Source organism: Triticum aestivum, chromosome 7A (genome assembly GCF_018294505.1).
Source record: "Triticum aestivum cultivar Chinese Spring chromosome 7A, IWGSC CS RefSeq v2.1, whole genome shotgun sequence".
Classification (NCBI taxonomy): Eukaryota; Viridiplantae; Streptophyta; class Magnoliopsida; order Poales; family Poaceae; genus Triticum; species Triticum aestivum.
In genome coordinates this window covers 563,978,561-564,050,649 of record NC_057812.1, presented here as the reverse complement: position 1 = coordinate 564,050,649, position 72,089 = coordinate 563,978,561, and positions in this window count along the sequence as shown.

Genomic DNA, 72,089 nt, shown 5'->3' with positions numbered 1-72,089 from the left:
TAATTCTCAGAGCGTAACCCATTTTGGTTGTCAAAATTGGGAAGCACTTTGCAAAATGTATGGTTTTATGAGGGTATGATTGTCACCATGGATCTTGGTCATCCTGACATCGAGCAAGACAATATGGACATTTGGGTCCTTGTTGATACGCTTCCGATTCTACCGCAATGTGAGTTTATCAAACATAGTTATTAACTAATTTATATTGTTTATTTCAAAATAGTTGACAACTTATTTCCATTGACAGCTTATTTTGAATCTTCAAAGAATGTGCAGAAGATGGTAGACAAAACCCACTACACTGATGGCTCCGAATTAACTTATAAGGAGAAAAATCATCTGATTGCTTATTGTAATTTTTTTGAGAATTACAATACCTATTATCGAACTCCTCCAAATTATGGTGAATACGTGCCACTAGTGCACGTGTTGAACCACTATAACTTCTATGGAGATACCCTGGTAAGATATTTTACTATTACGACATCCATGCATCTTTTGCATACTTCTAAAACTAGTACATCATTGCTAACTACGAAGTTATTACTATGTTTTTCAACAGAAAATCCCGATGGATTGTGTGCCTCATCTGATGTATTACAATGGTCGCCTTGAAGTTCTGAACCTACAGCCAGGTCATCCTACGGATCTCACTTGTGCATATCGAATTTCTGAAACCGGTGAACACATGCTAATCAAAGAGTGGAAAAAATGTTTGGACATTCGTAAGGAGGTACTTGGAAGCAACATTAAGCGAAAGGCAAGAATTGGAGACAGGATAATCTACATTCTCCATAATGGAGAGCGAGGGGCTATCTTGTTTTTTGCTATTTTACCTTAGAGAATATAGTAGGTCCTAAGAGAATGTAGTAGGTCCTATGAGGTACAATATGTTTATTATGTGATACAATGTGTTAGAGTTGAAGATGTCAGGAGTACTTTTGATTATGACTAGTGACCAATGATATGATGGTGATGATAAGTTGTTAATGATATGATGATGACGATGATATTTATTATATCATTGGGTGAAAGAACCGCGGATTAGTTTCAAGTGGATGTCCGTCCACTTGAAACTAGTCCACACGGTTCTTTCACCCCATGATGTAATAACTCATTGTGATGTAAAAACAATTTGTAAATTCTTGTTGTATGAAAATTTGTGTAAAGGTGTACGAATACAACATGAAATAAAAAATAAATAAAATATGAAATAATAGTAGCAGCGCGGGCAGAGAGAAGCGCTACTACTAATTACCAGCAGCGCTCCTCCTGGAACTCGCTGCTACTAAGTCGATTTAGCCGTAGCGTGGGTGGAGGCACGCTACTGCTATTCGTTAGCTATAGCACCTTATCAGTAGCGCACCACCCTGCGCTACTGATAGGTCTAAAACCCGAGCAACTGCTAGCCTTTTCCCTAGTAGTGTTATAGCATTGCTAGTTGCAGGTGAAGATTGGAGACCGTTCCTTGTTGGAACATTATTTATTAGTTGGGATATCATTATATTATCTGTTATCTTAATGCATCTATATACTTGGTAAAGGGTGGAAGGCTCGGCCTTTTGCCTAGTGTTTTGTTCCACTCATGCCGCCCTAGTTTCCGTCATATCGGTGTTACGTTTCCGGATTTTGCGTTCCTTACGCGGTTGGGTGATAATGGGAACCCCTTGATAGTTCGCCTTGAATAAAGCTTTTCCAGCAATGCCCAACCTTGGTTTTACCATTTGCCACCTAGCCTCTTTTCCCTTGGGTTTCTGGAGCCCGAGCGTCATCTTATTTTAAACCCCCCCCCCCCCGGGCCAGTGCTCCTCTGAGTTTTGGTCCGACCGAGTAGACTGCGGGGCCACCTCGGGGCAACTTGAGGTTTGGTTTTACTCGTAGGATGTCTCATCTGAGTGTGCCCTGAGAACGAGATATGTGCAGCTCCTATCAGGATTTGTCGGCACATTCGGGCGGTGTTGCTGGATTTGTTTTAACTTGTCGAATTTTCTTGTAGAACCGGGATACCGAGTCTGATCGGAATGTCTCAGGAGAAGGTCTATTCCTTCGTTGACCGTGAGAGCTTGTCATGGGCTAAGTTGGGACTCCCCTGCAGGGTTTTGAACTTTCGAAAGCCGTGCCCGCGGTTGTGGGCAGATGGGAATTTGTTAATGTTCGGTTGTAGATAACTTGAACCTTAACTTAATTAAAATGAATCAACTGTGTGAGTTACTGTGATGGTCTCTTCTCGGCAGAGTTCGGGAAGTGAACACGGTGTTGGAGTCATGCTTGCCGCAGGTTGTTCTCTAGTTATTTCGTTCGCGCTTTGCCTTCTCTTCTCGCTCTCTTTTGCGAACAGGTTAGCCACCATATATGCTAGTCGCTTGCTGCAGCTCCACATATTTACCTTGCCTTACCTATAAGCTTAAATAGTCTTGATTGCGAGGGTGCGAGATTGCTGAGTCCCTGTGGCTCACAGATTACTTCCAAACCAGATGCAGGGCCTGGTGACTCCGTTCCAGATGACGCGCTTGAGCTTAAGTGGGAGTTCGATGAGGACTCACGCCGTTACTATGTGTCTTTCCCTGATGATCAGTAGTGGTGCCCATTGGGGCGATCGGGACCGTGTCGCATGTTGGGTTGATCTTTTATTTTGGCACCGTAGCCGGGCCATGAGTGATTGGATGATGTAATGCTATTTATGTACCTTGATTGACGTGGCGAGTGTAAGCCAACTATGATCTCCCCTTTTATTATCTATATTACATGGGATGTTGTGAAGATTGCCTAACTTGCGACATTGCTTTGAATGCGGTTATGCCTCTAAGTCGTGCCTCGACACGTAGGAGATATAGCCGCATCGAGGGTGTTTTAGTCGATGAGCGTCCTGGTGACGGCCACTTGGCAGATGGTGGGGGTGCATAGCATCGGGAGCGCACCCGAACCAATGGGGTTGAAGGGGTGGTCCTCCGAGTCGAAGGTTAGATCGGCCACGGGCGCCACCCAGCCCGGGGGAGCTTCTCTGCGCTTGGAGGCGGTGCTGATCCGGCGGGCAAACGGCTTGACGTGATGACTCGAGGGTGGTGCCTGGGAGCCACCCAGGAGAGCCGCGGCGACAGGCGGCACTGGTGCGGCGAAACGGGCGAGGAAGAGGTCGCGCAGCTCCTCCCAGGAGGTGACAGAGGCCGTCGGCAGGAGGAGGAGCCACGCGCGCGGGATGCCGGTGAGGGCCATGGGTAACCAGTTGGCCATCACCCGATCGTCGCCCCCGGCTCCGAGGACGGCCTCCTCGTACGCCAGCAAGAAAATCATCGGGTCCGTCGCACCGTCGTAGCGCGGCGGCAGCTCGGTCCTGAACTTGGGCGGCGAGTGCACCTGTTGCAAGGCGGGGGCCAAGGGCTAGAGCCCCCTGGCCCCAGTGTCGGCATCCGTTGATGGAGCGGGCGGCGCGTTGTCCGCCATGAGGACAGGATGCGATGTCGGGGGAGAGCGGGTCGTCAGGAGGGAGGACTCCGGTGCACCCCTACCTGGCGCGCCAAATGTCGGATTTCGGGTTTCGGCAGACCCTTGAGGTTCGAACACTGGGGTGCGCGCGGAGATCTCTCCCCTACCAATCTACGTCCAATCCCCTCGCGTGATTTGAGCTGGAAACAACAAACGACACAAGGAACACAAGATTTATACTGGTTTGGGCCACCGTTGTGGTGTAATACCCTACTCCAGTGTGTGGTGTGGTGGATTGCCTAAGGGGCTGATGACGAACAATACAAACGAAGAACAGCCTCGCGAGAGGTGTTCTTGAGCTGGTGCGATGAACTGTTGGGGTGAGTTCAGTCGCCTCTCTCTCTCTATCTCTCTTTTCGGTCCCTTCTGTCCGTTGTCTACTTTGTGGTGGCTAGCTCTATTTATAGAGGCCCTGGGCCTCTTCCCAAGATAATGAGCGGGAAGGGCGCCAACAATTGGCCATTTTGAAGGGGAACATCTAGTACAAGTTATCCTGACCAAAGGTGGTCTTCGGCTGCCAAAAGTACTGGTGATGACGCCGTCTTGGGCTCCACGGTGACCTCCGTCCTGCCGCTCTGCTGGTCTTGGTCTTGTTGCACCGGAATGGCAACCTTTGCCCGATGCCTTGGCCTGTCCTTGCCCCCTTTGCACCAAAGAGGAAACAAGAACACTGCGCAGGCCGCGTTCGCCAGGCGCCCGCCTGGTCTCGATCGTCATGGCTTGCGTCACGGGTTCCTCGCGAGGTACCCTTGCCTTGATCACTCCGCCTCCTCGCGAGCCTGCCTAATGAGGCTGCCTCTGAGGAAGCTTCCTGTTGTCCGCCCCGTGAGGCTTGGCCCCTCGCGAGGGTCTTGAGCTTGTGAGGATGAAGATGGGCCGCGCTAGGCCCCCAGTTGAGCCACGCCGCAGGCCGCAGGCAGGCAAGTCTGGGGACCACCGTTCCCAGAACACCGACACTATCCGGACACGATACGAAGTCTTCAATCTTGTATATTCATAGTCCAACAGTCCGGCCAAAGGATATAGTCCGGCTGTCCGGAGACCCCCTAATCCAGGACTCCCTCAATGGCCGACCTTTTCACTTCGACCTCTGGACCCGAAGGTGCTGAGTGTTTCCGAATACTCGAGCGGTAAAAATAGGCCGGGGTATGTGTGGAAACCAGGCGTAGGGGTCATAGTTGCTTGAACAGACAAGTTGTATCCGGCTAGCTATGTTATATTACATTGTTGTTATAAGAAACATCTTCCAAAGAGAATAGTTCCGTTAAGGGTTCCTTTCACTGGGTGTGCATGCGGTAATGTGCATGTCCGAACTATGATTGAGAACATCATAGTATAGGTAATCATCTGGGGGTTCATAGTGGATGGAATGTAAAACATCTTTACTCCGCCGACCGAATATTCCCTTAAGAACGCTAGCTTTCGGCTTCACCCAGTCTGAGGTACACATCCAGATGACCCGACAGTAACAATCGCAGAGGTGCTCCCTTTATGCCCTAGCCGAACTAACGGGAACGTAGGGCATAAGCACAGGAGCCAGGCAACCCAGCTTGGCCAAAACTTAAGTCATATCGATGCATATAATGGGGAAGAAAAGGTACATATGGGAAAAATGCATATGTGATGAGTTTGATGCTCGGAAAATAAGAATAAGCTTCTGTCCGGGAAGCCCCCAGGTATAATGGACATACATGTTCGAGGATGTGTACATCACAGGTGCATGGTTTAGCTGTGCGAAAGCTTTAAGGCTTAGAAAAAAAGGAAGAATGAAAAGAGAGGAAAAAATAAAAGAAACAATAAGGAGAAGGAGACGAGCAAATAGTTTGGCGCTAGGCATAGAATCTTCTGAGTCTGGCCGCGTTCCAGGGGTTCGGCTCTAGGCGATTGTCTGATGCAGCACGAAGGCGGTACACTCCTCCAGTGAGAACTTCGTCAGTGATGAAGTGACCTTCCCACTTGGGCTTGAGTTTGTCCTTTTTCTTCTCCGGCAAGCGTAGAATGAGTTTGCCAACATTATAAGTCTTGGCCCGTACTTCTCTGCTTTGATATTTGCGGGCCTATTGTTGATAAAATGCGAAACGGGCTTTTGCAACATTGCGCTCTTCCTCCAGGGCATCTAGGCTGTCCTGCCGATCAAGCTTGGCCTCTATCTCTTCGTACATACGCACTCGAGGTGAGTCATGAATAATATCCCAGGGCAGCATAGCCTCCGCGCCATACACCATGAAGAAAGGTGTGTATCCAGTAGTGCGGTTGGGCGTGGTCTGCAGCCCCCAGAGTACGGAGTCAAGCTCCTCAACCCAGTGCTTGTCTGATTCTCTCAAAGACCGCACTAGTATGGGTTTGATGCCGCTCATAATAAGACCATTGGCCCGTTCGACTTGACCGTTTGTTTGTGGGTGATAGACAGAGGCGTAATCGAGCTTAATGCCCAGATTAGCACACCAAGTTTTCACCTCATCGGCTTCGAAATTGGAGTCGTTATCGGTGATGGTGCTGTGTGGAACACCATAACGGTGCACCACGCCGGATATGAATTCTATCACTGGCCTCGCCTCGGCCGTTTTAACTCGTTTGGCCTCTATCCACTTAGTGAATTTATCCACCATGACCAGCATATAATTTCTCTTATGGCTTCCTCCTTTAAGCGGTTCGACCATATCGAGCCCCCAGACCGCGAAAGGCCAAGTGATGGGGATTGTTTGTAGAGCAGTGGGGGGCATATGGCTTTGGTTGGCGAAGAGCTGGCATCCGACACAATGTTGGACAAGTTCCTGTGCATCTGCTTGGGTTGTCGACCAGTAAAAACCTGTATGGAAGGCCTTGCTAACAAGGGCCCGAGCTGCGGTGTGGTGACCGTCGATACCGGCATGAATTGCAGCCAAGAGCTGCCACCCCTCTTCCTCGGAGATACATCTTTGAAGAACTCCACTAGCAATTTTCTTGTAGAGTTCTCCGTCATGAACCTTGTAGGCCTTCGAAGTCAGACAATGCGGCGAGCCTCATTCTGATCCTTCAGGAGTTCTCTCCTATTAAGGTAGGCCAAGAAGGGTTCGGTCCATGGGGCAATGAATGCCATGATGAGATGGGCCGACAATGTTATTTTGGTGGCCGAGCCCCCGATGATATTGTTGTGTTCGGAATCTAGGGTTGTGTTCGGATCCGGACTGGTGTTGTCGCTCTCCCCTTGCCACACCACAGACAGCTTAAAAAGCATTTCCAGAAGGATGTTAGGTGGGACGGGGTCGCGCTTAGCGCCGATGCAAGCAAGGACGTCTGCCGCTTGACTACTTTCTCGAGCCACGTGATGAAACTCGAGCCCTTGAACCAAGCCGACATTTTTAGGATGGCGTTGCGATAAGCCGCCATCTTCGGATCTTTGGCATCAAAATCTCCATTTATTTGAGATATTGCGAGGTTTGAGTCCCTGCGCACTTCCAGGCGTTGTATGCCCATGGAGACAGCCATCTGGAGACCATGCAATAAGGCCTCGTATTCGGCTGCCTTATTGGAGTCTGTGTATAATATTTGGAGCACGTACTGGACTACGTCTCCAGTGGGGGATGTTAAAATGATGCCCGCTCCTAATCTTGCCAGCATTTTGGAACCATCGAAATACATAACCCAATTGGAATATGTGACGTACTCTTTGGAGAGTTCAGCCTCTGTCCATTCGGCGACGAAGTCCGCCAGTACTTGGGATTTGATGGCTCGACGCGGTTTGTATGTTATGTCAAACGGAAGGAGCTCAATGGCCCATTTGGCTATCCAGCCCGTAGCATCGCGGGTGTTTATTATGTCATTGAGTGGTACTTCAGAAGCCACCATGATAGAACATTCTTGGAAGTAGTGTCTAGCTTCCGAGATGCCATGAAGACCGCGTATGCTATCTTTTGATAATGAGGGTACCGGGATTTGCATGGTGTGAGGACAGTGGATACATAGTATACCGACATTTGAAGCGGGAATTTGTGTCCGTCCTGCTCTCTCTCAACGACGAGCACGGTGTTCACCACCTGGTGTGTTGCCGATATGTATAATAACATGGGTTCGCCGATATTCGGCGCGGCCAGGATTGGGTTAATCCCAAGAAGGTTTTTTATTTTTTCCAGTCCGGCTATTGCCGCATCCGTCCACTGGAAGTAGTCGGTGTGTCGGAGGAGGCGATATAGTGGCAATGCCTTTTCTCCCAATCTGGAGATAAACCGGCTTAGAGCAGCCATGCATCCTATGAGTTTTTGGACCTGTTTAAGGTCCGTTGGCGTGGCCAGTTGTGACAAAGCTTGGATTTTGGCTGGATTTGCTTCAATTATTCTATTGGAAACGTTGAAGCCCAGCAGCTTTCCAGCAGGGATGCCGAAAACACACTTTTCCGGATTGAGGTTGATGTCATATGCATGGAGGTTGTCGAATGTGAGACGTAAATCTTCTATTAGTGAATCGACGTGCCTAGTTTTAATGATGACATTGTCCACATATGCTTCAACTGTCTTGCTGTTTCTCCAGGCATGTTTGTGTTGGGGAACGTAGTAATTTCAAAAAAATTCCTACGCACACGCAAGATCATGGTGATGCATAGCAACGAGAGGGGAGAGTATGATCTACGTACCCTTATAGATCGCAACGGAAGCGTTGACACAACATAGAGGAAGTAGTCGTACGTCTTCCCGATCCGACCGATCCAAGCACCGTTACTCCGGCACCTCCGAGTTCTTGGCACACGTACAGCTCGATGACAATCCTCAGGCTCCGATCCAGCAAAGCTTCGGGGAGGAGTTCCATCAGCACGACGGCGTGGTGACGATCTTGATGTTCTACCGTCGCAGGGTTTCGCCTAAGCACCGCTACGATATGACCGAGGTGGAATATGGTGGAGGGGGGCACCGCACACGGCTAAGGAACGATCACAAAGATCAACTTGTGTCTATGGGGTGCCCCCTGCCTCAGTATATAAAGGATGGAGGAGGAGGAGGCCGGCCAAGGCTATTGGTGCGGCCAGGATGGGAGTCCTACTAGGATTCCAAGTCCTAGTAGGAGTCCATCAAGAGGGGAGGAAGGGAGAAGGAAGTGGAGGAGAAGGAGAGGTGGCCGGCCCCCTTTTCCCTAGTCCAATTCGGACCAAAGGGGAGGGGGGCGCAGCAGCCCCTTGGCCCTTTCTCCTCTTCCCACTAAAACCGATCAAGGCCCATTGCTTCTCCCGTAACTACCCGGTACTCCGAAAAATACCCGAATCACTCGGAACCTTTCCGATGTCCGAATATAGTCGTCCAACATATCGATTTTTACGTCTCGACCATTTCGAGACTCCTCGTCATGTCCCTGATCTCATCCGGGACTCCGAACTCCTTCGGTACATCAAAAACTCATAAACTCATAATATAACTGTCATCGAAACCTTAAGCGTGCGGACCCTACGGTTCGAGAACAATGTAGACATGGCTGAGACACGTCTCCGGTCAATAACCAATAGCGGGACCTGGATGCCCATATTGGCTCCTACATATTCTACGAAGATCTTTATCGGTCAGACCGCATAACAACATACATTGTTCCCTTTGTCATCGGTATGTTACTTGCCCGAGATTCGATCGTCGGTATCCAATACCTAGTTCAATCTCGTTACCGGCAAGTCTCTTTACTCGTTCCGTAGTACATCATCTCACAACTAACATATTAGTTGTAATGCTTGCAAGGCTTATGTGATGTGCATTATCGAGAGGGCCCAGAGATACCTCTCCGACAATCGGAGTGACAAATCCTAATCTCGAAATACGCCAACCCAACATCTACCTTTGGAGACACCTGTAATGCTCCTTTATAATCAGCCAGTTACGTTGTGACGTTTGGTAGCACCCAAAGTGTTCCTCCGGCAAACGGGAGTTGCATAATCTCATAGTCATAGGTACATGTATAAGTCATGAAGAAAGCAATAGCAACATACTAAATGATCGGGTGCTAAGCTAATGGAATGGGTCATGTCAATCAGATCATTCAAGATGTGATCTCATTAATCAAATAACAACTCTTTTGTCCATGGTTAGGAAACATGACCATCTTTGATTAACGAGCTAGTCAAGTAGAGGCATACTAGTGACACTTTGTTTGTCTATGTATTCACACATGTATTATGTTTCCGATTAATACAATTCTAGCATGAATAATAAACATTTATCATGATATAAGGAAATAAATAATAACTTTATTATTGCCTCTAGGGCATATTTCCTTCAGTCTCCCACTTGCACTAGAGTCAATAATCTAGATCACATCATCATGTGATTAACATCGATAGTTCACATCATCATGTGATTAACACCCATAGTTCACATCGCCATGTGACCAACACCCAAAGGGTTTACTAGATTCGGTAATCTAGTTCACATCGCTATGTGATTAACACCCAAAGAGTACTAAGGTATGATCATGTTTTGCTTGTGAGAGAATCTTAGTCAACGGTCTTTCATATCCAGATCCGTTATGTATTTTGCAATTTTCTATGTCTACAATGCTCTGCACGGAGCTACTTTAGCTAATTGCTCCCACTTTCAATATGTATCTAGATCGAGACTTAGAGTCATCCAGATCCATGTCAGAACTTGCATCGACGTAACTTTTTACGACGAACCTTTTTGTCGCGTCCATAATCGAGAAACATATCCTTATTTCACTAAGGATAATTCTGACTGCTGTCCAGTGATCTACTACTAGATCACTATTGTACTCCCTTGCCAAATCAGTGCAGGGTATACAATAGATCTGGTATACAGCATGACATACTTTATAGAACCTATGGCCAAGGCATAGGGAATGACTTTCATTCTCTTTCTATCTTCTGCCGTGGTCAGGCTTTGAATCTTACTCAACTTCACACCTTGTAATACAGGCAAGAACTCTTTCTTTGACTGCTCCATTTTGAACTATTTCAAAATTTTGTCAAGGTATGTACTTATTGAAAAAACTTATCAAGCGTCTTGATCTATCTCTATAGATCTTGAAGCTCAATACGTAAGTAGCTTTACCGAAGTCTTTCTTTGAAAAACTCCTTTCAAACACTCCTTTAGGCTTTATAGAATAATTCTACATTATTTCCGATCAACAATATGTCATTCACATATACTTATCAGAAATGCTGTAGTGCTCCCACTCACTTTCTCGTAAATACAGGCTTCACCGCAAGTCTGTATAAAACTATATGCTTTGATCAACTCATCAAAGTGTATATTCCAACTTTGAGATGCTTGCACTAGTCCACAGATGGATCCCTGGAGTTTGCACATTTTGTTAGCACCTTTCGGATTGACAAAACCTTCTGGTTGCATCATATACAACTCTTCTTTAATAAATCCATTAAGGAATGCAGTTTTGTTTATCCATTTGCCAGATTTCATAAAATGCGGCAATTACTAACATGATTCGGACAGACTCAAGCATAGATACGAGTGAGAAACTCTCATCATAGTCAACACCCTAAACTTGTCGAAAACCTTTTGCGACAATTCTAGCTTTGTATATAGTAACACTACTATCAGCGTCCGTCTTCCTCTTGAAGATCCATTTATTTTCTATGGCTTGCCGTTCATCGGGCAAATCCATCAAAGTCCATAGTTTGTTCTCATACATGGTTCATATCTCAGATTTCATGGCCTCAAACCATTTCGCGGAATCTGGGCTCATCATCGCTTCCTCATAGTTTGCAAGTTCATCATGGTCTAGTAACATGACTTCCAGAATAGGATTATCGTACCACTCTGGTGCGGATCTCACTCTGGATTACCTACAAGATTCAGTAGTAACTTGATCTGAAGTTACATGATCATCATCATTAGCTTCCTCACTAATTGGTGTAGTAGTCACAAGAACAGATTTCTGTGATGAACTACTTTCCAATAAGGGAGAAGGTACAATTACCTTATCATGTTTTCTACTTTCCTCCCACTCACTTCTTTCGAGAGAAACTCCTTCTCTAGAAAGTTTCCGAATTTAGCAAAAAAAATCTTGCCTTCGGATCTGTGATAGAAGGTGTATCCTATAGTTTCCTTTGGATATCCTATGAAGACACATTTCTCTGATTTGGGTTTGAGCTTATCAGGTTGAAACTTTTTCACATAAGCATTGCAACCTCAAACTTTAAGAAACGACAGCTTAGGTTTCTTGCCAAACCATAGTTCATACGGTGTCGTCTCAACGGATTTAGATGGTGCCCTATTTAACGTGAATGCAGCTGTCTCTAATGCATAACCCCAAAACGATAGTGGTAGATCGGTAAGAGACATCATAGATCGCACCATATCTAATAAAGTACGGTTATGACGTTCGGACACACCATTACATTGTGGTGTTCCAGGTGGCATGAGTAGTGAAACTATTTCACATTGTTTTTAACTGAAGGCCAAACTCGTAACTCAAATACTCTTCTCTACGATCAGATCGTAGAAACTTTATTTTCTTGTTATGATGATTTTTCACTTCACTCTGAATTTTTTTGAACTTTTCAAATGTTTTAGAGTTATGTTTCATCAAGTAGACATACTCATATCTGCTCAAATCATCTGTGAAGATCAAAAAAATAATGATACCTGTCACGAGCCTCAATATTCATCGGACCACATACATCAGTATGTATGATTTCCAACAAATTTGTTGCTCGCTCCATTGTTCCGAAGAACAGAGTCTTAGTCATCTTTCCCATGAGGCATGGTCCGCAAGCATCAACTGATTCATAATCAAGTGATTCAAAAAGCCCATCAGCATGGAGTTTCTTCATGCGCTTTACACCAATATGACCTAAACGGCAGTGCTACAAATAAGTTGCACTATCATTATTAACTTTGCATCTTTTGGTTTCAATATTATGATTATGTGTATCACTATGATCGAGATCCAACCAATTATTTTCATTGGGTGTGTAACCATATAAGGTTTTATTCATATAAATAGAATAACAATTTATTCTCTTACTTAAATGAATAACCGTATTACAATAAACATGATCAAATCATATTCACGCTTAACGCAAACACCAAATAACACTTATTTAGGTTCAACACTAATCTCGAAATAATAGGGAGATTGCGATGATGATCATATCAATCTTGGAACCACTTCCAACACACATCGTCACTTCATCCTTAACTAGTCTCTGTTTATTATGCAACTCCCGTTTCGAGTTACTAATCTTAGCAACTGAACTAGTATCAAATACTGAGGGGTTGCTATAAACACTAGTAAAGTACACATAAATAAGATGTATATCAAATATACTTATGTTCACTTTGCCATCCTTCTTATCTGCCAATCACTTGGGGCAGTTCCGCTTCTAGTGACCAGTCCCTTTGCAGTAGAAGCACTTAGTCTCAGGCTTAGGATCAGACTTAGGCTTCTTCACTTGAGCAGCAACTTGCTTGCCGTTCTTCTTGAAGTTCCCCTTCTTCCCTTTGCCCTTTTCTTGAAACTAGTGGTCTTGTCAACCATCAACACTTGATGTTTTTCTTGATTTCTACCTTCGTTGATTTCAGCATCACGAAGAGCTTGGGAGTTGTTTCCGTTATCCCTTGCATGTTATAGTTCATCACGAAGTTCTACTAACTTGGTGATGGTGACTAGAGAATTCTGTCAATCACTATCTTATCTGGAAGATTAACTCCCACTTGATTCAAGCGATCGTAGTACCCAGACAATCTGAGCACATGCTCACTAGTTGAGCGATTCTCCTCCATCTTTTAGCTATAGAACTTGTTGGAGACTTCATATCTCTCAACTCGGGTATTTGCTTGAAATATTAACTTCAATTCCTGAAACATCTCATATGGTCCATGACGTTCAAAAAATCTTTGAAGTCCTGATTCTAAGCCATTAAGCATGGTGCACTAAACTATCAAGTAGTCATCATATTGAGCTAGCCAAACGTTCATAATGTCTGCATCTGCTCCTGCAATAGGTCTGTCACCTAGCGGTGCATCAAGGACATAATTTTTTTGTGCAGCAATGAGGATAAACCTCAGATCACGGATCCAATCCGCATCATTGCTACTAACATCTTTCAACACAATTTTCTCTAGGAACATATCAAAATAAACACAGGGAAGCAACAACACGAGCTATTGATCTACAACATAATTTGCAAAATACTACCAGGACTAAGTTCATGATAAATTTAAGTTCAATTAATCATATTACTTAGGAACTCCCACTTAGATAGACATCCCTCTAATCCTCTAAGTGATCACGTGATCCAAATCAACTAAACCATGTCCGATCATCATGTGAGATGGAGTAGTTTCATTGGTGAACATCACTATGTTGATCATATCTACTATATGATTCACGCTCGACCTTTCGGTCTCCGTGTTCCGAGGCCATATCTGTATATGCTTGGCTCGTCAAGTATAACCTGAGTATTCCGCGTGTGCAACTGTTTTGCACCCGTTGTATTTGAACGTAGAGCCTATCACACCTGATCATCACGTGGTGTCTCAGCACGAAGAACTTTCGCAACGGTGCATACTCAGGGACAACACTTCTTGATAATTTAGTGAGAGATCATCTTATAATGCTACCGTCAATCAAAGCAAGATAAGATGCATAAAAGATAAACATCACATGCAATCAATATAACTGATATGATATGGCCATCATCATCTTGTGCCTGTGATCTCCATCTCCGAAGCACCGTCATGATCACCATCGTCACCGGTGCGACACCTTGATCTCCATCGTAGCATCGTTGTCGTCTCGCCAATCTTATGCTTCCACAACTATCGCTACCGCTTAGTGATATAGTAAAGCATTACATTGCGATTGCATTGCATACAATAAAGCGACAACCATATGGCTCCTGCCAGTTGCCGATAACTCGGTTACAAAACATGATCATCTCATACAATAAAATTCAGCATCATGTCTTGACCATATCACATCACAACATGCCCTGCAAAAACAAGTTAGACGTCCTCTACTTTGTTGTTGCAAGTTTTACGTGGCTGCTACGGGCTTAAGCAAGAATCAATCTCACCTACGCATCAAAACCACAACGATAGTTTGTCAATTTGACTCCGTTTTAACCTTCGCAAGGACCGGGCGTAGCCACACTCGGTTCAACTAAAGTTGGAGAGACTGTCGCCCGCAAGCCACCTATGTGCAAAGCACGTCGGGAGAACCTGTCTCGCGTAAGCGTACGCGTAATGTCGGTCCAGGTCGTCTCGTCCAACAATGCCGCCGAACCAAAGTATGCCATGCTGGTAGGCAGTATGACTTATATCGCCCACAACTCACTTGTGTTCTACTCGTGCAAATAACATCAAACCATAAAACCTAGGCTCGGATGCCACTGTTGGGGAACGTAGTAATTTCAAAAAAATTCCTACGCACACGCAAGATCATGGTGATGCATAGCAACGAGAGGGGAGAGTATGATCTACGTACCCTTGTAGATCGCAACGGAAGCGTTGACACAACGTAGAGGAAGTAGTCGTACGTCTTCCCGATCTGACCGATCCAAGCACCGTTACTCCGGCACCTCCGAGTTCTTGGCACACGTACGGCTCGATGACGATCCCCGGGCTCCGATCCAGCAAAGCTTCGGGGAGGAGTTCCGTCAGCACGACGGTGTGGTGACGATCTTGATGTTCTACCGTCGCAGGGCTTCGCCTAAGCACCGCTACGATATGACCGAGGTGGAATATGGTGGAGGGGGGCACCCACACGGCTAAGGAACGATCACGAAGATCAACTTGTGTCTATGGGGTGCCCCCTGCCTCAGTATATAAAGGATGGAGGAGGAGGAGGCCGGCCAAGGCTATTGGTGCGGCCAGGATGGGAGTCCTACTAGGATTCCAAGTCCTAGTAGGAGTCCATCAAGAGGGGAGGAAGGGAGAAGGAAGTGGAGGAGAAGGAGAGGTGGCCGGCCCCCTTTTCCCTAGTCCAATTCGGACCAAAGGGGAGGGGGGTGCAGCAGCCCCTTGGCCCTTTCACCTCTTCCCACTAAAGCCCATCAAGGCCCATTGCTTCTCCCGTAACTACCAGGTACTCCGAAAAATACCCGAATCACTCGGAACCTTTCCGATGTCCGAATATAGTCGTCCAATATATCGATTTTTACGTCTCGACCATTTCGAGACTCCTCGTCATGTCCCTGATCTCATCCGGGACTCCGAACTCCTTCGGTACATCAAAAACTCATAAACTCATAATATAATTGTCATCGAAACCTTAAGCGTGTGGACCCTACGGTTCGAGAACAATGTAGACATGGCCGAGACACGTCTCCGGTCAATAACCAATAGCGGGACATGGATGCCCATATTGGCTCCTACATATTCTACGAAGATCTTTATCAGTCAGACCGCATAACAACATACGTTGTTCCCTTTGTCATTGGTATGTTACTTGCCTGAGATTCGATCGTCGGTATCCAATACCTAGTTCAATCTCGTTACCGGCAAGTCTCTTTACTCGTTCCGTAATACATCATCTCACAACTAACATATTAGTTGTAATGCTTGCAAGGCTTATGTGATGTGCATTACCGAGAGGGCCCAGAGATACCTCTCCGACAATCGGAGTGACAAATCCTAATCTCGAAATACGCCAACCCAACATCTACCTTTGGAGACACCTGTAATGCTCCTTTATAATCACCCAGTTACATTGTGATGTTTGGTAGCACCCAAAGTGTTCCTCCGGCAAACGGGAGTTGCATAATCTCATAGTCATAGGAACATGTATAAGTCATGAAGAAAGCAATAGCAACATACTAAATGATCGGGTGCTAAGCTAATGGAATGGGTCATGTCAATCAGATCATTCAACTAATGATGTGACCTCGTTAATCAAATAACAACTCTTTTGTCCATGGTTAGGAAACATAACCATCTTTGATTAACGAGCTAGTCAAGTAGAGGCATACTAGTGACACCCTGTTTGTCTATGTATTCACACATGTATTATGTTTCCGGTTAATACAATTATAGCATGAATAATAAACATTTATCATGATATAAGGAAATAAATAATAACTTTATTATTGCCTCTAGGGCATATTTCCTTCAGTTTGAATCATGCGTTGGCAGGTGGCACCGGCGTATTTGAGCCCGAACGGCATGGTGTTGAAGCAGAATGGCCCATATGGGGTAATGAAAGCCGTGGCGGCTTGATAGGACTCCTTCATTTTGATTTGATGGTATCCAGAATATGCGTCGAGGAAGCACAGTGAGTCATATCCTGCGGTGGCATCAATGATATGGTCAATGTGGAGGAGGGGGAAGGGATCCTTAGGGCAGGCCTTATTGAGGTTTTTGAAATCGACACACATGCGCCAGGATTTATCCTTCTTTGGCACCATCACCAAGTTTGCTAGCCAGTCCGGGTGTTTTATTTCTCTAATGAATCCGGCCTCGATTAGCTTGGCTAGCTCCTCCCCCATAGCTTGACGTTTGGGTTCGGAAAAGCGCTGTAGTGTTTGCTTGACCGGTTTATATCCCTTCAATATATTGAGGCTTTGTTCGGCCAATCTACGTGGGATTCCTGGCATATCCGAGGGGTGCCAGGCGAATATATCCCAGTTCTCGCGCAGAAACTCTCATAGCGCAGTGTCAATCGTTGGGTCTAGTTGTGCCCCGATAAATGCTGTCTTCTTGGGGTCCGTTGGATGGACTTGGAATTTGACTATTTCTTCTGCTGGTTTGAAGGAGGTGCATTTGGGTCATTTATCCAGGATTACATCGTCCCTATCCACCGTGGAGCATAATGCAGTTAATTCTTCGACCGCTAGGGCTTCAGATAGTGCCTCAAGGGCCAGGGATGTGGTTTTGTTTTCGGCGCGGAGTTCTATGTCCGGATCACTGGCGAGAGTGATTATGCCATTGGGCCCGGGCATCTTGAGCTTCATGTACCCGTAGTGAGGTATAGCCTGGAAGCGTGTAAATGCATCTCGCCCCAATAGGGCATGATATACACTGTTGAAAGGGCCACTTGGAAGGTTAATTCTTCGGTCCAATAGTTCTCCGCTGTGCCGAATACCACGTCAAGCGTGATTTTTCCCGCCCATCGTGCCTCCCGAATAGGAATAATTCCTCGGAAGGTTGTGCTACTTTTCTCGATGCGGTTCCTGTCTGTTTCCATTTTACTGAGTGTATCCTCATAAATGAGGTTTAGTCCGCTGCCGTTGTCCATGAGAACCTTGGTGAGCCGGAAGCCATCCACGATCGGACTGAGGACCATGGCGAATGGTGCCCGGACTATCCTGAATTTTGGTTTGTCATCGACATTGAAAGTTATGGCCGTGTCATTCCAAGGGTTTGTTGTTGCGATTTGGCAGACTTCAGCGAGGTCGCGGAGTGCCCTTTTGCGCTTACTGTTTGAAGCGAAAGTCTCGAAGACCGTCAATACTCTGAGGTCGTCGTCTTCTGGGGGATATTGCTCTGGGTTGTTTTTGGTGAGGATATCTTCGCCGCTCTTGGCCACCTGCCGGAGTATCCAACATGCTCTAAGGCTGTGGGTTGATATAGTATCTGGTGTTGCGTGTAACTTGCATGGTCCATCGAGCCATCCCTTCAGAACGGTTCCATGTCCCGTAACGGGCTTATATTTCTTTAACATTGGGCCAGGCATGCCACGAGGGTGCGTCCTTTTCACTTGAACGAGGGGTTGGGTGGAAACCGGTGGTTCCCAACGAGCTGCCTAAGTTTTCCAGGTGCTTTCCATTGCGCAGTACTTGTATACTATGGTTGCCAAGTCCGCGAAGCGTGATATGCGACAATGGTTGATGGCGTTGAGGATTCTTTCATCCGTGCAATTGTTGTGGAACGCTAAGATTGCGTCTTCGTCGCGGCAATCTTCAATCTTATCTTTGACAAGGAGGAATCTGGCCCAAAAGTGGTGGACCGTTTCCTGAGACTGCTGTCATATGCCCATGAGAGTGGTTATATCTGGGTTGGTGGGTGGTTTGAAATCCGAACCCTGACCCAATTTAGGATCCGGAGTTTGAAGAACTTCCGAACTTAGTAGTTCGGGCTCTGGGATGTCAACTGATCTTTTGGGCTTGTCGTCTGATTCTATGTTCGGAGGACAAGGCATGTCTTTCTGCAGGTAGGTGTCCGTCTCTTCAAGCTCTGTAAGTGCATCTAGTGCCCCTTAGTGATTTTGGTGTATTGAAGACTTATATGTTAAGGGACTAATGCGTTTGTGAGTGTACACAGGTCTATAAGTCTATGAGGAGTTCGATATTTACAGAGAAAGTCGACCCCTAAAAATGAAGTTCTTCGACTGAAGACTTTGGCTTTCTGAAGACTTTGAAAGTGAAGAAACTGGTGTGACCTTGAAGACTTGGTATTCATTCGAGGAACATGAAGCGTGAAGACTTTTGTTTTTGTAGTTTCATTTTCTCTTTCTTGAGTCATAGGAAACACCGTACTGTTAAAGGGGGTCGAGGAAATACTAAGGAAAAATTTCCATGTGATGCTCAACTCAAAATCCTACACCTACCAATCCCTTCGAGTGAAGCCATTGAAATCTCATACAGTCCAGTCATAGTCTTCAGTGATAGAGACGAAGTTCTTCTGGTCTCTAAGGAATTTGTTCTGACTGAGGAGTTAGGAATTCGTCAGTGCGGATTGCCTACACAGTGAGGAACATGATAGCCCTGAGGATTTTGCTACTCAAAATTCCGACCGTTGCTGTGCTATGCGCCAGCTGTCCCAAAATATCTATCCACCTATCGGTCATATCATTGAAGGGCATTTATGTCTTATCATGTATGCCTCCTCCCTAGGCTATAAATAGCCGCCCCCTACAACCACTAGCTGGTTGGCTGCTCCGAGAAAAACTGACACTTGTCATTTGAGAGAAACCCATCCTCCAAGGACTTTGAGCGAAAATCATCAAGTGAGGAAAAACCCAAACCCAAACACCTACAAACCCCAAGTGATTGAGCATCACTGAAGAGATTGATCCTACGTGGATCCGACGCTTGTTACCTTTGAAGATTGTGCTTCTTCTAGACGGTTAGGTGTCATGGTCTAGAGCATCCAAGAGGAATTGTGGATCGCCGAGTGACCAAGTTTGTGAAGGTTCGGAAGTCACCTGAAGACTTACCACGAGTGATTGGACGAGGTCTGTGTGACCTTAGTTCAAAGAGAATATGGTGAGGACTTGGTGTCCTGAGCTGTGTGTTCAGGACTGGGTGTCCGGGACTGTGTGTCCTCGAGTTTAAATACTCAGCCGCTCCAACCAGACATACAACTGACAGAGCAGTTGGAACTGGTCTACCAAATCATTGTCTTCACCAAGCTTACTGGTTCTATTCCCTCAACTCTTTCATTTCCTCATAACTGTGTTGTGTGTTTGTTCATATCTGTGTTTGAAGACTTTGACTGAAGACTTTCTCAATTTCCTCAGTTCAATTTCTTCAGTCTGTTTGTCTTCATCCCGTGTTATCCTGTGCTTACGCTTCCTGTATTCTGTGCCTGTCTTCATTTCATCATGATGACTATGCTTGTATTCTGTTATGTTTACTTTTGAGTACTTATTCCACTGCTAGTAGTTCTTTGCTAAGGAATTTCCTCACCGACAAATTCCTCAGTGAAGAATTTCATAAAAATCATCTATTCACCCACCTCTAGTCGATATAACGCACATTCAATTGGTATCAGAGCAAGGTACTCCCTTGTTCTGTGTGATTTTGGTTTAACCGCCTGGAGTTTTAGTTATGTCGACCGCAGGTATGATCAAGGTCTCTGCTGGGTGTCCTACCTTCTATGGGACGGACTACCCCTACTAGAAGAATAAGATGCGAATGCATCTTGAGGCAATTGATAACGATCTCTGGTATGTTGTGGAAAATGGTGTTCCCTCAGTCACACCTTCTCTGAATGCTGCTGATGTGAAGAGATTCAAGCAACTCGACTCTTAAGCGAAGAATATCATATGTGGCCATCTAAGCAAAGGACGGTATGGCAGAGTGAGTGCTTTGGAGACAGCGAAGCTTATCTGGGACAGGTTGTCCAAAGTGAATGAAGGAGTCCCAACACAGCGTGACTCTCGAGTTGATGTTCTTCACAATCTCTTCAACCGCTTCAAAAGACTCGACAATGAAAATGTTTAACAAACCTTCGATCGCCTCACTGACATCTCAAATGAGCTTCAAGCACTTGGTGCCACTGACATCACCGACCATGAGGTGGTGAAGAATTTGCTGAGATCGCTTGATTCCTCATTTGACACTCTAGCATTGATGATACACGAACGTGCTGATTACAAGTCACTTGATCCCGCTGATATTCTCGAGAGGCTAAATACTCATGAGTTCCAACTTGCTGAAAAAAGAGATCTCTATGGTTCGAGCTATGGCAGATCACACACACTGAAGGCCATGGCAGTATCTGAGTCCGAAGATGAAGACTCTGGTAGCAGCCTTGGTGATCCTGAAGAACTAAGCCATGATCTGGCTCTGCTCATGAAGAAGTTCCAAAAGTTCTCAAGATGTGGTCGCCTTGGAAGACCCTCGAGGACCAATGATTCCTCATCCAGTGACTACAAGAGGAGGCTCTGTCATAAGTGCAAGAAACCTGGACATTACATTCAAGATTGTCCTCAGTGGGAAAAGGAATCAAAGAAGAAGAAATACAAGGATTACAGTTCTGATGATGTGAAGAAAAAGAAGAAATCCACAAAATCTTCATCATCAAAATCCTCAAAGTATTCATATCACAAGAAGAGCAGCTCCAAGAAGGCTAGGGCATTCATTGGCAAGGAAATGGACTCTGAGGCTGAATCTGAAGAAAATGAGGAAGAGGAGACATCTAAGGTGTCTGAATCCGGAGTGGCGATCCTAGCTCTCGCTACTGCATTCGTTAGCAAGTCTATCTTCAACACTGAAGAAAATGACCTCACCAACAAGGCTGATGAAGGCAATGATGACTACGCTCCCACCTATTGCTTCATGGCAAAGGGTGCCAAGGTACTCAAATATACCTCCTCTGAATCAAGTGAGCATCAATCTGATGAAAACCTTAAGCCCAACTATTCTAAACTTGCTAAGATTGCTGTAAAACAACAAAGGGCTCTTGAAAAGGTTCAAAACATGCTAGACAAAAGTGATGATATGTTGGGTGAAGAAATGGATCGCACTAAAGCCTTGACTGAAAATCTTCAGAGACTTCAGACTAGGTTTGACAATCTTCAAGGTAATCATAGCACTCTCTTATTTGATCATGAGAAGCTTTCTTATGAATTTCTTCAAAGAAAGCAAGACCTTGAGAAGCTAAGAGTGAGTTATGAAGATCTTCAGAAGGAGCGCAATTCATTACTTGCTCAACAAATCAACGCTTCTCAGGAAGAATTTGTTCCTCCATGCTTGAAATGCATTGAACGTGAATCTGCTAATTCTTCACCTGAATGTTCAAATGCTGCAAATGTTTCAAATTCTTCACATGTCTCTGCTATCACTAATTCCTCATCTGAGGACATTGCTAGTATCACTGACGATGCAGGGCTGAAGGAATTGTACATGACAGGCATGTACAAAAGCCTCAAAGGGCATCCGACTCTATGTGATGTGCTTAAAAAGCAGATCCTCAACAGGAACCCTAGGAAAGAGGGTATTGCCTTTGAGAGGAAACTGCTGATGGTACATATTGGAAGCCTGAGCAGTACCCCAAAACTACATGGGTTGCTGCAAAGGGACCTCCAGTTGATCCATCTAATTTATCTGGATTTGCATGTGAATCTCCTCATTCTGATGATGAGTCATTTGACTCCAACTATAAACTGTTCAAAAATCAGAATGGTGAAGTATTTGCTAGATATGTTGGCACTAACTACAGGAATGGTCCCCGTATGAAGAAAATCTGGGTTCCCAAAAGATGCCTTGAAAATATTCAGGTGAATGTCATCATGAAGCCACCTGTGAAGAATAGGAACCCCAGATCAAATTCTTCATATGGGCCAAATTCTTCATATGGATCCAAGTCCTCATACGGACCAAACTCCTCACATGGATCATATTCCTCAAAAGGATCAAAGTCCTCATATGAACATCATCGTGCTAACCCGTCTGTTTCGCAGGGAAGATCTAAGGATTATGGATATGTGCATTATTCTTCAAATCATTATGTCCATAAGTCCTCGAAGAATTTCTCTGCTTACTCTTATGCTTACTCTAACCCCTCTTATGTGAAACGAAATGGACTGGCATCTATGCCACCTTTCTCTTATGGAGCTCGCAGAATGATGAACTCTTTGCCACCCCTTCAGATGTGGGTGGTGAAGAAAAAGAACTAATCTCTTCTGCAGGGTCAGGTCTCCAGACGTACGTAATCGTCTGAACAATTTGCTGGAGACCCGAGCATGCCTGAAAGGACGCAGGCTAATCATGAAGAAATGAACTTTCATTTCTCACGTCCTCATACTGCTTTATCTGTTCTTTTGCTTGATGAAATTGATCTGATGAATTGATGTCATATTCTTCACTGATGAAGTATATGAGTTTGTAAGCTGCACTAATTCATTTGCAGGATGATCAACCCAAAGCCACTGAGTGGGTCCTCGATAGTGGATGTACAAATCACATGACTGGTGACAAGAATATATTGATGGATGCTCCATTATCTCTGTCGCATCTGAAGCATATCATTTTTGCCGACAAAGGCAAAAGTCAGGTATTGGGTCTAGGTAAGATTGTGATCACAAAGGATCGACACATGAACAAAGTCATGCTTGTTGAGTCCTTAGGATACAACCTTATGTCTGTCTCAATGCTTTGTGATCTTGATATGGTTGTTGTCTTTGGCAAGTACCGTTGTGTTGTGGTTATGGAAGCTGACAATTCCAAAGTCTTCGAAGGCTTTAGGAGAGGAGACCTGTATATTGTTGATTTCTCTACAAGACCACAACCAGCCGTGTGCCTACTTGCAAAAGCTTCAGAAGGCTGGCTCTGGCATCGACAACTTGGTCATGCAGGCATGAGGAATTTGCACATGCTTGCGAAGAAGAAGCATGTCATTGGCATCGAGAATGTCAAATTCCTCAAGGATCACCTATGCGGAGCCTGTGAAGCTGGGAAGATGACAAAGGCCAAGCATCCAGCGAAGACTATCATGACCACTACTCGCCCATTTGAATTGCTTCACATGGATCTCTTCGGTCCTAATCATTATTCTGCTGTTTCAAATGAAGCATCTCAATATGGCTTTGGTATTGTTGATGATTACTCTCGTTACACATGGGTACACCTTGTTACTTACAAACATGAAGTGCAGGAAGTCTTCAAACGATTTTCCTCGAGGGCTTCAACCAACTTTGGTGTGAAGATCAAGCACATCAGAAGTGACAATGGCACTAAGTTCAAGAATTCTGGTCTCGATGACTATCCTGATGAACTTGGTATTACTCATGAGTTATCTGCTCCTTACACTCCTTAGCAGAACGGCGTCATGGAGCGCAAGAACAGGACTCTTGCTGAGATGGCTCGCTCAATGCTTGTTGAATACAAAACGCCTCGTCGTTTCTGGACTGAGGCAATTGATACTGCGTGCCACATCATCAACAGAGTATATCTTCACAAATTCTTCAAGAAGACTGCCTATGAACTCCTCACTGATAAGAAACCCAATGTAAGTTATTTCAAAGTCTTCGGTGCTAAATGTTGGATTAGAGATCCTCATTACAACTCAAAATTTGCACCGAATGCACATGAAGGTTTTATGCTTGGTTACGGAAAGGACTCCCACACCTACAGAGTCTTCAACAACGTTCTTCACAAGGTTGTTGAAACTGTAGATGTGTGGTTCGATGAAACTAATGGCCCGCAAAGAGAGCACCTACCTACTGTGGTAGATGAACCAGCACCTGAGGAAACTATCAAGTTCAAGGCTACTGAGGATGTCATTCCTATTGAAGAATCTGCTGAAGAATTCATTCTTGAACATGAAGAACGTCAAGCTAATGCACCTGAAGAAAATACTGAAGAAAATGGTGCTGAAGAGAATGCTGATCAAGTTCCTCAACGACAACCAGCTCATCCTCGCATTGCAAAAGAAGTGCAAGTTGAAAAGATCATCAATGACATCAAAGCGCTAGGTCCTCTCACATGCTCAAAAGCTTCACATTTATCTTACTTTTGTGGGCACTATGCCTTTGTCTCTATCATAGAGCCCACTAAGGTAGATGAAGCATTTCTGGAGCCTGAGTGGATTCAGGCCATGCAAGAAGAATTACATCAGTTTGAGCTCAACAATGTCTGGGAACTGGTCAAACATCCAGATCCTTGCAAGCACAACATCATTGGCACAAAGTGGATCTACCACAACAAGCAAGATGAAAATGGCCTTGTGGTGAGGAATAAGGCACGGCTCGTAGCTCAAGGCTACACACAAGTTGAAGGAATTGACTTCGATGAAACTTTTGCACCTGTTGCTAGATTGAGGCTATTACTTGCTTATGCTGACCATCATGATATCATTTTATATCAAATGGATGTGAAAAGTGCATTCCTCAATGGAAAGCTTGAGGAAGAAGTATATGTTGCTCAACCCCCAGGTTTTGAAGATCCAAAGAATCCTGACAAAGTCTTCAGACTCAACAAGGCCCTCTATGGCCTCAAGCAGGCCCCTCGGGCGTGGTATGATACCTTTAAGGAATTCTTCATGAAGAAAGGCTTCAAACCCGGTTCACTCGACCCTACTCTTTTCACTAAATCTTATGATGGTGAATTGTTTGTGTGCCAAATATATGTTGATGATATTATCTTTGGCTGTACTGACCAACGTTATAGTGATGAATTTGCCTATATGATGAGTGAAGAATATCAAATGTCTATGATGGGAGAGTTGAAATTCTTCTTAGGTCTTCAAATTCGTGAACAACGCAATGGCATATTCATATCTCGGGAGAAATACCTCAAGGATGTACTGAGGAAATTCGGCATGCAAGATTGCAAAGGCGTCAAAATTCCTATGCCCACAAATGGCCATCTGCACACTGATGAAAATGGTATTGACTTCGATCATAAGGTATACCGCTCCATGATTGGCTCTTTATTGTACTTATGTGAATATAGGCCAGATATAATGCTTAGTGTTTGCATGTGTGCCCGATTTCAAGCTACACCAAAGGAATCACACCATAAGGCTGTGAAGCATATTCTTCGATATCTAGCTCACACACCAACACTTGGATTATGGTACCCCAAGGGCTCGGCTTTTGATCTCATTGGATATTCTGACTCTGACTATGCTGGTGATCGTGTGGACCGCAAGTCAACATCTGGTACATGTCATTTCCTCAAACGATCTTTGGTCTGTTGGTCCTCGAAGAAACAGAACTGCGTATCACTATCTACTGTTGCAGCTGAGTACATTGCCGCTGGTTCTTGCTGTGCTCAATTGCTATGGATGAAGCAAACTCTCAAGGACTACAGTGTCAACATGAAGAATGTTCCTCTCTTATGTGACAATCAGAGTGCCATCAAGATTGCTCACAACCCAGTTCAGCACTCAAAGACTAAGCACATTCAGATTCGTCATCATTTTCTTCGTGATCATGTGTTGAAGGGCAACATTTCTATTGAGCATGTGAAGACTAAAGAACAGCTAGCCGATATCTTCACAAAGCCCTTGGATGACAAGAGATTTAGAAAGTTGCGGTGTGAGCTAAATATCCTAGAATCTTTGAATGTTCTTTGAAAAGGACACTCATCCTAACACTTATGCAAAATTGATGACTTAGATGTGCAACACATGAAGAAACGTTTTTCCTCAATCAATGAAGAATAACACTCTTAGTGTGAAGAAATTAACAAAGAATTTGATTCTCAGAACCCTACGATAATTGTACGCGGTGTCTGAAATCATCATTCTTATACGGTGGGTCACGCCACCACCAAAAGTTGAAATTCCTCAGTTGTTCATAATCTTCAACTTTGCATTGACTTCACTGTTTTCGTCGGTTTTCTTCATTGGCTATATATATATGAGTTTATGTCCTCTACATCATTCACCTATTGCTAATTCTTCAAGTTGGTTTTTCTGCTAAGTGAATGTGATCGGACCCTTCCCCCTCTATGCTAAACTCAAACCAATCTGTTCACAAATTCTTCATGCGTGTTCTATTTGAAACTCGTTCAAAATCTTCACTGTGTCCTTGTCAGCTGAAGAAATTGCGAACGGAACTTTAAAACCTATCTTATCTAAATTTTCGGCTTTGCCGCTCAAACCGTTCCGCATCCCACGATACATTTATCCTTTCACCCACGATCGCACATGATCTCCACCTCTCAGTACGTGGGTGACACATGTCATGCGAATGAGAAGGGTCAGGGGCACGTTTGTCCAATTTCTTCGGGCGAACAGTTTTTCACTATGGCTATAAATACCTATCTTCCCCTTCCTCACTTCTTTTACTCCGCTCGACCTCTCTCCAGCTCGAGCTTCTCAAACCCTAGCGTCGCCGCTACTTCATCATCGCCGGTGAGGAAGAGCTTCACTACCTCGACCTCGTCGCCGCCGTACTCGCACCGGCCGCGAAAATCTTCACTCCGCTGCCGCCATAGCCGTCTTCCTCCGCCGAGTTAGGGCGTGGAAGATCTACACAGACAAACTTCACCCCCCTCTAGTCGATATAACGCACTTTCTTCACCCTCCTCCCCTGTTCAAATTTCCATTTCTCTTCATCAATGAAGTGAGTCAGTACATGACTTTGACCAGGAGTGAGGTTCAGCTCAGGCAGAGGTGTGTTGGGGTCCTTGTGCCACAAGTCAATGAAGTCTAGGATCAACTTATGATCCATAATTAATGGCACATTACTTCCTTTGGCACTAGCCGCCCTGACCTGCCTACCTCTGATGATTTCAGCAAGTTCTTCATCATCAGCTTCGTCTTCTTCAGACGGCACTTGGAAGGCGACTTGCTTCTTCTGAGGACTAGGGCGAGGATCTCGTCCAGCAGTGGCCTTTGTCTTCAGTAGAGAGGGCCCTGTTGAAGAATTTGGTGCAGCTGAGGAACTAGTTGAAGCTCCCGAGGCAATTGAGACGCCTGTAGTCCTTTGACACGTGGCGAGATGCACAGGTGCAGAGGACTTTGTCGGAGCGGCCGAAGAGTTTGGCGGAGGAGCTGAGGACTTTTGAGGAGCAGTAGCAGCATGAGGAATTGGCTGTGAGGGCTTTGAGGATTCTGGTCGTGAGGGCATTGCTGAGGAACTTGGCCTTGAGGGCACTGTTGGTGAAGCACTTGGCTTGCACGTAGGCTTCTTTGACATAGCCTTCTTCGGTTTGACAGCAGAGGCAGCATTAGCAGCAGAGTCTTCATTGAATTTCCTCACTGCTTCTCTGGCTTGCTTAGCCAACCTGGCTTGGCACTAGGTCCATTCATCAGGATAGTCCTCACCGCGCTTGAGGCTGGTGGGATCAGCTATTTGGCCAGGTGCCAATGGAGGTCTTGGGCATGGAGGATTGAGTGCGAATTTCTTCATGTACTTTGGAGTAACATACCTATACTCCCTCCAGTCTCTTGCCCACATCCTCTCTATCTTCTGAATGCGCACCTTGCACTGATTTTTGTCTTCCTCAGGAGGTGTGCAGTACCCAGCATATATATCATCAGGGATCTCAAACGCTGTGTTGACCTCAGCCCTCTTTCCTCCTTTCTGTGGCTTCTTACCGTCAGCCGTTTTCTTCAGTTGAGGAATTTGAAAAATTGGATTCTCTGAAGAAGTATGCAACTTTTCTTCAAGGAACGCTGCAAATGAGTTAAGTTGATGCGAACCTAGTGATTTAGCAGCTGACATGAGTACCTGTGAACATAGTATAGTTGCGAGGAATTTGGAGAGGTCATATGCGTTCTCAGAAGGTTTTATAAAAGAACAAGTTTGAGGAATTTGACCAGATGAGTCTTGAAGAATTTCACTAAGCGTTCTTTGTCTTAGGTTCCAAAGATGTATAGATAAAAAAATCCACACATTTGAGGAATCATGAAGAAAAACATAGCTTAGAGAAACGAATCAAGAACAGATGATATGAGAGGTGTTTTAGTGTGTGAAGATATGAAGAAAAACACCTTTGAAGATTTTGTAGATAATCATTCGAATCAACGAGGGCAGTAAAAGTAACTTTTAATTACCCTGGATGAAGAACACGACGAACAGTGAGGTGGAGAGGTGAAGTAAGCTCATTACAAGAAAGAGCGCTTTCTGAAGCAAAACATTCTGAAGCTTTCACCTGAAGAACTTGTTGCTCTCCAATCTAAAATCAAGAAACTGAGTGATGAATTTGATCGCTATTATGCTGACTGGCTGGGAGCCAAAGTCAGATTTGTAAAGATAACGGAATAGTTCACCTCCAATGTTGCAACCCCAACGCAATAGGAAATTCCTCAGGCTGAAGCATCTGCTCAGCCGACTGAAGAACATGCCAGCACCGCTGATGAAAATCAGGCTGCTGAAGAAAATGTGAGTGCCAGGGCTGATGACTGCATTCCAGCCACTGAAGAAATTGCCAGGGCATCCACTAGTGGTGCGCCTGAAGAAACTGAAGAAATCAGGGCAACTGCATCAGTTGTGCCTGAAGAAAATCAACCTGATTCCTCTGCTCCTCCTAAGCCAACACCAACTCCGATCCTTCCATCTGCATCAGATGTGAAGAAAACTAAGGCTGCACAGCGTGCAGCAGTGAAGAAAAGGAAAGCATCAGCTACTTCAGATTCTTCAGCCCCAAAAAAGATGAAGCCTTTGACCAGTTTATTTGCTAATCCCATTGATGTTGTTCCAATCTCAACCATGCCATCAAAGGACCTTGTTCCTTTTGGTGAAGAATATGACATCCCTAGCGGATCTGATGAAGAAAATCATTCTGCTGCTTTGTCAGAGCAGATTGATGAAGAAATTGAAGTGGATGTGATCCCTTCAACACCTGTTATCTCCTCGCCTATGCCTCAGTTCATAGCTGAAGAGGCTGGCATTGAAGAAATGGAAGATGAAGATGTGGACGTTGGCTTCTCCACACCAGTGATGAGTGATGAATTCTGGGAAAGTCAGCATCCAAACTCTCCAATGTTCACACCGTTGCAGCAAATACCTTAGTCCCCCACACAAACTGTTCAAATGGACTCTGAAGAAACTCACCCCACTGCATTTGTACATGAGGAAATTCCAGCCACTAGTGCTGAAGAAACTGCTGCTGCTGAACATCTGAAGACGCAGACTACCACTGAAGAGGAACCAGAAATTCCTCAGCCTGAAGAACCTGAGATTGCGATTCCTGAGGTCGTGATGCAACTCACTGACAATTCTCTGTCCAAGCCAAAGGATCCATTCTCACACAAGCAAAAGTTCAAGGCTGATGATTTCTTCGGCGAGCATGTATTCTTCGAAGACTACAACCCTTATAACTCTGCTCGCATTAGGAAGAGGCGTTTCTGGACTGCTAGTCAAGCCAATTTCTATTCCTCAGTGATGTTCAACAAATAGAAAATCTTCAACCATGAGCACATTCCTCACGTGGATATGGAATCTCTGCCGTGTTTTGTGCCAGTCCTAAGTGTTCTTCACGACGCTGGACTGTTAAACTTTTGCTCTGACATCTGTGGTTGGAATGAAGAACTGATTCTTCAATTTTATGCAACGCTACACATCACAGGAGATTCTGAAGATGTGAATTCATGGGTGTTGGACTGGATGTCTGAAAACACTCACTACACAGCACCAGCTTCTGAATTGCTTCATGCCTTACCACTCAGTCCTCCCCTTGAAGAAGCTCGTTGCATCTATAGTGAACTTGAGCTTAGAAATCACTACATGCAGGTTATGATGAAAACCTTTGAAGCTAGGTCAGGCCCCATGAACCAAATTCCTCGTGAAGGAATTACTTTATGTGCCCAGAACTGTCTATCGTATTCTTACGAGGACAATGAGTCCTATCAAAGGCCATGACTCATCTGATGAGGAAATTTTTGGCATCATGAAGAATCTGGTATTCAACATCGTTCATGGCATTCCTGTCAATTATCATGATTTCTTCATGAGGACTCTGGCAAATGTTGCACTGTCTCCGTTTGAGCTGAAGCCTTATGCACCTTGGATTATGAGATTCCTCAGGACAAGGTTTTCAGAATCACCTCAGCTACTTGCCCCCGATTGAATCCTCAAGCAGATCTATTCCTCAGTTGATGAAAAGGGCAAGGCACCAGCTGTTATAGATGAAGGCATTCGTCCATTGGATGGACAGTTTCGCAAAGCTGCCTCTTATTCCACCAATGATGACTCTGCCACACATGACTTTGCCAATGCACCCAAGTCTACTCCTCAAGCCACTGCTCCTCGTGTGATGACTGATCGTGAGCTTCTGCTTAGCCTTCACCAGAAGGTGGATCGAAATCATAAATGGGTTAAGCGTCAGTTTGGTTCATTTCTTCACAACATGACTGCTACACACAATGCAGTGAAGAAAAACCATTACTACCTCCATGACATCTTCGGTCGCACCTGGGCAATACTGTCACATCTGTATGGTGAAGAAGATCTGAAGAAAATGGGTCTCAAGGAAGATTTTGACTGGTCTGCACCTCCACCAAAGAAATTCAAGAAGGTCAAGGTTCCCTCTCTGGTGGCTAGCTCATATTCTTCATCGTGCGACACTGATGAAAATGAAGACTTGGACGACACTGCGGCAGGCCCTACTACGACAAACGACCCCAACAACGCTGGCGCTCCTTCATTAACTTGATATTCTTCAGGGGCGTTAGTCCTCATATTCGATCCTTTTGGTCATTTGATGACAAAGGGGGAGAATTTTGAGTTATTCTTCAAGCAGGTCTTTCTATATGGGCGTTTTTTTGTTAAGTTACAACTCTCGTTCTTCTGAGACTTTATTGGATCGAGTTGTAAACTTAAACCCGATGGTGCAATTTTGAGTTAGTCTTCAAGCGGGTCTTTCTATATGGGCGCTTTTTTGTTAAGTTACAACTCTCGTTCTTCTGAGCCTTTATTGGATCGAGTTGTAAACTTAAACCCGATGGTGCTCTGATACTTTTGAGACGTTTCTCTGCATGATTATTCCTCATATATGCTAATGCACGCATGCTGAATTACATCAGTCACCATATTTCATCATGCATTTCAAATTCTTCTCTATTATATGTCAAATGCGTGTATGAATTACAAGATATAGGGGGAGACCTCCATGATTCAAATCTTCAAGTGTGCATTGCTTCAAAAGCAAATTCCTCACTATGCACATCTTCAGGGGGAGTTCTTCTATATCTTGCAATCAAATTCCTCAATATCAGTATTTACACTTCATATGTTTATCCCTGTTGAAAACTTAACCTATATTGTCATCAATCACCAAAAATGAGGAGATTGTAAGTGCATCTAGTGCCCCTTAGTGATTTTAGTGTATTGAAGACTTATAGGTTAAGGGACTAATGCGTTTGTGAGTGTACACAGGTCTATAAGTCTATGAGGAGTTTGATATTTACAAAGAAAGTTGACCCCTAAAAATGAAGTTCTTCGACCAAAGACTTTGGCTTTTTGAAGACTTTCTGAAGACTTTGAAAGTAAAGAAATTGGTGTGACCTTGAAGACTTGGTATTCATTCGAGGAACATGAAGCGTGAAGACTTTTGTTTTCGTAGTTTCATTTTCTCTTTCTTGAGTCATAGGAAACACCGTACTGTTAAAGGGGATCGAGGAAATACTAAGGAAAAATTTCCATGCGATGCTCAACTCAAAATCCTACACCTACCAATCCCTTCGAGTGTAGCCATTGGAAATCTCATACAGTCCACTCATATTCTTCAGTGGCAGAGACGAAGTTCTTCTGGTCTCTCAGGAATTTGTTCTGACTGAGGAGTTAGGAATTTGCCAGTGCGGATTGCCTACACAGTGAGGAACATGATAGCCATGAGGATTTTGCTACTCAAAATTCTGACCGTTGCTGTGCTATACACCAGCTGTCCCAAAATATCTATCCACCTAACGGTCATATCATTGAAGGGCATTTATGTCTTATCATGTCGGGCTGCTCCCTAGGCTATAAATAGCCGCCCCCTACAACCACTAGCTGGTTGGCTACTCCGAGAGAAACTGACACTTGTCATTTGAGAGCAACCCATCCTCTGAGGACTTTGAGCAAAAATCATCAAGTGAGGAAAAACCCAAACCCAAACACCTACAAACCCTAAGTGATTGAGCATCACTAAAGAGATTGATCCTGCGTGGATTCGACGCTTGTTACCTTTGAAGACTGTGCTTCTTCCAGACGGTTAGGCGTCATGGTCTAGAGCATCCAAGAGGAATTGTGGATCGCCGAGTGACCAAGTTTGTGAAGGTTCGGAAGTCACCTGAAGACTTACCACGAGTGATTGGACGAGGTCTGTGTGACCTTAGTTCAAGGAGAATACAGTGAGGACTTGGTGTCCTGAGCTGCGTGTTCAGGACTGGGTGTCCGGGACTGTGTGTCCTCGAGTTTAAATACTCAGCCGCTCCAACCAGACGTACAACTGAGACAGCAGTTGGAACTGGTCTACCAAATCATTGTCTTCACCAAGCTTACTGGTTCTATTCCCTCAACTCTTTCATTTCCTCATAACTGTGTTGTGTGTTTGTTCATATCTGTGTTTGAAGACTTTCTCAATTTCCTTAGTTCAATTTCTTTAGTCTGTTTGTCTTCATCCTGTTTTATCCTGTGCTTACGCTTCCTACACTCCGTGCCTGTCTTCATTTCATCATGATGACTATGCTTGTATTATATTATGTTTACTTTTGAGTACTTATTCCGCTGCTAGTAGTTCTTTGCTAAGGAATTTCCTCACCGGCAAATTCCTCAGTGAAGAATTTCATAAAAATCGCCTATTCACCCCCCCCCCTCTAGTCGGTATAACGCACTTTCAAGCTCAGAGATCCGAACATAGTTTGTCCTCAATATAGATGAAGAGTTGTCGTCTTGCTCCTCTCCTACCGCTATTTGATGGGTGATCGGCGGAGTTTTAATTTCTCTCTGGTCAGGTTTAAGCCCAATTGGATCATAGTCTGTGGCGACCCCCAGGGCGGCGATGCGATCTAGGAGCTCGTTTAAAGACGATAGCTCCGTCGGATCCAACTGCTTGGAGTATTTGGAGTCAACATGGAGGGGATTTTCGATAACCCGAGAAGTCATCGTCGGCTTAATGGCCGAACGGGCGGTCATGATGAAGCCGCCCAGTCGGAGGGTTTGGCCTGGGGCCAGTGCTCCTCCGAAGGTGACATTGTCCTTGAGAACAAGGCGAGCCATCGATCCTATCTTTTGACATCACAATGGAACTCTCAATGAAAGCACCAATGTTAGTGTCAAAACCGACGGATCTCGGGTAGGCGGTCCTGAACTATGCGTCTAAGGTCGATGGTAACAGGAGACAAGGGACACAATGTTTACCCAGGTTGGGGCCCTCTCTATGGAGGTAATACCCTACTTCCTGCTTGATTGATCTTGTTGAATATGAGTATTACAAGAGTTGATCTACCACAAGATCGTAATGGCTAAACCCTAAAAGTCTAGCCTGTCTGACTACGATTATGAGGATATATGTCTATGGACCTAGCCCTCTTGTTTATATAGACACCGGAGGGATCTAGGGTTACATAAGGTCGGTTACAGAGAAAGGAATCTTCATATTTAGTCGCCAAGCTTGCCTTCCACACCAAGGAGAGTCCCATCCGGACACTGGTAGAGTCTTTGGTCTTTGTATCTTCACAGCCCATCAGTCCGGCCCATGTCTAATAGGCCGGACGCCCGAGGACCCCTTAGTACAGGACTCCCTCAGGGTGTGTGTCCAAATTTTCATCAAACAGGCCAATATTTTTACCACATCATCTTGGTGGCATAACATTAAATCAACCAAGGTTTCATGTTTTTCTGATCATTTTTTAATTTTTTTTGGAATTAAAATGCCATGTCACTCCATGCATATGTATGCATGTGTCCATGTCGTGAGACCAATATGTTTGAAAATTCCTTCTAATTTACTGCACATGGCATTAACTCGCACACAAGTGCACAGATATGATTTTTCAAACCGTTTTGGTTAGGTGTTGCATGTAGATGTAGTTCAAATTTGAATTACGGTCATTAAATGGTTAGAAAATCACTTAAAAGTCTTTAAAAGGTCAAATGACCCCTAGAATTTTCCAAATTTTCACATGGCAGTTGTATTAGTGCATGTTAGACACAGAAAAAAATTAAAGGCCATAAGAGGAAGCTATCTCCCGTTCGTCATCAAACATGCATTGTTCCCTCTCGGAACCACGAGCCTTCTAGTGAGTTGCTCCGGTTTGTGCGGGGTGTGTGTCCAAACTTTTGTCAAACATGCCAAATTTTTTACCACATGATCTTGGTGGCATGACATTACATCAACCAAGGTTTCATGTGTTTCTAATTTTTTTTTATTTTTTAGAATTAAAATGCCATGTCACTCCATGCATACATATGCATGTGTCCATGTCGTGAGACAAATATGTTTGAAAATTCCTTCTAATTTACTGCACATGGAATTAACTCGCACACAAGTACACAAATATGATTTGTCACACCGTTATGGTTAGGCGTTGCATGTAGATGTAGTTCAAATTTGAATTAAATGGCTAGAAAATCACTTAAATGTCTTTAAAAGGTCAAATGACCTCTAGAATTTTCCAAAATTTCACACTACAGTTGTAGTAGTGCATGTTAAACGTAGAAAAAAAATTGAAGGCCGTAAGAGGAAGCTATCTCTCGTTCGTCATCAAACATGCATTGTTCCCTCTCAGAACCACGAGCCTTCTAGTGAGTTGCTCCGGTTTGTGAGGGGTGTGTGTCCAAACTTTTGTCAAACATGCCAATTTTTTTCCACATCATCTTGGTGGCATGACATTACATCAACCAAGGTTTCATGTGTTTCTGATTTTTTTTATTTTTGGAATTAAAATGCCATGTCACTCCATGCTTAATTGTGTCATAGCCGTTAGACCAATATGTTTGAAAATTCCTTCCAATTTACTGCACATGGAATTAAATTGCACACAAGTACACAAAATATGAGTTTGCAAACCGTTATGGTTAGCTGTTGCATGTACATGTAGTTCAAATTTCAATTACGGTCATTAAATGGCTAGAGAATCACTTAAATGTCTTAAAAGGTCAAATGACCCCTGAAATTTTCCAAAATTTGACATGACAGTTGTATTAGTACTACAAAATTTCTCGTACATTTAAAACACCATTCGTTGCCCATCTACTCCAAATTCGTCTTCCACAGCTAATAAAAAATATCTACAACATCACACAGAGTTATTTTCTAGGAATCGTTTGCGATGAAAATATCTGGGTCTATTTAAGTCTCCCTCCTTAAGCTTCGCCGGCTCGTCTGCTACAGTGCCGGCAACCCCCGAATCCACGAATCCCGACCCCCATTCCCGCACCCGCTTCTTGTAAAGATGATGCCGTGGAAACGCTTCGTGAAGGCCCGTACGATGGCCGCGTCCCCCCGAGCGCCGCTGCCTGCGCCGAGAGCGCGACCGCCTACGTCGAGAGTGGTGCCGCATCTGCATTGAGCGCGTCCGCTTCCGTCGAGAGAGCGTCTGCGGCAGCCGACAGGGCAGCTGCAGCAGCTGAGACGACTGCAGCTGCTGCTACAACGGCGGCTGCAAACGCCAAGAGCACTCGAGCTGCCATTTGTGCCACCGATGTCGCCCTGGCCCGGGTCGAGGCCATCCATGCCAAGATCGAGGATGCACAAGCCAAGATATTCTAGGCCACCTTGGACTCTAGCATGCAACCCACGTCTGAAAAGGCGGCGGTGGTCATGGAGCACCTGCTTCCTCATGAGGTCGCCGAGCAGGAGCTGGAGATGCAGGAGGCGACGGAGATCGAGGAGTGCCGGGAGGAGGAGTTGCGCATGGCCGAGGTCGAGGTAGAGAAGAGTATGTTCATCGAGGAATTGGCGGTGGAGTACCAATGCGAGCTCTGGCGCAGCCACTACTATGAGTACTACAACCTTGAGATCAGCGTCGAGGACGAGGACGAGGACGCAGTCGACTTCAGTAGGGGGGACGCGGAGTCCACCAACGGCGGCTTGTCGCCAGGAAAAGTCATCGACGTCTCATCTCACACCGGCGATGCATAGGCCGGTGCGACGGCCGATTTGTTAAAATTATGCGTATTTAGCTTTGTTTTTAATGTTGGTCTTTTCTTAGAGCAATGTTTAGGTCATCTGGCTCTGTTTAATTACTAAAATCACTCGATTCAGTAAGTGTGGTCTGTCTGCTGTATGCTCTTTTGTGTGCCCAAATTAGCAAGCGATGTTAAATTATGCAATGACGTACCCGGGGAAATTTCCACCAAAATTTGAATTATCAAACTCATCCCATGCGCGTAAATCAGAAGAATCGTTTGCGATGTACACAATCGTTCAAAGTGAAAGGTTCGGCAGCACCGCGCGCAAAGTTTCCCTCCACATTTCCAAAATTTTGGCCTACCGCGAAAATATCTACCCCTGCCCCCCTTCCCCACCCCCTTTTCTCCCCAACCACAAGTCAAATTTCCCCTGTTTCCTCCTTCCTTGCTTGCTAAGCTATAGCCGCTTCTTCGCTCTTGATGTCTCGCATCCTACCGCCGGGGTCGCCATGGTCTTCTTCAAAGACCTCTCCAGCGGTTCCTCATCCGGCGACGACTCGTTCACCACCCGGTTATGCCTCTCTTCTCTCTCTCAGGCTATGACTTGGTATGAATGATTTTTACCTGGCGGTCGGTTTGAGTCATTTGTTCCTCTTGTAGCCCCCTAGGACCATCAGTGGCAACGAATGGAGCGGGGTGGCTGAAGATCTATCTGCTCGTTGTCACCATCAATCTCCATGCGTGAAGCTATTTGCGTTTGATTCTGTGGATAGTGGGAGGAAGTTTCTGGCATGTGCAGAGAAGGTTAGACCCTCTTTCGTTGTTTCAAATCATTTGTTAGATGTGATTCAGACACTGTCACAGTCCCAACCCATTCATACCACACCTTCAAACAAACACATCCTAAGAGAGTGTCACAGTTTGTACCTAGTATCTTAAATTGTTGCCATCTCATCAACGGTGCCATTAGAAAATTATTTGGCACCGCTTCAGCAGTTTGTGCAGCCAACTTTGGTCCACACATCTGAGTAGCCAAACAGTAAAATAATGAATCTTTTTGGCACAAAGGAACTGGGCATCAGAGCAACTACGTGCTCCGGAGTCCGGGTCCCTATTTTTTCTGCTGCATCGGCTCGCCAGTGCAGGGCGCCGGTGCGAGATGTAGGAACAGTTGTCTTTACCCCAGTTTTGGCATACATAGTGGATGGCCTTAGTGCTATTAGTTCTATGTTACTAAAATTGTGCATGTACACACCTGTTAGTATCAATTTGCTGTCATCCAAACACTATCGCTATGCTGTTGTAGTTATATTTGCCTTCCTCATAAAATGTTCAATTTGTTATTTATTGTACATGAGTAAGAATTTGTAGTGTCGTTGTAGTTAATTATAGCTTTTGATGTTCCAGAATTTGGTTATTGTCTCAGTACCAATTATTTCATTTGCACATTGATCTTCTTGAGAAGATATGTCATAATTAACATGTTTCTTCAATTTTTCAAAATAAGCATTGGTGATTTTCTATGTTGCTATAAACCCATTTCCCCTACAATTGTTACTGATCTAGTTTTAAATATTATAGGATGAATGTAAGTATTCTTACTTGGAGTGGGTTGATCAAGAGTGGCCATAGTCTTTGAAGATGTGCCTAGCGAAGCTCTGGGGCAAGTATGAGGAAGAGAACAGACGTAGGCTTAGAGAAACTGTTGTCAACGCTGAAGAATATTCAAAGATGCGGGCTAAAAAGTTGAAGGTGAAGAATGGGCTCAGATTTTTTTTAAATCAGACTTCGCTAAGATGGTGTTGGCAAAGGAGGAGGCACTTTCCCAGTTGGCCCGTGCAAAACAGGTTCTTACTGAACTGAAAGCAGAGGTCGATAAGACAAGCCTGGATGATCTCGATTAGGGAAATGAATATATTGTTCTAATGAAGTTGAACTAGCTATATGTTGTACCATGCTATTTTCATGTAGCTACCGTACTGTGATGTTATAATATATTTATGTGCCTGATATGAAATTGGCAAACAGCTGTTCGATATGAAATGTGAATTTGCATAATACTGGAATTATTAATTGTAAACTAATAAACCTGCTAAATGTGTCATGGACCTTTGCAAACGGTTCTAGCAGTAAAATCGCTTGCGACGGATAGCCCAATGCCACACAGTTTTCTTCATCAAATTGTGTGTGATATAGTTGATAAAAGCAAACAGTCAACCAAGGCAGACCATATGTGATAGTTACACCTTTCACACGCAAGCCTACAAATAAAACTGTGTGGGATGTACGTATGAATGGAAACATTTTCCCTGGATTGACTGTGTGGGATGTACATAAGAACGGAAACATATTGCTTGGATTGACCGTGTGTGATATACATACGAACGGAAATGTTTTTCTGGGATTCACCGTGTGGGATGTACATACCTACAGAAATGATTTTCTCGGATTGCCATGTGGGATGTACATACCTACGGAAATGATTGCGTTTCGATGCCTTGCCCGATCGCACATGGCCCCAGCCTGTGTCCCAGGAGGGCCTATCCCCGACGATTTTTGGGTCATGTGGGAAGGTCCCCCTATCGTCCACACTCACTTGGCGACGGTTCCAAATGCTGTCGCGGAAAGGGGTTAAAAACCGTTTGTTTAGGACCGATGCGCACCAGTGTTCATTAAAAGAACTTGCATGACATCTTTTGTCCTACCCTCCCGTGGCAGCGGGGTCCATATTGGAAACTAAGGGATATTACAGCCTCCTTTTAATAGAGAACCAGAACAAAGCATTAACACATAGTGAATACATGAACTCCTCAAACTAAGGTCATCACCGGGAGTGGGCCCGGTTATTGTCACACCGGGGTTGCCGGATCATAACATGTAGTAGGTGACCAGAACTTGCAAGATCGGATCTAGAACATGGATATAATGATGAATTCATAAACGGTTCAGATCTGAAATCATGGCACCCAGTCCCAAAGTGACAAGCATTAAGCATAGCAAAGTCATAGCAACATCAATCTAAGAACATAGTGGATACTAGGGATCAGGCCCTAACAAAACTAACTTGATTACATGATGAATCTCATCCAACTTCTCACCGACCAGCGAGCCTACGAAGGAATTACTCACTCCCGGTGGGGAGCATCATGGAATTGGCGATGGAGAAGGGTTGGTGATGACGAAGAATGAAGACCCCCCTCTCCGGAGCCCCAAACAGACTCTAAATCTGCCCTCCTGAGGAAGAACAGGGCTTGGCGGTGGCTTCGTCTCGTGGTTCACGATAATTCTTTCTCCCTCATTTTTTCTCCGAAAATAGGAATTTATAGTGTCAGGGTTGAGGTTTGCGGGGCCACCAGGTGGGTTCAACCCACCTGGGCGCGCCAGGAGAGGGGGGCGCACCCTGGTGGGTTGTGCCCACCCAGGGGCCCCTCTCCGGTAGGTCTTGGCTCCAGAAATTCTTATATATTATATAAAAATTCCTCAAAAAGTTTCATTCCATTCTGAGAACTTTTATTCCGGCACAAAAACAACACGATGGTAGTTCTGCTGAAAACAGCGTCAGTCCGGGGTTGGTTTCAATCAAATCATGCAAATTAGAGTCCAAAACAAGGGGAAAAGCATGGGGAAAAGTAGATACGTTGGAGGTGTATCAATTCCCCCAAGCTTAAACATTTTCTTGTACTCAAGCAATTCAGTTGATAAACTGAAAGTGAGAAAGAAAAACTTTTACAAACTCTTTTGCTCTTGTTTGCATAAATAAGCTTAAACAGCACCCAGGTTTTTAGCCAACATAATAACTAACCATGCCGACAATAACTCTTAAAGATTATAATGACTCATATCAATGACATAGTCAGCTAGCGAGCAATAATAAGATATCTCAAACATCAACACATTGTCAAAACAACCATGATATAATATGACAATAATGGTATCTCGCTAGCCCTTTCTGAGACCATAAAACATAAATGCATAGCACCTCCAAAGTTCAAGCAGCGACTAAACATTGTAATTCATGGTAGAAAAGATCCAGTCATGATGCACCTAACATTAGCTACACACAATGCATAAATCATGACCGCTGTGCTCTACTCAGTTTCTGGCGCTTGTTTTAGAAGGTGATGACACAACATAAAAGTAAATAGATAGTCCCTTCACAGAGGGAAGTAGTGATTTGCAGAGGTGCCAGAGCTCAATTTTTAAAACGGAGGTAAATGAAATTTTGAGACATGCACCCTTCTCATTTACTTCACGACTATCAGTTATCAACATCTTTCATGCTAAGCACGCTAGTGGCAGTTCCCAAGCAATAAAAGTAAAGGTTTACTCCCCCTCCACCAACAATCACACTCCACGGCTTGTCCGAAACAACGGGTGCCGTCCAAACCAACAATAGACCCTGGGGAGTTTTGTTTAATTATTTGCATTTTTTAGATCGGGACTGGGAATCCCTATTACCGCCCATTTCCTCGTGCGATGGCGAGTGGATAAACACTCGACCTGAGAATAGCCCGCTTAGCATGGAAGATACCGACCACCTCGTGTCATTCCATGAACGATCCAAGCACACAAAACGGATAAATTTTTAGAAGTTTTTTTAGAGGTGGCGGATGCAAATTTACTTAGGACGACAGGGTAATACCGTATATAGGTAGGTATGGTGGACTCATCTGGAATAACTTTGGGTTCAAGATTTTTGATGTACAAGTAGAATCCCCACTTAGTACAGGCGAAGGCTATCAATTTAGATTGAGAAGCGGCCAGCTAGAGAGCAACAACGATTATAACCATGCATTATGCATAAGTAACATTGGACACTAGCATGATTAGGATATGAAAACCATGAACATAAACATTATAGAGGCTATGTTAGTTTTGATTCAACTACATGCATGAACATGTGCCAAGTCAAGCCACTTGAACATTCAGAGGAGGATACCATATCATCATACTACATCACAATCATCTTAACGCTATGTTGATATCCAAGATAAATCATTATTAACTCCCAGCTACTTATGCATGGCATGGGAAACTATAATATCTAATTGTCATTGCAAACATGTTTAATCATAATGGGATGAATCATGGGTACTAGGTTAAACATATTTACACAGACAGAACAAGTCGAGTTCATACCAGTTTCTCTTTGCCACGGTCAGTTCATCGAATGTCGTCATTATTGCCTTTCACTTGCACGGCCGAATGATATGAAGATAATAATAGTGCAAGAGTGCCATGGACTAAGCTGGAATCTGCAAACATTTTATTCAACATGAGAAGACAAGGTAAAATGGGCTCTTTATTAGTTCAACAATTATTCATATGAGAGCCACTCAACATTTTCATCATGGTCTTCTCCTCGGTACAACTCGAATAAAAGAAAAGAAATTTAGAGAAACACACTAAAATATTTTTGGAGTTTTTGGTCTTCTTTAGCAAGAAAATAAAGGAAAAGCAAAAACGAGAAAACCTATTTACATGAGAAAGCTCCCAACAAGCAAAAGAAGAACAAGGAAATCTTTTTGGATTTTCTTTTTAGTACTGCTACTAAGCATGCATAGAAAGTAAATTTACTACAACTATTTTTTTTGTTTTTTCTAAAGTTTTTCAAACACACAAGAAGAAAGCAAGAAAATAAATCTAAGCATGGATGATACAATGAAAAAGTGTGGACACCGACAAATGGAATAAGTGAACATGAATGTAATGTCGGTGGGAGACATGTACTCCCCCAAGCTTAGGCTTTTGGCCTAACTTGGTAGTGAATTAGTATCGTGGATGGTAGTAGGGATCCTGAGGAGCAGGCATCCACTGATCCCACTATGGAGGCTCCTCCTGTGCTGCCTCCTCAGTAGCCTGAGCGTTTTGATAGGCGATGATGTCTGTAGGCATAATCCTATATCCGCTCCTGGCAACAGGATCAAACAAAGCAGGAGCAGGCAATGGAATAACATCACGAGTCCTCACACTAAAAACCAGGTTATACGGAATAGGGATGTGATCGATATCGGTAAAATGGTGGTGATCCATGGCTGCACGGTCTAGGTAAACTTTGGTAAGAGGGAAATCATGAGGGCGTATCTCAACCTCGAAGTGAGCCGCCAAATGAGTAGCATAAATCCCACAATGTATTTTGCCCTGAGTTTTATTAAGATGGAGGTGATGAGCCACAATAGCTCCCAGCTATGCATGTTGTCGCCCTCCAGTGCACGACGTAAAACAACAAGTTCTGGTGAACTAAGTGCACCCACCTTCTCCCTAGCAAGCAAACATTTGGCAATAAAAAGTGCAAAGTAACGAACAGCGGGAAAATGTAAGCCAACGATAGTGATGGCTGACACTCCTCTCTCATCACCCATTGTCAGAGTGCGATAAAAGGCCTCAAACTCGGCCGGCCTATGCTTAGCCAAGCTCCCATCAGACGGGATCATGAATATGTCACAAAACACAGTAAGTGGTATCTGATGGTTTTCAGCATATAAATCAAAGCTCACTTCAGGAGGATCATTTCTAGGCAAGAAAGTAAAGCTCTGAACCAAGATGTTTGTGAGGATGTGGTGCTGGTCACACTCATCTGCGATGAAGTCGGTGAGGCCGGCATTAGTAATATATTGCATGAACTCCTCAAGAATTCCAACCTCTTTTAGGAACTGGGTGTGCAGCTATTCACACGGCCGTACTTCCGCCAACCTCCGAGGGTGGATATCATTGTTAGAAGACTCCCCAATAACAACCTTAGAGTTCTTCTTAGAGCCAAACTTCCTGAAGATATTCATGTCTGCATACAATTTTCTGAAAATAAAATTTTTGGAGTGACAAAAATTTGTCAACAAAACTTTTAAGATTGATAGAAACTACTCATACGGATACATAGAAGCCATAGCAAGCATTCAAACTACTTAGAACACTAAGAATTCAACATGCAAGCACATCTACAGCAGCACCAAGAGTAGCTAATTATTCAAAGTATAAGCCACTAAAACAAAAATAATTGGGCAAATGGTGGAGTCACATACCAAGCAACAATCCCCCGAAACAGTTTCGGAAACGGAGCTTCGAGCAAAGAGATCGAAATCCGCGGGTTTGAGCTCAAGAACACGGGAGAGAGAGCAATGGGGATTTTTTTCTGGAGGTAAGTGATGATGTGGTATGAAGAGGTAAGTGAGGGGGCCACGCGGGAACCACAACCCACCAGGGCACGCCTGGGGGTGCTGGCGTGCACAGGTGGGTTGTGCCCACCTGGTGCACGTCCCTCTGATGTTTATTGCACCAAAAATTCTCAAATATTCAGAAAAATCGTATTTAATTTTCAGGGCATTCTGAGAACTTTTATTTTTGGGTAATTTTTTTATTGCATGGGAAATTCAGAAAACAGACAAAACATGGCATTTTATTTTATTTAACTGATAAAAACAGAAAATTAAAAGTAGGGACAAAAGGTAGTGCTTACTAAATTCATCAACTTCACACCGTTCAAAAATGATCCATTAATAAGGTTGATCAAGTCTTATTAACAACCACTTTCGATTAGCATGAAACCGAAAAACTTCCGTAAATCACTAGGTTACCTCAATGGGGATATGCATTTCCCCAACAATAAGCATTTCATATTTCTTTTTGACAGTAGGTAGAGGTATTTGAAAACTTCCAATAGTGATTGTTGGAGATTTTTCAATAACATTAATACCATTCACTTGGAATTGTTTCTTCGCAAAATGCACCGTATGCTCATTACCATTAATATGAAAAGTGACCTTGCTTTTATTGCAATCAATAATAGCCCCTGCAGTACTCAAGAAGGGTCTACCAAGTATAATCGACATGTTGTCGTCCTTGGGCATCTCAAGTATAACAAAGTCAGTCAAAATAGTAACATTAGCAACAACAACAGGCACATCCTCACAGATACGATAGGTATGGCAGTTGATTTGTCATCCATTTGCAAAGATATTTCAGTAGGTGTGAGTTTATTCAAGTCAAGTCTTTTATATAAAGAGAAATGCATAACACTAACACCAGCTCCTAAATCACACAAAGGAGTTTTCACATAATTCTTTTTGATAGAGCAAGGTATAGTTGGTATTCCCGGATCTCCAAGTTTCTTAGGTACTCCATCCTTAAAAGTATAATTAGCAAGCATAGTGGAGATTTCAACTTACAGTATTTTTCTCTTATTTGTTTTGATGCCTTTCATATATTTTTCATAAGGAGGCATTTTCAAGATATCACTCAAGCGAGTACGCAAAAAGACTGGCCTCAGCATTTCAGCAAAGCGTTCAAATTCTTCATCATCATTCTTTTTAGTTGACTTGGGTGGAAAAGGCATAGGTTTTTGAACCCACGGTTCTCTTTCTTTACCGTGTTTTCTAACCACAAAGTCTCTTTTGTCATATGTTTTGTTCTTAGCTTGTGGGTTATCAAGATCAATAGGTCGTTGCATCTCAACATCATTATCTGGTTCTTTATCATTGGTTGGTTGAGAGTCTTCATGAACCAAATCATTAACTCTTTCATTATCAGTAGGTGAGTGTTCATTGCCAGATTGAGTTTCAACATCAGAGATAGAAATTTCATTATCATTATCAGGAGGTTTCTCTATTTCAGGTTCACTGGGAGTGTGCAAAGTCTTATCATTTTTCTTTTTCTTCATAGAAGGACTAGGTGCACTAGTGTTAGCTCTTTGTGAATCTTGTTCAATTATTTTAGGGTGTCCCTCAGGATAAAGTGATTCCTCAGTCATTTTACCTCATCTACTTGCAACTCTAATAGCAAAGTGATGCATATTGTGATTCATTTCATCAAGCAATTCTCTTAGAGATTTAGCAACTTGTTCTAATTGAGTTTGAACCATAGAAGCATGTTTTCCAACACCTCTAACATCATTTGATATTCTAAATAACAAGTCACTCAAGCGACCAATCATATCAGAATTATATTTCAATTGTTTCATAACATTTGCATTGAAGTGATCTTGTTTTCTAATATAGTTTTCAAACTCATAAAGGCATTGACTAGGATGCATATTGTGGGGATTATCATTACATTGAACTTCATAAGAGAATTTACCTCTACCACCTTAGGCAGTGGTGGTGTATTAAGCCCATGTATTTCTTCAATTGGAGGTAAAATTTTAACATCCTCAACTTTAATACCTTCATAGATTTCTTTCCTCTTACATATCTTCAGGACTGAGATATAATATACCCCTATTCTTTGGAGTGGGTTTAGGCGGTGGTTCAGGATAGTCCAATCATCATAATTTTTCAATATGATATTCAATAATTCTTCAGCTTGTCCAACAGTTCGTTCCCAGAAAACACAACCAGCACAACTATCTAGGAAGTCCCTAGAAGCATCGGTTAGTCCATTATAGACGATATCAAGTATTTCATTTTTCTTAAGAGGATGATCAGGAAAAGCATTAAGTAACTGGCAAATCCTCCCCCAAGCTTGTGGGAGACTCTCTTCTTTAGTTTGCAGAAAGTTAAATATTTCTTGTAAGGCAGCTTGTTTCATATGAGCACGCAAATATTTTTTAGAGAAGTAATATATCATATCCTGGGGACTACGCACACAACCAGGAGCAAGAGTGTTGTACCAAGATTTAGCATCACCCTTTAATGAGAAAGGAAATAATTCGAGAATAAAGTAATAGCGAGTTTTCTCATCATGAGTAAAAAGGGTGGCTATGTCATTCAACTTAGTAAGATGTGCCACAACAGTTTCAGTTTCATAACCATGGAAAGGATCAGATTCAACCAGAGCAATTGACTCTGGGTCGACAGAGAATTCATAATCCTTATCATCAATGAAGATAGGTGAAGTAGCAAACTTAGGATCACATTTCATTCTAGCATTCAGAGATTTTTCTTTATACTTGTGTAGTAATTTCTCTAGATCATCTCTATCATTGCAAGCAAGAATATCGCTAGTTGTTTCTTCACTTATAACATAACCTTCCGGTACCTTAGGCAATTCATATCTGGGAGGGCTAGTTTTAGCAGGAGTTTCAGTTTCAAGCTCATCATCAGATTCAACAACATCATGTTGTATAACTCTAGCAATTCACTACTGCAGGATGCTGCTAACGCGACACTACGATCAGAGACCCTTCGACGAAACTGTGTGTGATGCAATAATCGCAAACGGTGGTGTAAAAAATTTGTCAAAAAAGGTGCAAAACGTTTGCGATGGAGGATACATCAAACATGGTTCGTATTTTAGTTGCATGTGCGATTCAAGGCATACGGTTCAGTTCAACTATCCATTTTCGATGAGGAGGAACAAAAGAAATGGGCCGCCAGATGAAGGTGTGTGCGATGTACAACATATGGTTCACTCGGATGAACTGTTTTTTGATTAGGCAACACAAAAGAAACAATCAGCCAGATCAAGGTGTGTGCGATGTACAACATACAGTTCACTCGGATTAACTGTTTGTGATTAGGCAACACAAAAGAAACGGTCAGCTAGATCAAGGTGTGTGCGATATACGGCATGCGGTTCAATCGGATGAACTGTTTGCATTGAGACAAGAGAACAGAAACGACTCAATATAACAAATACCATAAATATTGCAAGGTTCAAATTCAAAGATTACAACGCCCAAATTCAAACATTGCAAACTGATACGTCCATTTTGCATCATGCTTTTATATCGATATTTATTGCATTATGGGCTGTTATTACACATTATGTCACAATACTTATGCCTATTCTCTCTTATTTTACAAGGTTTACATAAAGAGGGAGAATGCTGGCAGCTGGGATTCTAGGATGGAAAAGGAGCAAATATTAGAGACCTATTCTGCACAGCTCCAAAAGTCCTGAAAGTTCACGGAAGTTATTTTCAGAATATATAAAAAATACTGAGCACAAGAAGTACCAGAGGGGGGCCACTCACCAGCCACGAGGGTGGGGGGCGCGCCCTACCCCCTGGGCGCGCCCCCCTGCCTCATGGGCCCCTGGAGGCTCTCCGATGCCCATCTTCTGCTATATGGAGTCTTTCATTGAGGAAAAAAATCATAAGCAAGCTTTTGGGATGAGACTCCGCTGCCATGAGGCGGAACCTTGGCGAAACCAATCTAGGGCTCTCGCGGAGCTGTTCTGCCGGGGAAACTTCCCTCCGGGAGGGGGAAATCATCACCATCATCATCACCAATGCTCCTCTCATCGGGAGGGGGCCAATCTCCATCAACATCTTCACCAGCACCATCTCCTCTCAAACCCTAGTTCATCTCATGTATCCAATTCTTGTCTCTAAGTCTGGGATTGGTACCTGTAGGTTGCTAGTAGTGTTGACTACTCCTTGAAGTTGATGCTAGTTGGTTTACTTGGTGGAAGATCATATGTTCAGATCCTATATGCACATTAATACCCCTCTGATTATGAACATGAATATGCTTTGTGAGTAGTTACGTTTGTTCCTGAGGACATGGGAGAAGTCTTGCTATAAGTAGTCATGTGAATTTGGTATTCGTTCGATATTTTGATGAGATGTATGTTGTCTCTCCTCTAGTGGTGTTATGTGAACGTCGACTACATGACACTTCACCATTATTTGGGACTAGAGGAAGGAATTGGGAAGTAATAAGTAGATGATGGGTTGCTAGAGTGACAAAAGCTTAAAACCTAGTTTATGTGTTGCTTCGTAAGGGGCTGATTTGGATCCATATGTTTCATGCTATGGTTAGGTTTACCTTAATACTTTTGTTGCAGTTGCGGATGCTTGTAATAGAGGTTAATCATAATTGGGATGCTTGTCCAAGTAAGGATAGTACCCAAGCACCGGTCCACCCACGTACCAAATTATCAAAGTACCGAACGTGAATCATATGAATGTGATGAAAACTAGCTTGACAATAATCCCCATGTGTCCTCGGGAGCTCTTTTCTCTATATAAGAGTTTGTCCAGGCTTGTCCTTTGCTACAAAAAGGATTGGGCCACCTTGCTGCACTTTATTTACTTTATTTACTTGTTGCTCGTTACAAATTATCTCATCACAAAACTATCTATTACCTATAATTTCAGTGCTTGCAGAGAATACCTTGCTGAAAACCGCTTATCATTTCCTTCTGCTCCTTGTTGGGTTTGACACTCTTACTTATCGAAAGGACTATGATAGACCCCCTATACTTGTGGGTCATCAAGACTCTTTTTTGGTGCCATTGCTGGGGAGTGAAGCGCCTTTGGTAGGTGGAATTTGGTAAGGAAAAAATTTATATAGTGTGCTGAAATTTACTGTCACTTGTTACTATGGAAAGTAATCCTTTGAGGGGCTTGTTCGGGGTATCTTCACCCCGACCAGTAGATCAAAGAGTTGCTCCTCAACCTACTGAACCTACTGAAAATGAAAATGTCTACTTTGAAATTCCTTCAGGTATGATAGGAAAACTGCTAGCTAATCCTTTTGCAGGAGATGGAACATTACATCCTGATGAGCACCTAATATATGTGGATGAAGTTTATGGATTATTTAAGCTTGCAGGTATGCCCGATGATGTTATCAAGAAGAAGGCCTTCCCTTTATCTTTGGAGGGAGATGCATTGACATGGTATAGGCTATGTGATGATATGGGATCATGGAACTACAAACGACTGAAATTGGAATTTCATCAGAAGTTTTATCCTATGCATCTTGTTCATCGTGATTGTAATTATATATATAATTTTTGGCCTCGCGAAGGAGAAAGCATCGCTCAAGCTTGGGGGAGGCTTAAATCAATGTTATATTCATTCCCCAATCATGAGCTCAAGAGAAATGGTTATCCAAAATTTTAATGCTCGGCTTCCTGATAATAATCGCACCATGCTTGATACTTCTTGTGCTGGCTCTTTTATGATGAAGACTATTGAATTCAAATGGGATTTATTGGAAAGAATTAAACGCAACTCTGAAGATTGGGATCTCGATGAAGGTAAGGAGTCAGGTATGACACCTAAGTTTGATTGTGTTAAATCTTTTATGGGTACCGATGTTTTCCGTAAATTTAGTACTAAATATGGACTTGACTCTGAGATAGTAGCTTATTTCTGTGAATCTTTTGCTAATCATGTTGATCTCCCTAAGGAGAAGTGGTTTAAATATAATCCTCCCATTGAAGTAAAAGTAGTTGCACCTATTAAAGTTGAAAAAAAGACTATCACTTATAATGATCCTATTGTTCCTACTGCTTATGTTGAGAAACCACCTTTTCTTGTTAGGATAAAAGATCATGCTAAAGCTTCAACTGTGGTTTGTAAAAGCAATATTAGAACCTATACACCTCCTGATCAAGTTAAAGTTGAACCCAATATTGCTATTGTTAAGGATCTCTTGGCTGATAATATTGATGGGCATGTTATTTATTTCCATGATGAAACTGCTAGAATTGCTAAACCTTGTGCTAAAGATAAAATTAGACCTGTGGTAGGCATGCCTGTTATTTCTGTTAAAATAGGAGATCATTGTTATCATGGCTTGTGTGATATGGGTGCTAGTGCTAGTGCAATACCTATTGACTTATACAGAGAAATTATGCATGATATTGCACCTGCTGAGTTAGAAGATATTGATGTCACAATTAAACTTGCCAATAGAGATACTATTTCACCAATTGGGATTGTTAAACATGTTGAAGTCTTGTGTGGGAAAACTAATATATCCTGCTGATTTTCTTGTTCTTGGTTCCCCACAAGATAGCTTTTGTCCCATTATATTTGGTAGACCCTTCTTAAACACTGTTAATGCTAGGATAGACTACAAAAAGGATGTTGTTACTATTGGTTTAGGTAATATGTCTCATGAGTTCAACTTTTCTATATTTCGTAGACAACACCGTGAAGAGGAACTGCCTAGTAAAGATGAAACTATTGGTCTTGCTTCTATTGTCGTACCTCCTAGTGATCCTTTAGAACAATATTTGCTAGACCATGAAAATGATATGTTTATGAATGAAAGAAGGGAATTAGATGAAGTATTCTTTAAACAGGTATAATCTATCCCGTTGCTGATAGTCAGTGGGTAAGTCCTGTCCATTGTGTTCCTAAGAAGGGAGGTATTACTATCGTTCCTAATGATAAAGATGAATTGATTCCGCAAAGAATTATTACAGGTTATAGGATGGTAATTCATTTCCGCAAATTAAATAAGGCTACTAAAAAAGATCATTACCCCTTACCTTTCATTGATCAAATGCTAGAAAGATTATCCAAACATACACATTTTTGCTTTCTAGATGGTTATTCTGGTTTCTCTCAGATACTTATGTCAGCTGATGATCAATCAAAGACCACTTTTACTTGCCCTTTCGGTACTTTTGCTTATAGACGTATGCATTTTGGTTTATGTAACACACCTGCTACCTTTCAAAGATGCATGATGGCTATATTCTCTGACTTTTGTGAAAAGATTTGTAAGGTTTTCATGGACGATTTCTCCGTTTATGGATCCTCTTTTGATGATTTCTTAAGCAACCTTGATCGAGTTTTGCAGAGATGTGAAGAAACTAACCTTGTCTTGAATTGGGAGAAGTGCCACTTTATGGTTAATGAAGGTATTATCTTGGGGCATAAAATTTCTAAAAGGGGCATTGAAGTTGATAAAGCTAAAGTTGATGCTATTCAAAAGATGTCGTATCCCAAGGACATCAAAGATATAAGAAGTTTCCTTGGTCATGCCGGCTTTTATCGGAGGTTCATTAAGGACTTCTCAAAAATTTCTTGGCCTCTAACCAATTTATTACAAAAAGATATACCATTCGTCTTTGATGATTATTGTGTAGAAGCATTTGAAATATTTAAGAAAGCATTAATCTCTGCACCTATCGTTCAACCACCTGATTGGAATTTACCTTTTGAAATTATATGCGATGCTAGTGATTATGTTGTAGGTGCTGTTCTAGGGAAAAGAGTTGATAAGAAATTAAATGTTATTCAATATGCTATTAAAACTCTAGACAATGCCCAGAGAAATTATGCCGCTACTGAAAAGGAATTCTTAGCAGTTGTATTTGCTTGTGATAAGTTCAGACCTTATATTGTTGATTCTAAAGTAACTATTCACACTGATCATGCTGCTATTAAATATCTTATGGAAAAGAAAGATGCTAAACCTAGATTTATTAGATGGGTTCTCTTGCTACAAGAATTTGATTTGCAAATTATTGATAAAAAGGGAGCTGAGAACCCCGTTGCAGATAACTTGTCTAGGTTAGAAACTGTTCTTGATGACCCACTACTGATAACCCACAAGTATAGGGGATTGCAACAGTTTTCGAGGGTAGAGTATTCAACCCAAATTTATTGATTTGACACAAGGGGAGCCAAAGAATATTCTCAAGTATTAGCAGTTGAGTTGTCAATTCAACCACACCTGGAAACTTAATATCTGCAGCAAAGTATTTAGTAGCAAAGTAATATGATAGTAATGGTAACGGTAGCAAAAGGTAACAGTAGCAAATGTAATGTTTTTGGTATTTTGTAGTGATGATAACAATAGCAAGGGAAAAGTAAATAAGTGAAGAACAATATATGGAAAGCTCGTAGGCAATGGATCGGTGATGGAGAATTATGCCGAATGCGGTTCATCATGTAACAGTCCTAACCTAGGGTGACACAGAACTAGCTCCAATTCATCAATTTAATGTAGGCATGTATTCTGAATATAGTCATACGTGCTTACGGAAAATAACTTGCATGACATCTTTTGTCCTACCCTCCCGTGGCAGCGGGGTCCTATTGGAAACTAAGGGATATTAAGGCCTCCTTTTAATAGAGTATAGAAACAAAGCATTAGCACATAGTGAATACATGAACTCCTCAAACTACGGTCATCACCGGTAAGTATCCCGATTATTGTCACTTCGGGGTTAACGGATCATAGCACATAATAGGTGACTATAGACTTGCAAGATAGGATCAAGAACTCTCATATATTGATGAAAACATAATAGGTTCAGATCCGAAATCATGGCACTCGGGCCCTAGTGACAAGCATTAAGCATAGCAAAGTCATAACAACATCAATCTCAGAACATAGTGGATACTAGGGATCAAACCCTAACAAAACTAACTCGATTACATGATAGATCGCATCCAACCCATCACCGTCCAGCAAGCCAATGATGGAATTACTCACGCACGGCGGTGAGCATCATGAAATTGGTGATGGAGGAGGTTGATGAGGACGATGGCGACGGATTCCCCTCTCTGGAGCCCCGAACGGACTCCAAATCAGCCCTCCTGTGAGGTTTTAGGGCTTGGCGGTGGCTCCGTATCGTAAAACACGATGATTTCTTCTCTTTGATTTTTTCTCCCCGAAAGCAAATATATAGAGTTGGTCTTGAGGTCGGAGGAGCTCCAGGGGGCCCACGAGGTAGGGGGCGCGCCCTAGGGGGGGCAGGCGCGCCCCCCACCCTCGTGGACAGGTGGTGGGCCCCTGGTCTTCATCTTTTACAGGTATTTTTTATATTTTATGAATAGATGTTCTGTGAAGTTTCAGGTCATTCCAAGAACTTTTGTTTCTGCACATAAATAACACCATGGTAATTCTGATGAAAACAGTGTCAGTCCCGGTTAGTTCCATTCAAATCATGCAAGTTAGAGTCCAAAACAAGGGCAAAAGTGTTTGGAAAAGTAGATACGACGGAGACGTATCAACTCCCCCAAGCTTAAACCTTTGCTTGTCCTCAAGCAATTCAGTTGACAAACTGAAAGTGATAAAGAAAAACTTTTACAAACTCTGTTTGCTCTTGTTGTTGTAAATATGTAAAGCCAGCATTCAAGTTTTCAGCAAAGATTATGACTAACCACATTCAGAATAATGCTTAGGTCTCAAGTTTACTCATATCAATGGCATAATCAACTAGCGAGCAATAATAATAAATCTCGAACGACAACACTTTCTCAAAACAATCATGATATAATATAACAAGATGGTATCTCGCTAGCCCTTTCTGAGACCGCAAAACATAAATGCAGAGAACCTTTAAAGATCAAGGACTGACTAGACATTGTAATTCATGGTAAAAGAGATCCAATCAAGTCATACTCAATGTAAACTAATAGTAATGAATGCAAATGAGAGCAGTGCTCTCCAACTGGTGCTTTTTAATAAGAGGATGATGACTCAGCATAAAAGTAAATAGATAGGCCCTTCGCAGAGGCAAGCAGGGATTTGTAGAGGTGCCAGAGCTCAGTTTTGAAATAGAGATGAATAATATTTTTGAGCGGTATACTTTCATTGTCAACATAACAACCAAGAGATGGCGATATCTTCCATGCTACACACATTATAGGCGGTTCCCAAACAGAATGGTAAAGTTTATACTCCCCCTTCCACCAACAAGCATCAATCCATGGCTTTGCTCGAAACAACGAGTGCCTCCAACTAACAAGAGTCCCAGGGGGAGTTTTGTTTGCAATTATTTTGATTTAGTTTGCATAAAGCATGGGACTGGGCATCTCGGTGACCAGCCACTTTCTCGTGAGTGAGGAGCGGAGTCCACTCCTCTTGTGAATAACCCGCCTAACATGGAAGATACGGACAGCCCTAGTTGATACATGAGCTATTCGAGCATACAAAACAGGATATTTATTTGAAGGTTTAGAGTTTGGCACATACAAATTTACTTGGAACGGCAGGTAGATACCGTATATAGGTAGGTATGGTGGACTCATATGGAATAACTTTGGGGTTTATGGAGTTGGATGCACAAGCAGTATTCCCGCTTAGTACAGGTGAAGGCTAGCAAAAGACTGGGAAGCGACCAGCTAGAGAGCGACAACAGTCATGAACATGCATTAAAATTAATCAACACCAAATGCAAGCATGAGTAGGATATAATCCACCATGAACATAAATATCGTGAAGGCTATGTTGATTTTGTTTCAACTACATGCGTGAACATGTGCCAAGTCAAGTCACTTAAATCATTCAGAGGAGGATACCACCCTATCATACCACATCACAACCATTTTAATAGCATGTTGGCACGCAAGGTAAACCATTATAACTCATAGCTAATCAAGCACGGCACAAGAAACTATGATCTCTAGTTGTCATTGCAAACATGTTTATTCGTAATAGGCTGAATCAGGAACGATGAACTAATCATATTTACAAAAACAAAAGAGGTCGAGTTCATACCAGCCTTTGTCATCTCAGTCAGTCCATCATATATCGTCATAATTGCCTTTCACTTGCACGGCCGAATGATGTGAACAATAATAATAGTGCGAGTGCATTGGACTAAGCTGGAATCTGCAAGCATTCAATAAACAGGAGAAGACAAGGCAATATGGGCTCTTTTGTCAGATCAAAAATTATGCATATAAGAGCCACTTCAAAAATTTAATTATGGTCTTCTCCTATCGACCCTCAAAGGAAAGAAAAGAAATAAAACTATTTACATGGGAAAGCTCCCAACAAGCAAAATAAGAACATGAAATATTTTTGGGTTTTCTTTTTAATTACGACTACAAGCATGGAAATTAAAACTAGCTAAAAACTACAACTAATTTTTTTTGGTTTTTCTTAAGGTTTATTAAACACACAAGAAGAAAGCATAAAAAGGAAAATAAACTAGCATGGATGATACAATGAAAAAGTATGAGCACCGACATCTAGCAATGAGTGTGTGAACATAAATGTAATGTCGATGGGAAACACGTACTCCCCCAAGCTTAGGATTTTTGCCTAAGTTGGTCTATGGCCATGGCTGGCCTGGCGGATATCCATAATAGTAGTTGGGGTCGTTTTGCATTGAAGAAGACTCTGATTGCCACTGGTTGGCAATCATCTCCGGACCCCACTGGTAATTAGACTGTCGTGGAGGATCAACTTGTGGTTCCGACTCTGGCTCTGCGGCTAGTGCAGGGTTCCGGTAGGCGTGAATGTCCTCCGGCGAGACAAGGTATTGGCCTGCAGATAAATAAAACAAGGAAGGAGGAGGCAGGGTAATAGTCTCGGGATGATGTTTATGAAAGAACAATTTGTATTTAAGCTCCCCTTCCCTATTCTTTATAATGAAATCATGTGCTACCATACTCTTATAATCTAAATAAACATGAGGCAACAATTTTTCTTCCTTCTCATAATGCCTAATAGGTATGTTAAAATGTGCAGCTAGGCGTGAAGCATAGATACCCCCAAATATGGGGCCCTTTGTACGGTTCAGACTCAACCATTTAGCAATAATACCGCCCATACTCACAGAGTTATCATAGAATAAACCATGGAACAAAATAATAATATCAGGAACACTAAGGTTTCCATAGTTTCCGTGACCAATTAAGTAACAACTAGCCAATATTGCAAAGTAGCGTAAAACAGGAAAATGTATGCTAGTGATTCGTGCATCGGAAACCTTCCTCGTTTCCCCTACGGTGATGGTATCAATAAACCCATCCACATCGTCATGATGTGGTTCCTCTATTTTTCCCTCGAAAGGGATCAAACAAACCCGACAAAAATCATAAAGTGACATCTTCTTAACCACATCATATAAATGAAACTCTACTGAAGGAGGTGATTCCCTAGGATAATAGTAGAAGTTTTGCACAAAAGTATTGCTGGGTAAGAGATACTGTTCGTGTTGGTCATGGAGGAAGTCGATGAGGCCTGCATTCTTAGCCAGTTCATAAAAATCCTCATAAATCCGGTGGCTCTCAAGAAATCATCGGAGGGCCATTCACACGGCCTAACCTCCGTGGTGCGAGGCAAATTATATTTGGGCTTCTGTGCCTCTTCATTTTGCTTTTCCCTTGAGCTTCGGCTCGATGAGCCCCTCAAAAATCTCTTCATCATTTTCTGAAAAATTCTGAAATTTTTAGTAACTTCAAAATAAAAGTGAACCAAACTCAATAATATTGATAGCAACTACTCATACAAGTGCCTAGAGCCTATATCATGCATCAAAACTACTCGGAACCATATAAATTTGACATGCAAGCTCAAGAACATGGTCACCTAGGCAGCACAAATTTGCAATGAAAAAAGCACTAGAACAAAAACTAATTGGACCAATGGAGGAGTCACATACCAAGGAACAATCTCCCCAAGCAGTTTTGTGAGAGGTGCTTTGAGCAAGGAGATCAAAAATGGCAGCAAAATGAGCTTGGACTCGGGTTTGAGCTGGTTATTCGTGTTTGTGGGAGGAAGAAGGAATGTGTGGGTGAAAGATAAGTGGAGGATGGCCACCGTGGGCCCACGAGGCAGGGGGCGCGCCCAGGGGGTAGGGCGCGCCCCTAACCCTTGTGGCCAGGTGCCAGCTCCCCCTGCTGTGTTTTCAGTGCCAAATATTCTCAAATATTCCAGAAAAAATCATATTTAAATTTCAGGGCATTTGGAGAATTTTTATTTTCAGGGTATTTTTATATTGCACGGATAATTCAGATAACAGACAGAAAATACTATTTTTAATTTATTTAAAATAAATAACATAAAGTAAAGTGGGATACAGAAGGTTGTGCCTTCTAGTTTCATCCATCTCATGCTCATCAAAAGGAATCCACTAACAAGGTTGATCAGGTCTTGTTAACGAACTCATTCCGAATAACATGGAACCAAAGAAATTTCGAATAACACTATGTTACCTCAACTCGGATATGCACATCCCCAATAATAAGAATATCATATTTCTTCTTGACAGTAGGAAGAGGAAATTCAAAACCTCCAAATATAATCGATGGATTTTTTCCAATAGAATTGATACTGTGGACTTTAGGTTGTTTCCTCGGAAAGTGTACCGTATGCTCATTACCATTAACATGAAGAGTGACATTGCCTTTAGTTCACTCAATAACAGCCCCTGCAGTATTCAAAAAGGGTCTTCCAAGAATAATAGACATACTATCGTCCTCGGGAATATCAAGAATAACAAAGTCCGTTAAAATAGTAACGTTTGCAACTACAACAGGCACATCCTCACAAATACCGACAGGTATAGCAGTTGATTTATCAGCCATTTGCAAAGATATTTCAGTAGGTGTCAACTTATTCAAATCAAGTCTACGATATAAAGAGAGAGGCATAACACTAACACCGGCTCCAAGATCACATAAAGCAGTTTTAACATAGTTTCTTTTAATAGAGCATGGTATAGTTGGTACTCCTGGATCTCCAAGTTTCTTTGGTATTCCACCCTCAAAACTATAATTAGCAAGCATGGTGGAAATTTCATCTTCCGGTATCTTTCTTTTATTAGTAACAATATCTTTCATATACTTGGCATAAGGATTCATTTTGAGCATATCAGTTAATCGCATACGCAAAAAGATAGGTCTAATCATTTCAGCAAAGCGCTCAAAATCCTCATCATCCTTTTTCTTGGATGGTTTGGGAGGAAAAGGCATGGGTTTCTGAACCCATGGTTCTCTTTCTTTACCATGTTTCCTAGCAACAAAGTCTTTCTTATCATAATGTTGATTCTTTGATTGTGGGTTATCAAGATCAACAGCAGGTTCAATTTCTATATCATTATCATTACTAGGTTGAGCATCATCATGAACATTATCATTAACATTATCAATAGTTTCAGGTTCATTACCATATTGTGTTTCAGCATCAGAGATAGAAATATCATTTGGATTCTCAAGTGTTTCAGTAATGGGTTCACTAGAAGCATGCAAAGTCCTATCATTTTTATTTTTCTTCCTTTCAGAAGGACTAGGTGCATCTCTATTATTTCTCTTAGAATCTTGCTCAATCTCTTAGGGTGGCCTTCAGGATACATAGGTTCCTGAGTCATTCTACCAGTTCTAGTAGCCACTCTAGCAGCATTATCATTATTCTTACTATTCAATTCATTGAGCAAATTATTTTGAGCTTTAAGTACTTGTTCTACTTGAGTGGTAACCATAGAAGCATGTTTACTAATAAGTTTAAGTTCACCTTTAACATTAGCCATATAATCACCCAAGTGCTCAAGCATATTTGAATTGTATTTCAATTGTCTACCAAAATAAGCATTAAAGTCTTCTTGCTTAGCCATAAATTTATCAAACTCATCTAAGCATGGGCTAGCAAACTTAGTAAATGGGATTTCAGCTTTATCATATCTATAGAGAGAATTTACCTTTACTACCTGTGTCGGGTTATCAAGACCATGAGTCTCTTCAATAGGTAATGGATTAAGATCATATGTTTCTTCAACAGGCGGTAAATTAAGACCATGTATTTCTTCAATAGGAGGTAAATTCTTAACATCTTCAGCTTTAATACCTTTTTCTTTCATAGATTTCTTTGCCTCTTGCATATATCTTCAGGACTGAGAAATAGAATACCCCTCTTCTTCGGAGTTGGTTTAGGAATAGGCTCAGGAACTGGCTCAGAAGGTGTCCAATTATTTTCATTTGTTAACATATTATTCAATAGAATTTCAGCTTCATCCGGTGTTCTTTCCCTGAAAACAGAACCAGCACAACTATCCAGGTAATCTCTGGAAGCATCGGTTAGTCCATTATAAAAGATATCAAGTATTTCATTTTTCTTAAGAGGATGATCAGGCAAAGCATTAAGTAACTTGAGAAGCCTCCCCCAAGCTTGTGGGAGACTCTCTTCTTCAATTTGCACAAAATTATATGTATATATATCCCTTAAAGCAGCTTGTTTCTTATGAGCAGGGAAATATTTAGCAGAGAAGTAATAAATCATATCCTGGGGACTACGCACACAACCAGGATCAAGAGAATTAAACCATATCTTAGCATCACCCTTTAATGAGAACGGAAATATTTTAAGGATATAAAAGTAACGAGTTCTCTCATCATTAGTGAACAGGGTAGCTATATCATTCAATTTAGTAAGATGTGCCACAACAGTTTCAGATTCATAGCCATGAAAAGGATTAGATTCAACCAAAGTAATTATATCAGGATCAACAGAGAATTCATAATCCTTATCAGTAACACAGATAGGTGAAGTAGCAAAAGCAGGGTCAGGTTTCATTCTGGCATTTAGATATTGCTGATTCCATTTAGCTAATAACCTCTTGAGTTCGTATCTATCTTTGCAAGTTAAAATAGCTAAAGAAGCTTCTTTATCAAAAACATAACCCTTAGGAATAACGGGCAAGTCTTCATCATCACTTTCATCAGTATTATCAGATTCAATATTTTCATTCTCTCTAGCCCTAGCAAGTTGTTCATCAAGAAATTCTCTAAGTGGCACAGTAGTATCAAGCATAGAAGTAGTTTCATCATAAGTATCATGCATAGTAGAAGTGGCATCATCAATAACATGTGACATATCAGAACGGGTAGCGGAAGCAGGTTTAGGTGTCGCAAGCTTACTCAAACAGAAGGTGAATCAAGTGTAGAGCTAGATGGCAGTTCCTTACCTCCCCTCGTAGTTGAGGGATAAATCTTAGTTTTTGGATCTCTCAAGTTCTTCATAATGATAAGCAGATATAAATCCCAAGTGACTCAAAGAATAGAGCTATGCTCCCCGGCAACGGCGCCAGAAAATAGTCTTGATAACCCACAAGTATAGGGGATCGCAATAGTTTTCGAGGGTAGAGTATTCAACCCAAATTTATTGATTCGACACAAGGGGAGCCAAAGAATATTCTCAAGTATTAGCAGCTGAGTTGTCAATTCAACCACACCTGGAAACTTAATATCTGCAGCAAAGTATTTAGTAGCAAAGTAATATGATAGTAGTGGTAACGATAGCAAAAGGTAACAGTAGCAAAAGTAATGTTTTTGGTATTTTGTAGTGATGATAGCAATAGCAACGTAAAAGTAAATAAGCGAAGAACAATATATGGAAAGCTCATAGGCAATGGATCAGTGATGGAGAATTATGCCGGATGCGGTTCATCATGTAACAGTCATAACCTAGGGTGACACAGAACTAGCTCCAATTCATCAATGTAATGTAGGCATGTATTCTGAATATAGTCATACGTGCTTATGGAAAAGAACTTGCATGACATCTTTTGTCCTACCCTCCCGTGGCAGCGGGGTCCTATTGGAAACTAAGGGATATTAAGGCCTCCTTTTAATAGAGTACCGGAACAAAGCATTAGCACATAGTGAATACATGAACTCCTCAAACTACGGTCATCACTGGTAAGTATCCCGATTATTGTCACTTCGGGGTTAACGGATTATAACACATAATAGGTGACTATAGACTTGCAAGATAGGAACAAGAACTCTCATATATTGATGAAAACATAATAGGTTCAGATCCGAAATCATGGCACTCGGGCCCTAGTGACAAGCATTAAGCATAGCAAAGTCATAGCAACATCAATCTTAGAACATAGTGGATAGTAGGGATCAAACCCTACTAAAACTAACTCGATTACATGATAGATCCCATCCAATCCATCACCGTCCAGCAAGCCTACGATGGAATTACTCATGCACGGTGGTGAGCATCATGAAATTGCTGATGGAGGAAGGTTGATGATGACGATGGCGACGGATTCCCCTCTCCGGAGCCCCGAACGGACTCCAGATCAGCCCTCCCGAGAGGTTTTAGGGCTTGGCGGTGGCTCCGTATCGTAAAACGCGATGATTTCTTCTCTCTGATTTTTTTCTCCCCGAAAGCAAATATATAGAGTTGGTCTTGAGGTCGAAGGAGCTCTAGGGGGGCCACGAGGTAGGGGACGCGCCCCCACCCTCTTGGACAGGTGGTGGGCCCCCTGGTCTTCATCTTTTGCAGGTATTTCTTTATATTTTCCGAATAGATGTTCCGTGAAGTTTCAGGTCATTCCGAGAACTTTTTTTCTGCACATAAATAACACCATGGTAATTCTGCTAAAAACAGCGTCAGTCCGGGTTAGTTCCATTCAAATCATGCAAGTTAGAGTCCAAAACAAGGGCAAAAGTGTTTGGAAAAGTAGATACGACGGAGACGTATCAACTGCCTATTGATGATAGCTTTCCTGATGAACAATTAAATGTCATAAATGCTTCTCATACTGCTCCATGGTAGGTTGATTATGCTAATTACATTGTTGCTAAATTTATACCACCTAGTTTCACATACTAGCAAAAGAAAAAGTTTTTCTATGATTTACGACATTACTTCTGGGATGACCCACACCTTTATAAAGAAGGAGTAAATGGTGTTATTAGACGTTGTGGACCTGACCATGAACAGGAACAGATCGTACGCAAGTGTCACTCCGAAGGTTATGGAGGACACCACGCTGGAGATAGAACTGCACATAAGGTATTGCAATCATGTTTTTATTGGCCTACTCTCTTCAAGGATGCCCGTAAGTTTGTTGTATCTTGTGATGAATGTCAAATAATTGGTAATATTAGTAGACGTCAAGGAATGCCTATGAATTATTAACTTGTTATTGAACCATTTGATGTTTGGGGCTTTGATTATATGGGACTGTTTCCTGCCTCTAATGGATATACACATATTTTAGTTGCTGTTGATTACGTTACTAAGTGGGTAGAAGCTATTCCAACTAGCAGTGCTGATAATAACACCTCTATTAAGATGCTTAAAGAAGTTATTTTTCCGAGGTTTGGAGTCCCTAGATATTTAATGACTGATGGTGGTTCACATTTTATTCATGGTGTTTTCCGTAAAATGCTTGCTAAGTATGATGTTAATCATAGAATTGCATCTCCTTAGCACCCATAGTCTAGTGGTCAAGTAGAATTGAGTAACAAAGAGCTCAAATTAATTTTGCAAAAGACTGTTAATAGATCTAGAAAGAATTGGTCCAAGAAACTTGATGATGCATTATGGGCCTATATAACTGCATATAAAAATCCTATGGGTATGTCTCCGTATAAAATGGTTTATGGAAAAGCATGTCACTTACCTCTCGAACTAGAACATAAGGCTTTATTGGGATATTAAAGAGCTCAATTATGATTTCAAACTTGCCGGTGAGAAGAGGTTATTTGACATTAGCTCACTTGATGAATGGAGAACCCAAGCCCATGAGAATGCCAAATTGTTTAAAGAAAAAGATAAAAGATGGCATGACAAAAGAATACAAAAGTGTGAGTTTAATGTAGGTGATTATGTATTGCTATACAACTTCCCTTTAAGATTTTTTGCAGGAAAGCTTCTCTCTAAATGGGAAGGTCCTTACGTTATCGAGGAGGTCTATCGTTCCGGTGCCATAAAAATCAATAACTTCGAAGGCACAAATTCGAAGGTGGTGAACGGTCAAAGAATCAAACATTATATCTCAGGTAATCCTATAAATGTTGAAACCAATGTTATTGAAACCATAACCCCAGAGGAATACATAAGAGACACTTTCCGGAACATTTCAAACTCCGAAAAGGAATAGGTACTTGGTACGGTAAGTAAACCGACTCCAAAACAGTTCTAATGGCAATCTTTCTTTGTTTTGGAATATTTAGAAAAATAGAAAAATAAGAAGCGGTCCAGGAAGGACATGAGGGTGGAGGGCGCGCTCCCTACCTTGTGGGCACCTCGTGTGCTCTCCGGACTCCATTTTCTTGCGCGATATGTATTTCAGTCGGTAAAAAATCATTATATAATCTCCCAGAGGTTTTCACTCCTATATCACACAATTGTCCTATGTTCTTGTTTCGAGTTGTTTTCTGTCATGGTTGTCAAGGCCACGCATCATGCCGTCCCCCTCCTCCAACAATGGTGACAATGATGCTTGGTTAATGAAGATAGAGCTGGAGAGGGAAGAACCCGTGGAGATCAACAAGGATGATGGGATCAAGAAGGCCACGAAGAACTAAGTTCCGGCAACAGAAGACATCCTTCAACTTGATCGCAATCTTCTTACCCCGATTGAGATCGAAGCTTTCAAGATGATTGAGTTAGCTCATATACAAAACAAGTATCTCACACGTGAAAATATTTTGTTGAAGGAGCATATAGTTGCACTCAAGGGCATTATCCGCAAGTTGGAGGATCTCTTACGCTCGATGTGCGACTACCCATCATCACCACCATCTTCTTCACCAACAAAGGAGACATAATCACATGGGTATGGGCACTCCCCTTGGCAACTGCCAAGCTTGGGGGAGGTACCCCGGTATCGTATCACCATCACATCTCTATCTTTATCGTTTTTCTTAGTTCGATCCTTTTGATAATATTTTGATCTAGTAGAATAAAAGTTTTTAGTATGATCTAGTTTTGAGTTTTGCCTTATGATCCCTCGATGTAATCGAGTTCGTGAGCTATATAATAAAGATTAGTGTTGAGTCAAGGGCTCGATTATTTTGCCATGATCTTGAGTGAATAAAAGAAAAGAGAAAAGAATGAAAAGAATAAAAGAGATCATATGGATCTTATGGAGAGTAATGAGCTCACATATAAAGAGTATGATGAATATACTATCTTGAGAGTTGACAAACATAGTTTTGGTCATTGTTGCAATTAATAGGAAGTAATAAATAAAGAGAGGTCTTCACATATAAATATACTATCTTGGACATCTTTTATGATTGTGAGCACTCATTAAAATATGATATACTAAAGAGTTGACATTGGACAAGGAAGACAACGTAATGGTTTATGTTTTCTTACGTCTAAGATAAATTATATTGCCATGGATCATCCAACATGGTTGAGCTTGCCTTTCCCCCTCATGCTAGCTAAACTCTTTGCACCAAGTAGAGATACTACTTGTGCTTCCAAGTACCCTCAAACCCAGTTTTGCCATGAGAGTCCACCATATCTACCTATGGATTGAGTAAGATCCTTCAAGTAAGTTGTCATCGGTGCAAGCAATAAAAATGTTTTGCCATGAGAGTCCACCATATCTACCTCATGTCTGTATTTTATTTTTATCACCACATCTATCTCTAAACATGTGGACATATTTTTGATTTCGGCTTTCGCTTGAGGACAAGCGAGGTCTAAGCTTGGGGGAGTTGATACGTCCATTTTGCATCATGCTTTTATATCGATATTTATTGCATTATGGGCTATTATTACACATTATGTCACAATACCGATGCCTATTCTCTCTTATTTTACAAGGTTTACATAAAGAAGGAGAATGCTGGCAGCTGGGATTCTAGGCTGGAAAATGAGCAAATATTAGAGACCTATTCTGCACAGCTCCAAAAGTCCTGAAACTTCACGGAAGTTATTTTCAGAATATATAAAAAATACTGAGCGTAAGAAGTACCAAAGGGGGGGGCCACTCACCAGCCACGAGGGTGGGGGCGCGCCCTACCCCCTTGGGCGTGCCCCCTGCCTCGTGGGCCCCCTGGTGGCCCTCTGATGCCCATCTTCTGCTATATGGAGTCTTTCATTGAGGAAAAAATCATAAGCAACCTTTCGGGACGAGACTCCGTCGCCACGAGGCGGAACCAATCTAGGGCTCTGGTGGAGCTGTTCTACCTGGGAAACTTCCCTCTGGGAGTGGGAAATCATCGCCATCGTCATCACCAACGCTCCTCTCATCAGGAGGGGGCCAATCTCCATCAACATCTTGACCAGCACCATCTCCTCTCAAACCCTAGTTCATCTCTTGTATCCAATTCTTGTCTCTAAGTCTGGGATTGGTACCTGTAGGTTGCTAGTAGTGTTGACTACTCCTTGAAGTTGATGCTAGTTGGTTTACTTGGTGGAAGATCATATTTTTAGATCCTATATGCACATTAATACCCCTCTGATTATGAACATGAATATGCTTTGTGAGTAGTTATGTTTGTTCCTGAGGACATGGGAGAAGTCTTGCTATTAGTAGTCATGTGAATTTGGTATTCGTTCGATATTTTGATGAGATGTATGTTGTCTCTCCTCTAGTGGTGTTATGTGAACGTCGACTACATGACACTTCATCATTATTTGGGCCTAGAGGAAGGAAGTGGGAAGTAATAAGTAGATGATGGGTTGCTAGAGTGACAGAATCTTAAAACCTAGTTTATGCGTTGCTTCGTAAGGGGCTGATTTGGATCCATATGTTTCATGCTATGGTTAGGTTTACCTTAATACTTTTGTTGCAGTTGTGGATGCTTGCAATAGAGGTTAATCATAATTGGGCTGCTTGTCCAAGTAAGAATAGTACCCAAGCACCGGTCCACCCACATACCAAATTATCAAAGTACCGAACGCGAATCATATGAATGTGATGAAACCTAGCTTGACGATAATCCCCATGTGTCCTCGGGAGTTCTTTTCTCTATATAAGAGTTTGTCCAGGCTTGTCCTTTGCTACAAAAAGGATTGGGCCACCTTGCTGCACTTTATTTTCTTTTGTTACTTGTTGCTCGTTACAAATTATCTTATCACAAAACTATCTATTACCTATAATTTCAGTGCTTGTAGAGAATACCTTGCTGAAAACCGCTTATCATTTGCTTCTGCTCCTCGTTGGGTTTGACACTCTTACTTATCAAAAGAACTATGATAGATCCCCTATACTTGTGGGTCATCACAAACCGCATCATTTCTGAAAAGGGATCAGCCGCTGACAAGTCATGTATGGGTTTGACACAATGACTTCCAATTGCTTTGCCATATGCTCTTCCAATACGAAGTTTGGCATTTTTGGAGGCACTTCCATTCCGCACTACTTGCCGGCTCTGATAATCACACCATTGATCTTTCGTAATTAAATGTGTGTTCAACCTCAGTACCCTCAGCACCTTTGCTCTGGCAAGAAAGAACCTGGCGAGTGTAATCTCCACTAAGGTCCCTCGGTAGGAGGTCAAAGTAATATTTGAGAGATGCAGATCCAGACATTCGATGTGATTGTCGTTAGAAACATTATCCACCTCCGGGCCTATTATTATCTGCAAAAGAAGAGAACGTGTTAGTGCCTACATGCAGTTTTGAACACCGCTACATGCCCATTTGGTTTGCAGGATTTGTAAAATGCACCAACGTGCCATCTTCGATCTGGCATGATTAACATGGGCATTTGATTACAATCTAGAAACATGTAGCCTTCTTCACAAGAGGTTGGATTGGATGAAAAATTCCCTAAGAAAACTAGTACAGATGAATCCAAAGGAGAAATGCTTATGGACAATTGTAACCATATGAATGAAGCAACCAATATGGGGTGGGGGTGTATGTCCTAAAAATCCTCCAAAATTCCTACAAAAATCATAGTACATTGTCATTGTAAACTTGGGAAAAGGTGCAAAAAATTGAACTCCCTTATGGTTAACATTTAACAAGAAAGGAGCATCACCTCGATATACAGCTTCTTCAGGCACGGAAAACATCTCAGGCAACTGAAAACTTGGTCCAGGTTGGGGCCGACAAATTCTAGTGCCAAGACCTTCACTGTGCCTAGAGTCTGGGTGAAGCTTCGCTGGATGATAGATGAACATACATCTTCAAAACTAGAAATAACGTTGATTTCAAGAAGGAGAGGTATATAAGGCGATTGTTGTACCTGAAAGTTGTAGTATTTGACAGACGAGTAGCCCACCACTTTCAATTTTGGCACAGAAATGACATTGATTCTTGTTGGACCTTGTTAATCAACTACAAGTAATCTCTCAAGTGAAGGTGTGTCCTGGATGACCATATTGTGGTCCACCTTTTGTGATCTCTCGTTGCAGCACCAACAACACACATAAATAGTCCGGAGAGTCCTGGAGGTGATGTGCAAGGTACTCGACAAATTCATTGCCTGAAGACGAGGGAACTCGAGTGCAGTACAGCTGCGAAGCATGCGCTCCATGTCATCCTTTGGGATGCGGACGGCGACGAGCTCGAGGTGCTTCAGTCGTGGTAGAAAAAGAGCGGGTGCGTCATTAAGGGGGGATGGCAGTTCATGAACTTGGCGACGCGCAGCATGGGTGCGAAGCGGAGTGCGGACGTTGGCATCAAGCGCATATGCCCATCATTATAACTTAGCTTCTTGAGCTGATCTATGGCGGGGGATCGGAACCACTCGTCAAGCTTGGCTCGGTCCTTTCCATTGGAATGGAACTTGCCCGTGATAAGGCCTTTGATTGGGCCATCGTGACTGCCGAGGATCTAGGAGAACGTATCCAAGCTAGGGCAATAGCCATGGCAGAGCTTGTGGGCGTGAAATGTCTCCGTCGTATCTACTTTTCCAAACACGTTTGCCCTTGTTTTGGACTCTAACTCATATGATTTGAATGGAACTAACCCGGACTGACGCTGTTTTCAGCAGAATTACCATGGTGTTGTTTTATGTGCACAAAACAAATATTCTCGGAATGACCTAAAACTCCACGGGAGGTCTTAGAAAAAATAATAAAAAATCCTCGCCAAATATGAAGACCAGGGGGCCCACACCCTTCTCATGAGGGTGGGCCCCCTGTTGATCCTCTAACGCCAACTCAAACTCTATAATTTGCTTTCGGGGAGAAAAAAATCAGAGAGAAGAAATCATCGCGTTTTACGGTACGGAGCCGCCGCCAAGCCCCAAAACCTCTCGGGAGGGCTGATCTGGAGTCCGTTCGGGGCTCCGGAGAGGGGGATTCATCGCCGTCGTCATCATCAACCATCCTCCATCACCAATTTCATGATGCTCACCGCCGTGCGTGAGTAATTCCATCGTAGGCTTGCTGGACGGTGATGGGTTGGATGAGATTTATCATGTAATCGAGTTAGTTTTGTTAGGGTTTGATCCCTAGTATCCATTATGTTCTGAGATTGATGTTGCTATGACTTTGCTATGCTTAATGCTTGTCACTAGGGCCCGAGTGCCATGATTTTAGATCTGAACCTATTATGTTTCCATGAATATATGTGAGTTCTTGATCCTATCTTGCAAGTCTACAGTCACCTACTATGTGTTATGATCCGGCAACCCCGAAGTGACAATAATCGGGACCACTCCCGGTGATGACCATAGTTTGAGGAGTTCATGTATTCACTATGTGCTAATGCTTTGTTCCGGTTCTCTATTAAAAGGAGGCCTTAATATCCCTAAGTTTCCAATAGGACCCCACTGCCACGGGAGGTAGGACAAAAGATGTCATGCAAGTTCTTTTCCATAAGCACGTATGACTATTTACGGAATACATGCCTACATTATATTGACGAATTGGAGCTAGTTCTGTGTCACCCTATGTTATGACTATTACATGATGAACCGCATCCGGCATAATTATCCACCACTAATCTGGTTCCTACGAGTTTTCCATATACTGGTTCTTGCTTATTTACTTTCCCGCTGCTACTATTACAATCACTATAAAATACCAAAAACATTACTTTTGCTGTCTTTACTTTTGTTGCCGCTACCACCACTATCATATTACTTTGCTACTAAACACTTTGCTGCAAATACTAAGTTTCCAGGTGTGGTTTAATTGACAACTCAGCTGCTAATACTTGAGAATATTCTTTGGCTCCCCTTGTGCCGAATCAATAAATTTGGGTTGAATACTGTACCCTCGAAAGCTGTTGCGATCCCCTATACTTGTGGGTTATCAAGACTAATTTCTGGTGCCATTGCCGGGGAGCATAGCTCTATTCTTTGAGTCACTTGGGATTTATATCTGCTGGACACTATGAAGAACTTGAGAGATCCAAAAACCAATGACTATCCCTCAACTACGAGGGGAGGTAAGGAACTGCCATCTAGCTCTGCACTTGATTCACCTTCTGTTATGAGTAAGTTTGCGACACCTACACCTGCTTCTGCTATTCGTTCTGATATGTCGCATGTTATTGATGATGCCACTTCTGCTATGCATGATACTTATGATGAAACTGCTTCTATGCCTGATACTACTGTGCCCCTTAGTGAATTTCTTGATGAATAAATTGCTAGGGCTAGAGAAAAAGAAATTATTAAATCTGAATACGATGATGATAGTGATGATGAAAATATGCCTGTTATTCCTGAGGGCTATCTTTTTGATATGGAATCTTCTGCTGCTATTTTAGCTTGCAAAGATAGATATGAGCTTAAGAGGTTATTAATTAAATGGAACAAAGAATCACTTAGAGATAAAATGAAACCCGACCCTACTTTTGCTACTTCACCTATATGTGTTCCTGATAAGGATTATGAATTCTCTGTTGATCCTGATATAATTACTTTGGTTGAATCTGATCCGTTTTATGGCTATGAATCTGAAACTGATGTGGCACATCTTACTAAGTTAAATGATATAGCTGCCCTGTTCACTAATGATGAGAGATCGCGTTACTTTTATATACTCAAAATATTTCCGTTCTCATTAAAGGGTGATGCTAAGATATGGTTTAATTCTCTTGATCCTGGTTGTGTGCGTAGTCCCCAGGATATGATTTATTACTTCTCTGCTAAATATTTCCCTGCTCATAAGAAACAAGCTGCTTTGAGGGAAATATACAACTTTGTGCAAATTAAAGAAGAGAGTCTCCCACAAGCTTGGGGGAGGCTTCTCAAGTTACTTAATGCTTTGCCTGATCATCCTCTTAAGAAACCTGAAATACTTGATATCTTTTATAATGGACTAACCGATGCTTCCAGAGATTACCTGGATAGTTGTGCTGGTTCTCTTTTCAGGGAAAGAACACCGGATGAAGCTGAAATTCTATTGAATAATATGTTGACAAATGAAAATAATTGGGCACCTCCTGAGCCAGCTCCTGAGCCATCTCCTGCTCCAATTACTGAGCCTATTCCTAAACCAACTCCGAAGAAGAGAGGTGTTTTATTTCTCAGTCCCGAAGATATGCAAGAGGCAAAGAAATCTATGAAAGAAAAAGGTATTAAAGCTGAAGACGTTAAGAATTTACCTCCTATTGAAGAAATACATGGTCTTAATATACCGCCTGTTGAAGAAACATATGATCTTAATTATTTATTTACTGAAGAACCTCCTGATCCCGATATCCCGACACAGGTAGTAAAGGTAAATTCTCTCTATAGATATGATAAAGCTGAAGTCCCTCCTACTAAAATTGCTAGTCAATGCTTGGATGAGTTTGATAACTTTATGTATAAGCAAGATGACTTCAATGCTTATTTTGGTAGACAATTAAAAGAAAATGCTTATATGATTAGACGCTTGGGTGATTATATGGCTGATATTAAAGGTGAACTTAAACTTGTTAGCAAACATGCTTCTATGGTTACCACTCAAGTAGAACACGTACTTAAGGCTCAAAAAGAAGTGCTTGATGAAATGAATAGTAAGAAAAATGATTATGCTGTTAGAGTGGCTACTAGAACTGGTAGAATGACTCAGGAACCTTTGTATCCTGAAGGCCACCCTAAGAGAATCGAGCAAGATTCTCAAAGAAATAATATTGATGTTCCTAGTTCTTCTAAAAGAAGAAGAAGAAAAATGATAGAACTGTGCAAACTTCTAGTGAACCTATTGTTGAACCACCTGATAATCCAAATGATATATCTATGTCTGATGCTGAAACACAATCTGGTAATGAACATGAACCTAGTAAAATATTAATGATGATGTTCATGATGATGCTCAACCTAGTAATGATAATGATGTAGAAATTGAACCTGCTGTTGATCTTGATAACCCACAATCAAAGAATCAACGTTATGATAAAAGAGACTTTGTTGCTAGGAAACATGGTAAAGAAAGGGAACCTTGGGTTCAGAAACCCATGCCTTTTCCTCCGAAACCATCCAAGAAAAAGGATGATGAGGATTTTGAGCGCTTTGCTGAAATGATTAGGCCTATCTTTTTGCGTATGAGATTAACTGATGTGCTCAAAACAAATCCTTATGCTAAATATATGAAAGATATCATTACTAATAAAAGAAAGATACCGGAAGCTGAAATTTCCACCATGCTTGCTAATTATACTATACCAAAGAAACTTGGAGACCCCGGAGTACCTACTATACCTTGCTCCATTAAAAGAAATTATATTAAAACTGCTTTATGTGATCTTGGAGCCGGTGTTAGTGTTATGCCTCTCTCTTTATATCGTAGACTTGACTTGAATAAGTTGACACCTACTGAAATATCTTTGCAAATGGCTGATAAATCAACTGCTATACCTGTCGGTATTTGTGAGGATGTGCCTGTTGTGGTTGCAAACGTTACTATTTTAACGGACTTTGTTATTCTTGATATTCCCGAGGATGATAGTATGTCTATTATTCTTGGAAGACCTTTTCTTAATACTGCAGGGGCTGTTATTGATTGCAACAAAGGCAATGTCACTTTTCATGTTAATGGTAATGAGCATACGGTACACTTTCCGAGGAAACAACCTCAAGTTCATAGTATCAACTCTATTGGAAAAATTCCATCGATTATATTTGGAGGTTTTGAATTTCCTCTTCCTACTGTCAAGAAGAAATATGATATTCTTATTATTGGGGATGTGCATATCCCCGTTGAGGTAACTTAGTGTTATTCGAAATTTCTCCGGTTTCATGATTATCGGAATGAGTTTGTTAACAAGACTTGATCAACCTTGTTAGTGGATTCTTTTTGATGAGCATGAGATGGATGAAACTAGAAGCACAAACTTCTGTACCCTCTTTATACTTTCTGTTATTTATATTAAATAAAGTAAAAATAGTATTTTCTGTCTGTTTCCTGACTTATCCGTGCAATATAAAAATATCCCGAAAATAAAAGTCCTCAGAATGCCATGCCAATTTAATATGATTTTTTCGGG